The 71901-nt window shown below is 44.0% G+C and overlaps 5 protein-coding genes across 6 annotated transcripts in view; 2 read left to right on the top strand and 3 right to left on the bottom strand.

Annotated features, from left to right (window-relative positions):
- The window catches only part of LOC310775516 (disks large homolog 5-like), a gene marked incomplete at its 5' end in the record, with an annotated part of 57537 nt that extends 39743 nt beyond the window's left edge, over positions 1–17794 (bottom strand). Inside the window, 3 exons of the mRNA XM_083635678.1 lie at positions 2717–2885; positions 7748–7816; positions 17497–17794. Of these exons, the coding sequence (XP_083491804.1) occupies positions 2717–2885; positions 7748–7816; positions 17497–17794 (536 nt within the window). The remainder of the gene's footprint in view (positions 1–2716; positions 2886–7747; positions 7817–17496) is intronic.
- Positions 17795–21831: 4037 nt separating this feature from the next.
- Positions 21832–35028, bottom strand: LOC310775519 (annexin A4-like). Of its 2 annotated transcripts, XM_083635681.1 has the most exons (15): positions 34923–35028; positions 31012–31534; positions 30774–30811; positions 30425–30571; positions 29772–29865; positions 28707–28801; positions 28319–28432; positions 28065–28155; positions 27426–27505; positions 26765–26821; positions 26550–26643; positions 26175–26270; positions 25832–25890; positions 25423–25545; positions 21832–23729 (listed from the first exon to the last, which is right to left on the bottom strand). In XM_083635681.1, exons 2-15 carry the CDS (start codon positions 31523–31525, stop codon positions 23670–23672), a joined length of 1662 nt encoding a protein of 553 aa, XP_083491807.1. In that variant the 5' UTR covers positions 31526–31534; positions 34923–35028; the 3' UTR covers positions 21832–23669. The 2 variants fall into 2 exon arrangements, with proteins under 2 accessions (XP_083491807.1, XP_083491808.1); XM_083635682.1 differs by lacking the exon at positions 30425–30571.
- A 1909-nt stretch (positions 35029–36937) lies between these two features.
- Positions 36938–59097, top strand: LOC310775521 (zinc finger CCHC domain-containing protein 24-like). Its single transcript, XM_083635684.1, has 4 exons — positions 36938–37310; positions 41109–41309; positions 56590–56754; positions 57912–59097. The coding sequence occupies exons 1-4, from the start codon at positions 37086–37088 to the stop codon at positions 58023–58025; spliced, it is 705 nt and encodes a 234-aa protein (XP_083491810.1). The 5' UTR covers positions 36938–37085; the 3' UTR covers positions 58026–59097.
- A 1315-nt stretch (positions 59098–60412) lies between these two features.
- LOC310775522 (peptidyl-prolyl cis-trans isomerase A-like) lies at positions 60413–65780 on the bottom strand. Its single transcript, XM_083635685.1, has 6 exons — positions 65557–65780; positions 65325–65355; positions 64814–64902; positions 64204–64300; positions 63639–63714; positions 60413–60852 (listed from the first exon to the last, which is right to left on the bottom strand). Exons 1-6 carry the CDS (start codon positions 65734–65736, stop codon positions 60717–60719), a joined length of 609 nt encoding a protein of 202 aa, XP_083491811.1. The 5' UTR covers positions 65737–65780; the 3' UTR covers positions 60413–60716.
- A 5513-nt stretch (positions 65781–71293) lies between these two features.
- LOC310775591 (PWWP domain-containing DNA repair factor 3A-like) overlaps positions 71294–71901 on the top strand; it is a gene marked incomplete at both ends in the record, with an annotated part of 10219 nt that continues 9611 nt past the window's right edge. The window contains one exon of the mRNA XM_083635757.1: positions 71294–71402. Within this exon, the coding sequence (XP_083491883.1) occupies positions 71294–71402 (109 nt within the window). The remainder of the gene's footprint in view (positions 71403–71901) is intronic.

Genomic DNA, 71901 nt, shown 5'->3' with positions numbered 1-71901 from the left:
CCACACTTGGTGTTCTCAAGCAGCATGTCCTAAGAGCCCATATCCAGGCCAGAGTGTGGAGTCAGGCACACATTGCTCAGCAGGAGTTCCTTGACCCACTAAACAATGGCTACTACAAGGATGAGGATGGCCAGCTTAAGCCAGTTACAACTGAGTCCCTCCCAGCACCAGAGGCAATCATTGAGATGGTCAGATGTCATTGTAAAGCAGACTGCTCTTCACATAGGTGTTCATGCAGATCAGTAGAGCTACCCTGCACGGAGCTTTGTCAGTGTAGTGCTGACTGCCAGAATGACGAAGACTGTCAAGATATTACATTTGCTAGTGACAGCGATGACGAAAGTGAGGATGATGGAGATGTATAGACTGGAGTCAAATCAGTGAAAGTGGTAAGGTCTGTCTGTGGGTTTTATAAATAGTGAACCCACAAAGTATTAACAAGAGCTTATGACTAAATAATTACATACCGGTAATTGGATCCATTTGACCAGATAATTTTTTTTGTTCCATTTTCTGAAAAATAAATGTTTTAAGGTTTCCATCAAGTCAAGTTGTACTTTATTGTCCACAAGGGAAATTCACTTTGTTAAGGTCAGTACAGCAAAAACAAGACAAAATCTAAAAAAGTGAATAGATCACAGCATACAAAATACCACACAAAAAAAAATACATAATTACTCTAAAAGTTCTAAAATGGGGGGGGGGGGGGGAGGGGTAGCACACAGCAATGATAACCAGTTTTACTTGGTAGTTTGAATATTCAGATTCAGATTCAGTTTAATGTTGTATTTGTAGCTACAAATTTGAATGTTCTTCAATAGAATGGAATATATCTTATACTTTCAAATATATGGAGATGTGTACACTGGTCTACAGCTTTCAAATAAATGACCCAATCTTTTGTCAATGAGAGGAATCATCTGTCTCTGTCTCAGTTTTTCATATTAAAAAGTGACCTAAATCTGTGGTATTGATCAGTTGTACTGATTTCTAATAAGCACCCTGATTTCTAATTAGCACCATTGGATTGCCTGACCCTAAAAATGTAGATTTAGCCTCTGGAATCATGATCCTATGTAAAATAGAAGTCAAAATAGCGGAAAATCAAATATGAAAATGTTTATTTTTTCCTGAAATCAAGGATGATGACCCAAATCTGTGCCATTGATCATTTGTACTGATTTATAATTAGTACCATTGGTTTTCTTGACCCTAAAAATGTAGATTTAGCCACTGGAATCATGATCCTATGTAATCTACAAGTCGAGATATTGAAAAACGAGTATTCAAAGGTCGCCATTTTTCAAAATGGAGGATGGACGCCATATTGGCTTCTGTGCAAATGGAATCATGGATTTTCTGATTTGTTATTTTCTGAAGTTTCCAAAAATATATAGTTTTCCTAATCCCCCGAAGATTTGAACGAACCTATTTTTTTTTACATAGTGAACTGGACTATTAAGGCAGTGGTTCTCAAATGGGGGTCCGTGGCACTTTGCCAGGGGTTTCCTCGAAAAGTTTTCAGGAACATAAAAATAAAACCCTTTTTTTTGCGTGCAAAAGCTTCATAGTTCAACGAAAATATTTTATGCTTTAAATCTAAAATTGTTCATGGATTACATTCTAATCTAACAAACCTATCAATGTCAAAGTCAAGCACGTTACCGTGGAAACAATTACGCTTAGCCCAAAATCACAAATCAGAATGAGGGGGTCCCCGGTATATTTTCTATCTTGTAAGGGGTCCTTGGCTGAAAAACATTTGAGGACCTCTGGCGTAAGGAATGTGGCATTCTATAGCCAAGCACACACTGTACGAATTGAGTCCGTTTCCGACCCGATTTGTGAGCCGCTTGACTCCTTTTAGATTTGAATTTGGGCTTGGTCGGGCGTCGTTTGTCGCGCAATGTGCGGGGGGTGAACGAGGAGGACCAATCAGCTGCTTCCGAGCGGACGCTCTGAGGAATTTCCGATTTGTCCGAAATTTTTGGTCGGCCGTCGTCACTCGTCAGGCTCTCGCACGGTTGAAGCAGAGCCATGAGTGGCTTCACCAGTGCCTTCTTTCTCACTGCGTCCGATGCAAAATATGGAGGCCAGGCTGGTTGGGCTGTGGCAACAGCATACTGTCTCTATCTCTATCACGACCGGCCGATACGAACAAGAGAAACATAAGCAGGAAGAAGCCATTGATCTTCAGCTGCCCATTTTATTGATTTCTTTTTCTGATTTATCTCGCTTTGTTATTAGCTTGTCAGTTTGTTGGTCGACCAGAGAATCGAAACTTGGACTCACCCGTTTTTTTAATGGCGCGAGTATGTGTGTGTGTGTGTGTGTGTGTGTGTGTGAGTTGGGCAAAAACAAACACAAAGTCAACGGGGTCACGCTCCTGCTGATTGAGGCTCACTGAAATGTCATCCACTGTCGCACAAAGTCAATTTCAGTGAGCTTCAGTCAGCTTGTCCATACAGGAGCGTGACCCCATTGACCTGGCGTTCGTTTTTGCCCAACCTTCGAGAGCTACTATGAGGAACAGCCTGGACCAATCAACATCATCACTGGTAAGTAGCAAATAGGGCGTGACTTAAAAAAAAAAAGGGTGAACTATCCCTTTAAGATCGAATCTGATCGTACGCACATTTGGTGAATGAGGCCCAATGTGTGTTGGTGACATGTTGGTTTTGGAAAGTGGTCTGAGTGCGTGAGCGCAGCACAGTACCTGCAGTCATCGAAGGTGCTTCCAGGTGAAGAGAGGGCCAGCCGCTTGCGTAACTCGTCCCTCTCGCGCGTCACATGCCTCAGCTGGAACAGCACCGTGTCCATCTTCTCACCCATCTGCCGGCTATCCAGGTGGGGAGGGGGAGGAGACGAGGCTTGACCAGGAGTACCTGTGTGAGTCAGCATGTCACTGTGTGAGTCAGCATGTCACTGTGTGAGTCAGCATGTCACTGACCAGGAGTACCTGTGTGAGTCAGCATGTCACTGTGTGAGTCAGCATGTCACTGACCAGGAGTACCTGTGTGAGTCACCATGTCACTGTGTGTGTCAGCATGTCACTGTGTGAGTCAGCATGTCACTGTGTGAGTCAGCATGTCACTGGACCAGGAGTACCTGTGTGAGTCAGCATGTCACTGTGTGTGTCAGCATGGCACTGTGTGAGTCAGCATGTCACTGTGTGAGTCAGCATGGCACTGTGTGTGTCAGCATGGCACTGTGTGAGTCAGCATGTCACTGTGTGAGTCAGCATGTCACTGGACCAGGAGTACCTGTGTGAGTCAGCATGTCACTGTGTGACTCAGCATGTCGCTGGCGGCAAGTGGCTATTTACAAGGCTCAGATGATGGAGGAAGTAGGGTTAACTGAAGCTATCAAATAAAGTCCGAACAGACTGAGCTCATATGGAGAAATTTGTCAAAAATATCAGGAAAAATTAAATTGCAAATTAAAAGTAAACAAGGAAGCACCTTCTTCATTTGTTTTGCAATTAGTGTCATAATAACGGGTGTTGTACTTAACTTTCGAGTTAAAGGAACAGTTCACCTAAAATGAAAATTCTGTCATCATCTACTGCCCCTCATGCCAGTTGAAACACAGGTGAGGTTTCTCCATATACAGTAACACACAGGTGAGGTTTCTCCATATAACACACAGGTGAGGTTTCTCCATATAACACACAGGTGAGGTTTCTCCATATAACACACAGGTGAGGTTTCTCCATATAACACACAGGTGAGGTTTCTCCATATAACACACAGGTGAGGTTTCTCCATATAACACACAGGTGAGGTTTCTCCATATAACACACAGGTGAGGTTTCTCCATATAACACACAGGTGAGGTTTCTCCATATACAGTAACACACAGGTGAGGTTTCTCCATATAACACAGAGGTGAGGTTTCTCCATATAACACACAGGTGAGGTTTCTCCATATAACACACAGGGAGGTTTGCCAGCACAACTTGAGACAAAGTTGACCACAGTTGGGAAGTACTGGCTTACTTAGTACTTCAGTACTCAGTTGGGAAGTACTAGCTTACTTAGTACTTCAGTACTCAGTTGGGAAGTACTGGCTTACTTAGTACTTCAGTACTCAGTTGGGAAGTACTGGCTTACTTAGTACTTCAGTACTCAGTTGGGAAGTACTGGCTTACTTAGTACTTCAGTACTCAGTTGGTAAGTACTAGCTTACTTAGTACTTCAGTACTCAGTTGGGAAGTACTAGCTTACTTAGTACTTCAGTACTGAGTTGGGAAGTACTGGCTTACTTAGTACTTCAGTACTCAGTTGGGAAGTACTACCTTACTTAGTACTTCAGTACTCAGTTGGGAAGTACTGGCTTACTTAGTACTTCAGTACTGAAGTCAGTGGTGACTGGTTTTCTCTCGAGTTGTGCTGCCAAACTCGAGTTTGTCCATATTAGGGCAGCGGACGCCAACAGACTCAACAAGCTGATCCACAAGCCAGGGATGTTGTGGGGATGGAGCTGGGTTCTCTGACAGCAGTGTCAGAGAGGAGGATGTTGTCCAAGTTACGTTCCATCCTGGACAGCGTCTCCCTCCCACCCACTCCATTACACGACAACGTGTCCCTCCCACCCACTCCATTACAGGAGACTGATACCACCCACTCCATTACAGGACAACATGTCCCTCCCACCCCCTCCATTACAGGAGACTGATACCACCCAGATGCACCACAGAGCGCCACAGGAAGCCATTCCTGCCTGTGGCCATCAAACTCTTGAACTCCTCCCTCAGAGAGTCAGATGCTCTGAGTCAGTTAATAGTAGAACCTCGGACTCACTCCACCCGTCTACAAATGAACAATCTGGGAACCCATCGGTTAAACAAACCAAAACATAAAAACCTCTAACCTCTGGGGGCAGCAGCCCCGTTTCAATGTGGTGCAACAGGAAGTCAAGAGGCGCGGTCGGCAGCGGAAGAAAATCCCTTTCCGCTCCCTGCAAGCTCTGCCATTGGCTCCAACCGACCGGCTCCGCCCATTAATGCATTTCTTTTCCGCTCCCTGGGTGTCGCTCTCAAATCCGTCCATCGCTATGAAACAACAATAACAACTCTAGCTCGTTGCTAATTAGTAGCAACTTGCGATACGCTGAAAATGGTAAGTGTTGACAACACAGCGGTCACGTTCACTTCATTTTGATCGGGTAAAGCGCAGCATGCGTGCGAGCGCTGTTACACACGTTTTTGACGGAGCCTACCGACAGATTTTCAATGCAAGTCAAAAGTCTTGTCTCGAGCGATTAACAAATGAAAACCCCACTTTGATATTGTATATCTGATTGTGCAATCTGTTGATATTCTTCCCCACCTGAGTGTGAGCAACTCTAGCATGAGTCAATTTCCCCTCGGGGATCAATAAAGTTGTTCTGATTCTGATGATAAAACGCATGTGTTTCAACTGGCATGAGGCATTTTCATTTTTGGGTCAACTGTTCCTTAATGCGTGCGAGTCTTTATGCCAACCACTGGTTCTGCTTGTGTTTAGACCACAATCATTCCCCCGCTGAGGACTAATCAACAAATCAAGGTTCTGTTCCCCTTTTAGTGGTGTGGACCAATCAAATCCTCTCTCCCTGACAGAGTGGCTGAATAAATCAATAAAAACAGGTCTGTGTGTGTGTGTGTGTGTGTGTGTGTGTGTGTGTGTGTGTGTGTGTGTGTGTGTGTGTGTGTGCGTGTGTGTGTGTAAATCCTTTTCACATCTGTGTAATCACTTGCTTGTGCTCAAGAGTCTGAACGGAGAGTAACCAGTGAGTATTATTATATCCATGTATAACTCAGTGGTTGGTTCATGGCTGAGTATTATATATCCATGTATATAACTCAGTGGTTGGTTCATGGCTGAGTATTATTATATCCATGTATAACTCAGTGGTTGGTTCATGGCTGAGTATTATATATCCATGTATATAACTCAGTGGTTGGTTCATGGCTGAGTATTATATATCCATGTATATAACTCAGTGGTTGGTTCATGGCTGAGTATTATATATCCATGTATATAACTCAGTGGTTGGTTCATGGCTGAGTATTATTATATCCATGTATAACTCAGTGGTTGGTTCATGGCTGAGTATTATATATCCATGTATATAACTCAGTGGTTGGTTCATGGCTGAGTATTATTATATCCATGTATAACTCAGTGGTTGGTTCATGGCTGAGTATTATATTCATGTATAACTCAGTGGTTGGTTCATGGCTGCGTATTATTATATCCATGTATAACTCAGTGGTTGGTTCATGGCTGAGTATTATATTCATGTATAACTCAGTGGTTGGTTCATGGCTGAGTATTATATCCATGTATAACTCAGTGGTTGGTTCATGGCTCAGTATTATATCCATGTATAACTCAGTGGTTGGTTCATGGCTGAGTATTATATCCATGTATAACTCAGTGGTTGGTACATGGCTGAGTATTATATATTCATGTATAACTCAGTGGTTGGTTCATGCCTGAGTATTATATCCATGTATAACTCAGTGGTTGGTACATGGCTGAGTATTATATATTCATGTATAACTCAGTGGTTGGTTCATGGCTGAGTATTATATATTCATGTATAACTCAGTGGTTGGTTCATGCCTGAGTATTATATCCATGTATAACTCAGTGGTTGGTACATGGCTGAGTATTATATATCCATGTATAACTCAGTGGTTGGTTCATGCCTGAGTATTATATCCATGTATAACTCAGTGGTTGGTACATGGCTGAGTATTATATATTCATGTATAACTCAGTGGTTGGTTCATGCCTGAGTATTATATCCATGTATAACTCAGTGGTTGGTACATGGCTGAGTATTATATATTCATGTATAACTCAGTGGTTGGTTCATGGCTGAGTATTATATCCATGTATAACTCAGTGGTTGGTACATGGCTGAGTATTATATCCATGTATAACTCAGTGGTTGGTTCATGCCTGAGTATTATATATCCATGTATAACTCAGTGGTTGGTTCATGGCTGAGTATTATATCCATGTATAACTCAGTGGTTGGTACATGGCTGAGTATTATATCCATGTATAACTCAGTGGTTGGTTCATGCCTGAGTATTATATCCATGCATAACTCAGTGGTTGGTTCATGGCTGAGTATTATATCCATGTATAACTCAGTGGTTGGTACATGGCTGAGTATTATATATTCATGTATAACTCAGTGGTTGGTACATGGCTGAGTATTATATATTCATGTATAACTCAGTGGTTGGTACATGGCTGAGTATTATATATCCATGTATAACTCAGTGGTTGGTTCATGGCTGAGTATTATATCCATGTATAACTCAGTGGTTGGTACATGGCTGAGTATTATATATTCATGTATAACTCAGTGGTTGGTACATGGCTGAGTATTATATATTCATGTATAACTCAGTGGTTGGTTCATGGCTGAGTATTATATCCATGTATAACTCAGTGGTTGGTACATGGCTGAGTATTATATATTCATGTATAACTCAGTGGTTGGTTCATGGCTGAGTATTATATATTCATGTATAACTCAGTGGTTGGTTCATGGCTGAGTATTATATATTCATGTATAACTCAGTGGTTGGTTCATAGCTGAGTATTATATTCATGTATAACTCAGTGGTTGGTTCATAGCACACAGTTGTCCTCCTTTCTCCAGAAAGAGAATGCATTTCTATGACAGCATTATTCCAACCGAGTCGACACCTGAAAACTACAATAATGAGCGCCACACTCACCTAAGCTGCTGAGAGAGCTGCTGCTTTCCGAGTCCGACGGCATAGTGGACAAGACGCTGTAAGTGGACCCTGTGAGGGGGGACATAGTGGACAAGATGCTGTTAGTGGACCCTGTGAGGGGGGACATAGTGGACAAGACGCTGTAAGTGGACCCTGTGAGGGGTGGACAAGATGCTGTTAGTGGACCCTGTGAGGGGGGACATAGTGGACAAGATGCTGTTAGTGGACCCTGTGAGCAGGGACAAAACATTCTAGTGGACAAGATGCTGTAAGTGGACCCTGTGAGGGGACAAAACATTCTAGTGGACAAGACGCTGTAAGTGGACCCTGTGCGGGGACAAAACATTCTAGTGGACAAGACGCTGTAACTGGACCCTGTGAGGGGGGACATAGTGGACAAGACGCTGTAAGTGGACCCTGTGAGGGGGGCATAGTGGACAAGATGCTGTTAGTGGACCCTGTGAGGGGACAAAACATTCTAGTGGACAATCACTGTTAGTGGACCGTGTGAGGGGACAAATCATTATAGTGGACAATCGCTGTTAGTGGACCCTGTGAGGGGACAAATCATTATAGTGGACAATCGCTGTTAGTGGACCCTGTGAGGGGACAAATCATTATAAGTGGACAAGATGCTGTTAGTGGACCCTGTGTGGGGACAAATCATTATAAGTGGACAAGATGCTGTTAGTGGACCCTGTGAGGGGACAAATCATTATAGTGGACAAGATGCTGTTAGTGGACCCTGTGAGGGGACAAATCATTATAGTGGACAAGATGCTGTAAGTGGACCCTGTGAGGGGACAAATCATTATAGTGGACAAGATGCTGTAAGTGGACCCTGTGAGGGGACAAATCATTATAAGTGGACAAGATGCTGTTAGTGGACCCTGTGAGGGGACAAATCATTATAGTGGACAAGACGCTGTTAGTGGACCCTGTGAGGGGACAAATCATTATAGTGGACAAGATGCTGTAAGTGGACCCTGTGAGGGGACAAATCATTATAGTGGACAAGATGCTGTAAGTGGACCCTGTGAGGGGACAAATCATTATAAGTGGACAAGATGCTGTTAGTGGACCCTGTGAGGGGACAAATCATTATAGTGGACAAGATGCTGTTAGTGGACCCTGTGAGGGGACAAATCATTATAGTGGACAAGATGCTGTTAGTGGACCCTGTGAGGGGACAAATCATTATAGTGGACAAGACGCTGTTAGTGGACCCTGTGAGGGGACAAATCATTATAGTGGACAATCGCTGTTAGTGGACCCTGTGAGGGGACAAATCATTATAAGTGGACAAGATGCTGTTAGTGGACCCTGTGTGGGGACAAATCATTATAAGTGGACAAGATGCTGTTAGTGGACCCTGTGAGGGGACAAATCATTATAGTGGACAATCGCTGTTAGTGGACCCTGTGAGGGGACAAATCATTATAAGTGGACAAGATGCTGTTAGTGGACCCTGTGTGGGGACAAATCATTATAAGTGGACAAGATGCTGTTAGTGGACCCTGTGAGGGGACAAATCATTATAGTGGACAAGATGCTGTTAGTGGACCCTGTGAGGGGACAAATCATTATAGTGGACAAGATGCTGTAAGTGGACCCTGTGAGGGGACAAATCATTATAAGTGGACAAGATGCTGTTAGTGGACCCTGTGAGGGGACAAATCATTATAGTGGACAAGACGCTGTTAGTGGACCCTGTGAGGGGACAAATCATTATAGTGGACAAGACGCTGTTAGTGGACCCTGTGAGGGGACAAATCATTATAGTGGACAAGACGCTGTTAGTGGACCCTGTGAGGGGACAAATCATTATAGTGGACAAGATGCTGTAAGTGGACCCTGTGAGGGGGGGACAAATCATTCTAGTGGACAAGACGCTGTAAGTGGACCCTGTGAGGGGGGGACAAACATGCTAGCACGTCTCCTGAATCATAGTGAGATGATTCTCTTCTCCAGCATTGTGTAGGACATCAAGGCTCTGCGGCTTGGGTCAGGTTTCGGGGGCTTCATTGAGGGAAAAAAAGAGCGGTTGGAGGGATAATAAGGTGGGACTTTCCCCAACTGGGGATGACGGCCCTGTGGGCCTGACAGCAGAGTGTGCCTAATTACTGTATCAGCTGCAGTGTAGACGAGCCAGGGCCCCAAAGAGGCTGGGCTCTGCAGCCTCAGAGCGTCTCCTTTCATCTCCGCTGACAACACCACACAGCCCCCCCTCTGGAAGCCCCTTCCTCTGTAGCCTCATTCAGAATTAGCTGTACAGTAAAGAGCCCGAAGACTATGAGAGATAAATGTTGTTGTGAGCACGATACATACTTACAAATAGGGGTGGGTATTGTTTCGTTTTTTTTCACCGGTGCTAAAACGATACTTTCGAAAAACGGTAACGTAATGTTACCGGTGCCTGAACGATACGATAATCCAAACAATCATGTTAGCCGCCGGTTTTCGGAGCACCGGAGGCCGGGCGGATATTTCACAAAGCAGCTCGGGCATGGCACCGAAACGAGGCAGCAAACATCTGCATTGCAATTGGGTCCGGTAAGTACCAGCTGTAAAGGTACCGGTACCATAACGGTAGCGGGTTTCAGTAGCTTTACCAACCCTACTTCACAAACCGTGCTAAAACTCAATCTGGAAAAGAATCTTATTCCTGCTACTCCCAATTATTTACTCCTTCAATCAAACGTGAACTTTCTGGAAAAAGACATGTCAGGAAAGTGACTTCACACATGTGAACCTGTGGCAGCACAGAAGTGCCTCATGCGGGAGCAAGCTGGGAGAACTGTAACCACGCTCAAGACTTTTAACGCACTCCCAATGTCACCTTAAAGCCAGCACAGACAATCGCAACTCTCGTCCTCCTGACCCAAAGAAAAGTCAGTGGTTGTGCACATTCGCTGAGATCTAACTTGGCTCTGGGATGGAACAGCTTATAGTTTCAGTTAAATCAGCATCTTGCAGGTCTGACACTCAAGTCGGAGCAGGAGCATGACATGATGACAAACGGTTCTATTTACCCACGTCGCAGTGCTCTAAATCAATCCCTGGCTGGCTGTGTTCCCACTAGCTAAAGGAGACTATGGGTTTGATTAAAACTGGAGGGAGCCCAGAGAACATGGCTCACCCCTCGTTCTTTTCCCAGCGAAGGGTTGAAAGAAAAAAAGAGGAGAAAAAAAGAAAGAGTGATGTGCCTCAGGAACCGTGGCATCCCATGGATCAGGCTCTCTTTTGTCCTCCCGCTAGCTTAAGTTTCCCATGAGTCTGTTTGAGCAGTGAGTGTCACAATGGACACGGTTCACTGTTCACTTCCCTGCTTCTTGGAAGTCACGTGACCTGGACCTCGCTGCGGTGCCGCTCGCGCATCTCACTTTTGGGCCGATCGCTTTGCTACAGTCGGATCCACACTCTGGGCTCTTCTGAGACTGACTAGACTAGACACTCTGGGCTCTTCTGAGACTGACTAGACTAGACACTCTGGTCTCTTCTGAGACTGACTAGACTAGACTAGACACTCTGGTCTCCTCTGAGACTGACTAGACTAGACACTCTGGGCTCTTCTGAGACTGACTAGACTAGACACTCTGGTCTCTTCTGAGACTGACTAGACTAGACTTAGACACTCTGGTCTCCTCTGAAACTGACTAGACTAGACACTCTGGGCTCTTCTGAGACTGACTAGACTAGACACTCTGGTCTCCTCTGAGACTGACTAGACTAGACACTCTGGGCTCTTCTGAGACTGACTAGACTAGACACTCTGGGCTCTTCTGAGACTGCCTAGACTAGACACTCTGGGCTCTTCTGAGGCTGACTAGACTAGACACTCTGGGCTCTTCTGAGACTGACTAGACTAGACACTCTGGGCTCTTCTGAGGCTGACTAGACTAGACACTCTGGGCTCTTCTGAGACTGACTAGACACTCTGGGATCTTCTGCGACTGACTAGACTAGACACTCTGGGCTCTTCTGAGACTGACTAGACTAGACACTCTGGGCTCTTCTGAGACTGACTAGACTAGACACTCTGGGCTCTTCTGAGGCTGACTAGCAGGAACAAACTCAACTTTCAATTCTTAAAAGTGAAAGTCTAGTCTACACTCAAAATATTTGAGATTGGTTTATTTTCTCTGTGAGTGGAGAGTTTAGTCTTACGTTGGAACATTGATGGCATCTCTGCAAGCTGAAAAACAGCAGAGCCAAGACTAAGCTGTGATGTCATCTAAAGACACGCCTGGTGCTGCGCCTCTGATAATGGATGAGAAACACTTTTTGGACCCTGTGCACCACCCTGTGCACCACCCACAGACCCTGTGCACCACCCACAGACCCTGTGCACCACCCTGTGCACCACCCACAGACCCTGTGCACCACCCACAGTGATTTTCCACCAATGTTCTGACTCAGATCTCAAAGCACTGACTAATATAAGTTACATTTCAGCTCAAACACTTTTCCTGCTTCTCCTCATTAGGTCAGTCTTTTTCCTCGTGTAGGCCTATTGAGCGAGAAGCTCCGTAAAGTGGCCCTTGATGATCAGCCACAGATTGGAGTCTTGGCTAGTTGCCTTCTACTTTCTTTCGGGGGGGGAAAAGGTAGATCATGTTCAAAAATATTGATTGGGTTGTCCAAGATCATTTGAAGAACATCTGCGAATTCTTATTAGGGGGCATTTTGCTTTTACGTGAAACTCTTAAACATCTGATTCCCCCCCTCATACCAAGAAATACCCTTTGAAATCTACCAGTATATATTATAAGGCCTAATGAGGCCCAATTACACTAAGTACTGAGTATGAATGCAACATAAAAGCACTTGAGTGCTTGCTGCATTGAGCTATTATTTGCGGTCACAGCTAAGGCTAACGGAGACAGCTAAGGCTAACGGAGACAGCTAAGGCTAACGGAGACAGCTAAGGCTAACGGAGACAGCTAAGGCTAACGGAGACAGTGGTGGATTCTCTCAAACTTCTCTCCCACATAATCAAGAAATGGAACAAAAGCAAAGCATTTTACCGTCCTGTTATCGAACACACGGGCACAATGATTTAAAGTATTATACCGTCCTGTTATCGAACACACGGGCACAACGATTGAGAGTATTTTACTGTCCTGTTATTGAACACACGGGCACAACGATTGAGAGTATTTTACTGTCCTGTTATTGAACACACGGGCACAACGATTGAGAGTATTTTACTGTCCTGTTATTGAACGCACGGGCACGATGATTGAAAGTATTTATTTACTGTCCTGTTATTGAACGCACAGGCACGATGATTGAAAGTATTTATTTACTGTCCTGTTATTGAACGCACGGGCACGATGATTGAAAGTATTTATTTACTGTCCTGTTATTGAACGCACGGGCACGATGATTGAAAGTATTTATTTACTGTCCTGTTATTGAACGCACGGGCACGATGATTGAAAGTATTTATTTACTGTCCTGTTATTGAACGCACGGGCACGATGATTGAAAGTATTTATTTACTGACCTGTTATTGAACGCACGGGCACGATGATTGAAAGTATTTATTTACTGTCCTGTTATTGAACGCACGGGCACGATGATTGAAAGTATTTATTTACTGTCCTGTTATTGAACGCACGGGCACGATGATTGAAAGTATTTATTTACTGTCCTGTTATTGAACGCACAGGCACGATGATTGAAAGTATTTATTTACTGTCCTGTTATTGAACGCACGGGCACGATGATTGAAAGTATTTATTTACTGTCCTGTTATTGAACGCACGGGCACGATGATTGAAAGTATTTTACCACCCTGTTATCGAACACACGGGCACAATGATTTAAAGTATTATACCGTCCTGTCCTGTTATCGAACACACGGGCACGACGATTGAGAGTATTTTACCGTCCTGTTATCGAACACACGGGCACAACGATTGAGAGTATTTTACTGTCCTGTTATCGAACACACGGGCACGACGATTGAGAGTATTTTACCGTCCTGTTATCGAACACACGGGCACAACGATTGAGAGTATTTTACTGTCCTGTTATCGAACACACAGGCACGATGATTGAAAGTATTTATTTACCGTCCTGTTATTGAACGCACAGGTGCGACGATTTAAAGTATTTTACCGTCCTGTTATCGAACACACAGGTGCGACGATTTAAAGTATTTTATCGTCCTGTTATCGAACACACAGGTGCGACGATTTAAAGTATTTTATCGTCCTGTTATCGAACACACAGGTGCGACGATTTAAAGTATTTTACCATCCTGTTATCGAACACACAGGTGCGACGATTTAAAGTATTTTACCATCCTGTTATCGAACACTCAGGTGCGACAATTTAAAGTATTTTACCGTCCTGTTATCGAACACACAGGTGCGACGATTTAAAGTATTTTATCGTCCTGTTATCGAACACACAGGTGCGACGATTTAAAGTATTTTACCATCCTGTTATCGAACACTCAGGTGCGACAATTTAAAGTATTTTACTGTCCTGTTATCGAACGCACAGGTGCGATGATTTGAAGTGAGGCGGACCACAGACATGAGGATGTGCTCTGTCAGCCCTGGCACACACGGCCGTCATGTGACTGTTCCTGGAGAGACAGTGGGGATGGTCTGGAAACAAAAGGTGTTTGCTGTCAAGCCTCGGAGCGATGGTTATATAAAAGTATAGAATATCTCTGTTTATTAACTATAAAACAAAGTGCCCCCAGGGGTTTAGAAACCCCCTGCAAGTCAAGTCGATATGTGCACGCATCAAATTCAAGTCATGGTGGATTTCTTGCAGGCTCGATGACAGTGTCAGTAGGTTACGTTTAGGGCCAGTAGGCTACTCTTAGGCCTACATCTCCCTTCCTCAAAATATGAGACAGTTATGATGTTTCTTTGTTGAGGTTGAGGTTCAGCTTCAGAGTGGTTTAGGAGACAAACGCAAAGACTCTCACTCGCTGTTCTCCTCACCTTGTCTGGACTCTGTATAGATCAGGGGTGGGCAACTGCTGGCATGCGGCCCGCGAGCTGGAATTGCATTTTTTTTTTTTTTTTTTTTTTTACAGTGCACCTGAACGCAACATGCAAGATATCCGCTGAATAAGTGTCCAAATGTTCATGTCATTCTGGCCAATACTCCACTTCTGTTATAACATTTCAGTCTGGAATATGGAGTATCTTTCAATCATCTGTATGACTAAAAGGCTAAAAGTAATCTCATGTGTAAGAAATGACTGTTCTAGATTGAAGTAAAAATTTAAATAATTAACTCGTTGGTTTTGGATTTATTTAGCTTCAAGAGTGCATTTTTGTTATTGTGTGACCCTCAACACAGGCTTTGAGAATCCCGGGCCCCTTACTGATACTTCTGCTTAAATTAACCCACTCATATTCTGGTTTATTTCAAGAAAAACATTTCGGCTAGTGGAAATTCTAATTGGATGGTCACTTTAAAATCTAGCAGCCATATTGGCAGTTGGCCAAAAAAGTTAATTTCAAGCCCTGCAGGGAGAGCAGGTGGTGACATAGGAGTGAGTGAGAAAAGGATCAAATATTGGCGGTTAAGACTGAATAATGACATCACAACTGTTCATTTTAAATGAGTTATTCCTCTAAACCTGGCTTCAAATGCCCAAAAGTTGCCCATCCCTGGTATAGATGATCTCGCTCACACCCTCTGGGAGATGAGTTGACTTGAGAGTAAATAGACAGCGCAGGCCGCTGATGGTGCATTATACTATTGAAAACTTGGGCTATAACAAGTTAGTGTTGTTCCTGGGACAGGCCCTGCTTTCGGCTGTGCAGTGGACCAACCTGTCTGCCCAGTAGTTAACAGCAGCGCAGCCCGTTTGTGGCCTGCGTGCACCAGGCCTCACACAGATCCATGCACAAACCTCGTCAGTTAGTAACAGAAACTCAAACACCCTATATCAGCGGTCAGTTTCATAGCCAGTGTGTGATTGTGAAATGCGGCCCCAAAAATGAAAAAGTTGAAGGAAAGATTGACTCACACACAACAAGTCACATTTGGAGGTTAAGGATGGAATAAATGCATAATTAACACTCAAGCCAGAGTGGTTTGGAATCCTGTCAGCTTATACAGAGTATATATGACATGATAGCTTGCAGTGAACAAAGTACAAAGTAATGCAAATATTTCTTTTGAAATGCAAAGGGGAAGGAGAGAGCCATGTGGCAGTGTGCAATGTGCATACATTATTACTGCTATTATAGGCAATAGGCTACTTCTATATTTTCAAGAAGGAATTTAGTCCCCCAAGTGAGATTGGAGAGTAGGCCTACTTGCATACAAACTACAGCCAGTTACAGTAGGGTATCTGAGCAGGTTGGCTTACATGCACTTTGAAGATTAATTTCTTAGCATTTTAAAATAGACTGAGTGTATTTCTATAAATGTAGGATTTTAGCCGTGTGTGTGTGGGGGGGGGGGGGGGGGATTGAGGCACTCAAATCACTGGATGGGAAGAGGTTATTTTCATGAGCACACAAGAGAAAATTACCCCCAAATTATACTGAATGCAATGTGGGGAGGAGTAATAATAAATACACCCTAAAATAGAGTTGGGCTAAAGGCCATGATGCCATCTTATCATTGTATCAGATACAATGACAATAGGTTGTTATATCGTCATACGAAGAAACAAAATATACTGTATTGGTTAAATGATTCGATTATCTCGAGATTAATTTGGTGATGTAACTTGTATTAAATTTCCTTTCATAAACACTAAGATAAATGTAGGCCTATGTAACATGACTATATCTCCAGTTAACAATAAACAAAGTCTTAATGGTGGAACTCCAAACTCACCAGACAACTTCTGCTTTTTCTGCAGATATAAAACATTTTGGGTAAATGTATACAAGGTCATTGAATAGAATAGTCTATACTGAACAACAGTGACTAGACTTTTCAAAACTATTTGGCACAAATGCATTCATTTTGTGGTAACACTGCAGCGAAACACAGGTCTTTCAATCCCGCACTGTACCAAACACAAAACGAGCCAAACTCATTCATTCCATTTCTACAGAGGGTTATTGATTCCCCCCCACACCCCCCTTTCAATAAAAGCATAGTCAACTCTGCTGTCACTACATGGATTGTTTGAGCCTTTTAAAAGTGCATTAAATACAGTCACACACAGCTAGCAGGCTGTGCTGTTAGTGGCATGGGAAGCAGACAAGCACAGTAGTGTGAGTGTAAATGACCATAAAGTCACATGATTGTGCAGCTCTCTCTCTCTCTCTCTCTCTCTCTCTCGCTCTCTCTCTCTCTCTCTAATGAAACGTCCTGTCCATCAATTTGTCATATCGTCAATAATATCCTCAATGTTAGATTATGCTCTGAGCTGGATCGAAACCAGGTTAGGTCATGCCTAAAATGAAGCACACAGACAGGACCACTAACGTCACATATAGATCCCTAACTCAGAACTCACCATACTACTTGCAGAGTATCTGTGGTGGCCTAACGTTACTCCACTGAGTTTAGACTAGAGTGACATTATTTTTGATGGCATTTCATCTCCTATGGTATCGCTATTACCTATAGGGGCTTGTAGACTTGCTGTGATGGCTCTTGACTTTAGCTTCCTTATAAAACAACTTTGTTTACACATTTTGCACATGGTGTTTTTCCCCCTTCCTGACAGATGCTTCTATCCAGCATGGCATGCACACAACAACAAATCATAAATGCTATAAGTATTCAACATGATGTATTCTCACCAGTTGAGTGATCCACTGGTCCAATGCCATTCAGAAGGCCAGCGCTCAGGTGAGGGTGAGTCTTCTCCAGGGCCGTGCAAAGCTCTGCGAAATGGTCTCTCTCCTTACTCATCAGCATCTTCAGGAGAAGGTCCACTTTTTCCGAGTTGGAGGAGCAGTTGTGGCTCAGTTCGTAGCGTTCGGACTGGCTGAGAGTGCCAGAATGAGCTAAAACGTCCACAACTCCGTCTGCATCTGTGATCGACTCCAGTAAGTTCTGGTAACAGTTCTCCAACAACTCTTTATGCTTGGACTCCATCTCTTCTGCCGCCCGCGTCGCCCTCCTCGAAACAAGGCGATCAGCTTCAACTTCTTTGTCCGCCTAGTCAACTTCACTTCGGCGTGTTTTCGGGAATAACGTTAGTCCCCGAAATTGTGTTGCACTACAGCCAAGTTGGGACGATCAACCCGAATTGAAGGAGACACAAGTAGCCATATTTGTTGCCCAAGGCTGTTGACTGCGCGGAGATGGGAATAGCAACACATTTTCCCAGTCGCCGCTGCAGAATGGTCGGTCCACCCCGGCTCGACCTTCCTGAGGAAGACGTCTAAACCTCTTCTGAAGACGATCTCGTCCCAAAATCAACTTCTTTCTCCATGTTGAAAAGTGTAGCAACTCTTTAAGAGCCCTCTCTGTGTGACTACAAACTCCGCCATGTCTCACCGTTTTAGCAGCTGTAGCCCTCTGCCAATCATATTTCCGTGCAATGGCCATGTAAGGTAAAAGAGGGCGGGGACTAGTTCAGACGCACCTGGCTTACAGACCGAAATTTACATTCATAATATTATATTAGAAAGTAAATGTGTCTGTGTTATTCAATTGTGAATTAGTGAGCTTATATCGTAATGTATGTACTTCCTGTGGTATCTCCATAACATTTATATAGTAGTAGCCTATTCCAGCAATTCCTACAGGGATTATAACATGTGCATGTTTCACAGCAGTGAGTTTATAGTGACCATCTCATATTTGATCTCCTACTGAATCACTATAATACTCCCATAAATTAATATAGGCTAATCCTATTCCCTTCTCGTAGTTTTCATGATCTATTGATATTTATAGTTCCATATTTTGTTGTTGATTGGAACTGACTTACATTAATATTACTTTTTAATAACGACTATGGACAGCCTTTCAGATGGCATCATTATAATAAAAAATAACTGAAATATTCCTACAGCGGCATGCATTATGATTAGCCTATGTATCATGGTATTTATTGTTTTACTGTGTATCATTCTAAAATATATCATGGGGTTACTATAGTTTGTTTTTCTTTGGTTATGGATTCTATATGAACAAATGGGAGACTCAAGTTTTTTGCAGTGTAACAGTTATGTACATATTACAGCATTGTTTTTGCTTTACTTCCCAGAGCCTCATATGTTCCAAGGGAATATACTGATACAGTAGAGACTACAGTGCATTATTTCTTTTAGAACAGATTGCAATACATGAACCCCCAGAATATATTTGTCATCTGCGTTGTCCCTGACACATCTGTTCTGCACAGCACTTTAAGCTTTCTTAATATGCTCCACATACATAATCCATCAGATCTCAAAGGAGAGGATTCTCACTGGAGACAGACGTCACATCTGTGGAGATTGAGATCTTCAAGAAACCAACCGTGTTAAGTGGGAGTAGAGAATGAAGTCATATGAGATTCCCTAAGATACAATTGACCTCTAGAGATGTGGATGAAATCTGCGTTGACATCTTTGACCATGATTATTGATAATAGGCTACTTGAGACTTCACTGTATTGCCTATAGGGATTGTAAATGATACTCATCTGGAGTAAGTATACTGGGCCAGGATTTTAAGATTAATTTGCTCCACAGTGTGCCTACTATACATTGTCCCACTTAAGTTCTAAACAGCTTTAATGCAGCTGATTATGTAATAACTCAGCTAATTTATTTTCCTAACAGGGGAAATGCATATGGCTCCCACCAAGAAAAACTAGCTGGAATGCTATGGAATTATGCAAATATCCTAACACCATATCACCGGTTATGAATGGGCACTATCGCCCTTAAAGCTGTGCTGTTGTTTTGCAGGGTGAACATAAAGACCAGTGGGAGCCATTTAAAGCAGACGGGGTGTGTGCACATATTCTTCAAAGCCTCTTTAGTTGGAAGTTTGCAGTGTGTATTGCTTTGACTTCTGCTGATTGGATAGGGATACAGTATCTGCCGCTACATCTCATGTGTGGTTCATCTAATCCTTGGCTTTGTGGTTTGCTTATAGCCTATGCAAGTTTAAAGCAGGATTATATCCCTGGCAACCAAATATCACTTAACCACACATTCCTGGTTGGATGTTTGGGGGAATTCCACTCCAATCAACTATTTGGTCAATACTTACTTGACTGTTTGTGTAAGTCTATAACGCAGTAGTAACATTACAGGCTGCTGCTGCTGCACATGTGGATTAAGGTAAATTGTAGAGCAAATTCATTTCAATAGGGAGGGATCTGATCTGCATTGAGTGGGATTTTTCATTCTTGGGCAATGCCATCTGCGAAACAATCTCATCGTGTTTCAGATGAGACAGACTGATTGTGAGTGTATTCGTGGTAGAAGCGCTTTAGATAACTGGCTTTCTGTCGACTGTTTTTAAGAGTTATATCTCCGTTCAAATAATTTGGTCATCCGAGGACTAAAAGGAAAGAAATCAAAGTGTGTAGGCCTACTGCGAAATGATTTGCTTTCATTTTTTATATGAACAATTTTGTAAGATTAAAGGTATCTTTTTTTTAAAGCCTAGCCATATTTGCTACTTATGATGATGTTTGATTGATAGAGTTCTTTCTCAGCACAATCCATGCTGTTCCTCATAGTAGCTCTGGAAAGTTGGGCAAAAACAAATGCAAGGTCAACGGGGTCACGCTCTTCCTGCATGTACAAGCTGACTGAGGCTCACTGAAATGTCATCCACAGCGCGCGCGCACACACACACACACACACACACACACACAGTCACACAAAGTACATTTCAGTCAGCTTGTACATACAGGAGCGCGACCCCATTGACCTTGCATTCATTTCTGCCCAACTTTCCAGAGCTACTATGAGGACCAGGATGGATTGTGCACTGCTGAGAAAGAACTCTACCAATCAACATCATCATTGATAAGTAGAAAATAGGGCTGGACTTAAAAAAAAAAACTGAACTATCCCTTTAAGGGCCACAATTTCAAAATAATGATTATATTATCAATGTAATGGATACATCAAATTGAATGAAACTCTTATAAACCACTTAAGAGAGAAAGCTCCAGGGGTGTGAGGAAGGCCTACAGCTCATCACTCATCAGACCGACCTTCACAGCTCCTGTCCACCACCAGTACTGGTGATTGCAGATGGATATTGATTGGCATGGCTCCCATAAGCACATGCTGCTGACACCACCTCCAGTAAAAAGTCTAACCCTGTGTGTGTGTGTGTGTGTGTGAGAGAGAAAGAGAGATCAAGTGTGTGTGTGTGTGAGAAAGAGAGAGATCGTGTGTGTGTGTGTGATCAAGTCCAAGAAAGGGCACAGAATAGGCCCCTATCATGTCCACATGTTAATAATTAAAAGTCATTTAGTCTAGAAATCAGGATCGGGGGAAGTGTTCTGTTTTGTCTCCCAGTTCAAATTAAAATAAACCAAATGGGAGGCCCAGTTTCCTTTTGAAATAATATATTTTTCAGAGAAAAATACACAAACACCCACATCAAATATTTATGCCTCTTTGTCCCTTAGGCTGGTCTGTGCTTTCCATTCTGTGCATATACAAGAAATAGCGTGAGTGAGAGTGAGAATGTGGAAGAGGTGAGTGCTTAGTGGAGTCATTTGACTCTCTGAAGCTCCGCTCAAGGCCAGCGAGCACAACAGAAAGACGACTTTAAGACGTGGCTGCTGTCTCCAATACGGAACACTATTTATAGCCGCAGAGAAGCTCTCTGCGCTATGCCACTCCACTGCTCGTGCCAATGAACTGTAAAGCAAACCTGAACACATTTCCCCCCCCCCTCTCAGATTATAGAGCAAGACACACGCACACACAGAGGAGTCACTTATGTAAGCTGTATACTTGCACCTTTTGACAGAAGGTGCTGGTGATATTCCTCAGGAGAAGAGGGGCTGGCTGACTGACTGGCTGCAGTCACAATGCAGGCCGAGGTGGTGAAAGTGGAACTGGCTTTGAAATGCAAATTGTTCATTGTGCGCCGGGCTCACGGCGGAGAATCAGCAGTCGATGTTTTATGCAAACACACGATCCGGTTTCACAAAGACAATCCCCACGTGTCAAAATGTTTTTATTGGATTTGAGTGATGGCTTTATACGTGATGGCTTTATACGCGTCTCACGAGACGGCACAACTAGCAAATGGCAAAAATGTAACAAAATGGCAAAAAGGCATCCATTGAAAGTCAACGACCGAGCCATTCTCATACTGCAGGTACAATGGCAACATAAGAGTTAGTGCAATAGCTATTCTGTTCAAAATCAAAACTCCAGTCAACAGCAGTCATACACCTAGAAGAAATGACACGTGAAATGACCTGTGAACAGAGTGCCCTCTACTGGCAAAAAAACACAGCCAGTAACATACTGATACTGGAAGGAAATGTTATAAAAACTATATTGATTGATGAACAATGTAATGATTATACTTCTGTATTAATTCAAGTATGGATATGGTTTGATTGCAAGACAAAAGATAGTAAAACGTGGACATTCTATCACATAGCTTACATAGCAGCCCCGACACAGGCATGACATTTTCCCTATAGGCTTTGGGTTTTCACTAGTATTCAAGAAAAGGCAACATTGTGTCTATAGCTGTGGAACAATGAACTGAAATGTTTGCATATCAGGAGCAGGATAAGCACAGTATGTACTATGATTTGCATAGACTTGCAAGCAGGGGTAAAGCTGCGATTAGTTTGCTGGTTAGTTGGACATTTTAAAGATGCTGTAGATAACTTTTGCAGAACAAGATTCTTTATTTATTATGTTCAAAATTCATCTATAAAATTAATTGTGACAACCAGTGAAGGCATCATCAAACGGCCACATGCATTTACTTTTCATTTCATCTGCGATATCCATATCCATAGCTCTATTTAATTTTGGCGAAGCCTTCATTTGTTGAAATCTCTCACAGCTAGGTTTACATTCTCAGAGCCGACCTACACACAAATGATTGACACCGACATGGTGGAAATGCTTGGCAACGAGGTCAACATTACCCAAAACACATCTAAATATGCATTAAGTGTAATGTGTTCAAAAGAAAACAGAAAGACAGCACAGAGCCTTCTCTCCAAACCCTCTAAAATACACAGTCTCTTAACCCATTGATGCCTGATGCAGCATTTGTGTGTGTATCCCTTTAAGACCGCGAACCGCGTTAACGCGGTTCGCGGTCTTAAAGGGATACGCACACAAATGAGGGATATACACGCAAATGCTGCATCAGGTATCAATGGGTTAAGCTAATTGTCTTTCTTCACATTTTCTTATTTTGTGATGGTGTATTTATTCCCCAATAGTGGGAGTGCATTGATAGGCTAGTATGTTACTGGACATTCTAGATAATGTCTGTGATGTTTGATGGCGACAGTAGCGTTATAATATTTATTATTTTATTATTGTTATAACTTTTTCTTGGCGTATGGCTCTGTCATTGTTACTTCCTTGAGCCGGGTTGTAGCAGTATCTTGACCACGGCCTCGCACGTTGAAAATGGCATCTGGGCAATGATTCAGCCAGGAATGTGTCTGTGAAGGTGTGTGCCAGGAAATGAAAATGCATTGCCACATATGACTATTCATATAAGTACAATTTTCAGGGACCCACTTTTCACTCTAGGCTGTCATGATTCACCTAATGATGAAAAGTTATCTATCGCGTCTTTAAAACTCTTTGATATATATCTCTATATATATACTATTTGGCAATCATCTAGTAGTACAACACAGTAGCAAACAATTAAACGTGTTTTTGATATAGTAGAAAACAAAAAGTTAATATTTGATTGTGTGTCATAACTTCAGAGGCCGATATAAGGTTCTGTGACACAGTTACAACATGGACTACTATACTGTCCTTATGAGTGGTGTCTTCCTGTCCTTCTAGTCACTGCCTCCGCACAGCTTCAGCAGCAGCTTCTTGTAGTCCCCGGAGGTGTCACCCTGAGGGGGAAGAGATAGAGAGAGAATGAGAGAGAGAGCAGAAGAGAGAGATCTTCAAAATCCGGCTTCAAATTTGAAATTAAGCCACAAATCCAGCTACAGGCAAACTTATTATCGGATAAAGCAGTGATTCCCAACCAGGGGTACGCATACCTCTAGGGCAGGGATGGGCAACTTTGATGATAGAGGGCCACAAAACAAAATTCCTCGCTACCAGAGGGCCAGACTGTGACCGTGCACTTCCACCAGTAGCCTACTGTAACACCATCACTCCCAATTATAGCTACTAATTTGATGAAAAGGACTGGTAATCAAAGTTTATTATACCAACATTTATATTTTTCATATTCAAATTTAGTAATTCTTCCATTCAGATGACACCGGAAACTTTGCTCTAGCTTTAAAACATCACCCAAATATGTGATATTAATCAGATTAGTAATGTTGCATGTGCAATGTGCATCCTGGATATAAATTACTTTGTTACAATAGCTCAAATGCTAACGTTAAACAGTATTTGGATGGACAATGCTAATGCCATTAGCGCCATGTTCTGGGTTGTACAGTAAAATAAAAACACAGATTTTGGTGGTCTAACCTAAACTAACCAAAAATGCCTTGTAAAAAATATATATATATATTTTATTTTTTTTGGGGGGGGGGGGAATTGACCCAGGGGCCACACTGAGTGACGTCGGGGGTGGGCCGCCAGTTGCCCCCCCCCCCCGTTGCCCATCCCTGCAATAGGGGTACTTGAGCAGTTTGCAGGGGGTACATGGAAAGATTGGGGATTACAATTTATTTAAGTCATTTCGTAAGCCAATATATTGATAAAATGGTACGTGCGCGCCGTAACCAGTCCCTCCCAGCAGGTGTCAGCTGTTACACTATTACGCTACTGAGCGGATAAATGGCTCAAACGTCCGGTTGCTGTCGCTCCAGATTCAGATTCAGGATTAGGGGAGCTCGGTGACCAAAATGGAAAAAAGAGGCCCAGCCCACACACCGGCCAGTTCAGTGGAAAAATATTTTGTATGGATTTAGGCTCCTCGTATGTCTGCATATTAAACAAAACGTTATAGAACAAATTTAGGAGAATCAACAAGCACTATTGGCATGGCAAAACAGCTCAAGGGATACATAAGGCGGCGTTCACACCCAACGCGCTTTTTGCAGTTAGATCGCTATGGAAATCATGTTGAGAGTGCTTCCATTGTGCACAAAACTGCAGCGCACGGAACATTTTTTTTTGCGCTTCGTTTTGTTTCCCCCTGCAGTCGCGTGCACTAGAGTTGAGGACACAACGACCACACGGACGGTAGCCAGCTGGTTTTGTCTGTTTGATGTTGTTCACCGTCAACATGAAAGCCAGATTATTGCCAATTCTGGCAGCAGCGGAGGTTGAGGATCCCTCTGGGAGGAGAAAATGCAGGAGGAGTGAAAAGACGAGCAGCGCGCTTTTCCTCCAACTTTGTTCAGCTTAAAAACGCCCATAGCGCTCCTCCAAAAACAAGACGCCACCAGCGCTAAACGCCAGGTGCGTTCCTTGAAAGAGGAGCACGTTTAGCGCGTCCTTACATAGAGAATGAATTGCAGAAAGGTGCTGGTAGCTCCAAAAACGCTTTTGGTGTGAATGTCCCCTAACACAACAAAGGTTGGGACAAAGGACACTCATGTTATTGACTTGACTTACTGAGATGGCGGTGTACAGCGATTTGCCATAGTTCTTCACATAGTCCTGTCTGATGTCCAACATGTCCACCTCAGAGCGGGATATCATGACCCGGATGAGGGTCCTGTCCTTGGTGCCGGCCCCCTGTCAACACATCACAATACCATACTTCATTGATCCATTCTCTCTGGCCTCCCCTTCTTCCACCACATCATCAGAGCTGGCAGGGACTCGGTGCCTTGCTCAAGGACACTTCAGCAGGGCGGATGCTTGCTGGCATGAGGGGGGGGGGGGGGCGTTGAACTCAGATTATCTTGTCTGTTGCCCACATACAAAGTGTTATATTTACAATGAGACATATACAATGAGACATATACAATGAGACATATACAATGAGACATATACAATGAGACATATACAATGAATATACCGCAATGGCCTTGTGGAGCCTTCCTGCAAAGTAGGCAGGGGTGTTCCTGATGCATCTCACTAGAAAATGGGAACAAATACTGACGTTAGTGACTCGTACCAGTGCACTTCAATTCAAATCTATAAAGTTCCAAATGGACAAGTGACGTATGATTCAGTAAAACTTCACTATACAAATACACTCTGGTAACTGCCATGTATCGTAAGGAAAAATGCATTTAATTTTACCAACGAGGAACAAGATCAAACGGGTATAGAAGTAATCGATGAGATTTTTGGCATAACTGCCACATATTTTGTGCACGACTACACCACTCAGTTGGGTCAGCCTTATTGGAACGTACCCACAGCCACCATGCCATCCTCCACATTTCCAGACATTTCCCTGCCGATACTCTTCTCAATGTCTCTCCCTGTCATCTGCTGGTACTCCTGGAAGACTGACAGACACAAGAGGCATAGGCAGGATGGTTATAATCATAACAACACATGGGAAATGTCACCTACAACTGCGAACTATCAAGATATAAAACAAATAAATGTAATCAATGCATGAAATGACAGACATATATAGTTTGCTTTTGGAAAATTCCTCTTTGTGAAACACCAAAAACGGGGCGAAACGAGGCAGAAGTCTTATTATGAGGAACTTTGTGTGGATGAGGAACAGCGACGATAAAGCTGAGGAAGGGGCGGGGCTATCACATTCAAATACACACCTGCTCGAAGGTGGGGCTTGCTGCGGGCACACAGGATGGCATTGAACTGCGACTCATCAGTTCCGACTTTGTTTTCCCCCGCAGCATACAGTTTCTGTCACAAACACACACACACACACACACACACGTAAGTACAGGGACATCATATACATAATAACAGCATAATCATTAGTTCCCACAAATGTTCTAACACCATATCATCTTTAAAGCAGCACCTGGGCGTCCTGTTTGGCCACGGAGATGTCAACAGTCTCTCTCTCGTCACGGTTTCCCTGGAGAGAGGAAGAAAGATGAAGCCCCAACATGCATCTGCTGAGCAGCAGCAACAGCGACCTCTGCTGCCACAAGTGGTAATTACAGGACACTAATAAATGCTCTACTGTACTTCCCTGTTTGTACTGTATGTTCAAATATTTTTATCATTTCTGCTTATACTCTCTACATTGTTGACCTTTCTGCAGTGTTTATAACTGATTTGCTGAAAAAGAAGAAGCTTCAAATGTCCCCAAATGCTCTTGGCGACTTGTTTTAGGCAGAATGGCGCCGCTAATCAATCTATGCTACCTCAGAGGGATAAACACATTTCACTTCCTATACGTTCTTCACAATAAAAGCGCCCCGTTAAGTTTGTCAGCGGAAAGCTTTTAATTTGAAGGAGCTGCGGGAGATAAGAGTTCCATCCAGGTAACGTCCCAGAGCATCGACGCAACCTGGTGCAGGAACAGCCGCTCGGGGCGCAGAGTGGGAATGATAGCCAGTGTGCCATCAAAATGATTTGGAAGCGGTTATATTAAGGTAAAATAGTTTCATATTGGATCTTTGAAGTGTACACAAACTGAACTCTGTTTTTACAACTGTAAACTGCAGCAGCGGTACCTGACAGAGAGAGACCAGGAGTCGGCGGAAGTGGCCTGAGGTGTCGTTGATGATGGCGTCTTCCAGGGTCTTTCCATACTCTGCAAGGGAAGTGTGACATTTTAGGAAATCAATAAAAAAAAACATCTGATCAATATCCTTTAACCTAAGAAACACAATATGAGGTATTATGAGGCTTGTGCAAATTGCTAGTGCTTGTAAACATTTTGAGGTTCGTATGGTTATGAAAGTTGCAAAGAGCCACATGTTTGTATTCCATCTGGTCAAATATATTTATAATATATATTTATAAATATATTTATGTTGTTCAGCTGCATTAACACAACAGCAGATTCCTAGGCATTTAGAACAGTGAAATTGTTCATATTTGACTCCTTTGAGATTGTAGAATAGCTCAAACATATTTGGAAGTATCTAGACAAAGATATATTTCAGGATGTTGTGAATGCAGGTCTTTGTTAACCAATAACCTGCTGAAATGGAGTAGACAACTGTGTGGAGATGTATTACACCACTGGTTGCAACCACTATTACACAATCCAACACTATTCTCTCACTCTATATTATATTATAGAGCCATTATGATTTCATACCACGGAAACCTGATTTAAAAATGGAAAGCACAAGACAACAACTTACGAGATTTGTAAACTTGATTGATTTCAACGATCTCTGCATTGCTGCGTGAAGACAGGATCTCGATGAGACACGCTTCATCAGTACCTGCACCCTGCACAGAAAGAGGACATGAACTTAGTGTAACAGTCACTGGTTATTACATGACCCATGATGCAAGTCTCAACCTTTCTGAAATTTCCTTTCGGGAACGTCTTGTTCTCCTCTCCCCCCTCCCATTCCACGATGAATCACACAATGTGGTTTGGACCACCAACCTTTATAGCCTCTCTGAGTTCAGCTGCATCGAAGTCGGAAGACTTCATCAGCATGGAAAGGACCAGATGTTCAAAGTTTCCAGTGAGCTCAGACTTCAGATCATGCTTCAAATCCTAGGAAAAACAAACAAAAACTGAAAACAAGGTCCTCCTGGATATAACTTCCGTTCCATACTGTGCTCACAGAAGCTATTTATAACTGTTATATTCTGTGCATCTTACCATTTTTAATGTTGAATAAAACAGAAGATATATTGGGAGGAGCTACCCCCAAGCTACTTGTGTTGCGAGTCTTCCTGCATCTCATGAAGTAAATTAACCCTTTTTGACTCAGCACGTGGAAAAGAGATGTGTGTGTGACGTATACTTTGATTTCTGTGCCTCTTACCTTCCCATAAGTGGTTTTGTAGGCAGATACCATTGGGACCCTCTGCTTATTGGTGCGACTTCCGAGAAGTTCAATGATGGCGCTCTCATCAGTGCCTGTTCAAGAGGTTAATTAAGACCAGGGACGAGATCAAAATGGGATATTCTGGCAAATAAACTGCTCATCAAATGTTCAATAAGGAGTATTTAAATTAATTCTGCATCAATCGTATGTATGTATGTATGTATGTGTAATTTGTAACACATTCTAAACCTGGTACAATATCAACAAGATCCTCCACAAGAGGAGACCGCCATGTAACATTTCAGTTCACAAAGTTTAGCAGCAGTTTTCTCAGTTAAAGCATCCGAGCTGTGGAACACTTTGCCAAATAGTATCAGAGGGCAGGATGTTTAGGAGCTTTAAATTCTGTATTAAATAATTGTTGAAAGAGGGTACACTATCCCATGCTTTTTGGTTTTGCCCTTCACTGTCTGGATTTTGGGCCAAAATATTTGATTGGTACTCTAAGGCCTATAAAATAACCCTCCAGCTGGAGGCGGAACTCGCCATCTTCGGCTGCTCGGAATCCTCTCTGCTCCTCAGTACGGCTGTGCAGCAGTCTCTGACACAGGGGATGACTCTCTGTGTGTGTGTGTGTGTGTGTGTGTGTGTGTGTGTGTGTGTGTGTGTGTGTGTGTGTGTGTGTGTGTGTGTGTGTGTGTGTGTGTGTGTGTGTGTGTGTGTGTGTGTGTGTGGGTATGAAATGGATTGATGTTGTATGCGATTGAAATGTTTTATCTCCTTTATTCACATTTTCTCTTTCATTATGTTTGCATTCTAGATTGTAATTTTATTGTATCTTTGTAATTGTTTCTTAAGTACAATTGGCGAGCGCACAGCTCTCACGTTGTGCTGTACCATGTCCCCTCCAGCCCAGGGACTACGGATGGAAATGAGCTTATACTGTAGGTAGCTATAGATCTGGCACAATATATTTATTGAGCATTGTCCCTGTCAAATAAACAAACAAATAAATAAGTACAGTGTGTACATCAATTACACAAACAAACATAATTTACTGACCAAAACCCTTCATGGCCTTTCGAAGAACTTCCACATCCCTCAGTGCATCAGCACCTGGAAAGTCTTTGATAGAACCCCTGTATCCTTTCTGTTTCTGACAAAAGCAAAGAAAAGGCACTTTAAGACAGAGCACAGTGAATGAAGAGTGTCACGTCTATATGTGCATCTGAAAACGGTTTGAGAACAAAGCTGGAGAATGAATAGAGAGGCAAAGTGAACGTCACTTCCTGCTTCAGCACTGTACCAGAGATGTTCTTCCGCCATTTATTTTCCCATAGACATTTCGTAAAATGCTCATACAAATAGTTTGACTTGGTCAAACCAAACGGTTCAGCTATATTTAGAATCTGGAGAGACCATAGAACATTTCACTCGGACCAAAACTTAAAAAAACAACATCGAAAAAATATTTCCTTTAAACCTGATTTTTTTTTTTTTTACGTTTCGGTCCGAGTGAAATGTTATGCGGTCTCTCCTGTTTCTAAATATATCTGAACCGTTTGGGTTTGAACAAGTAAAACTATGTTTATAAGCATTTTATGAAACGTCTATGGGAAAATAAATGGCGGATGAAAATCTCTGGTACAGGGCTGAAGCAGGAAGTGACGTTCCACTTTGGCTCTCTATAGAAATGAAGCTTGAAGAAGGCATACAGAAATGGCAGGTGCGTGTGGGGTGGAAGGGGCCCCACTTCCATATCCAGGCATAGAGGGGTTAGTTGCTGGGGCGCCAGGGTAATGTGGCATGGGCTGGCCAGGGGAAGGACCCCCGTGGTATCCCTGCTGCTGAGTGGCTCCTGGCTGCAAACAGAGCACAGCTGTAAGTGGTGACATGGTGACAAGCTTCACAATGGAAACAAACAGCCATGGTGGGGTGGGGTGGACTTAGAAGGTGTAGATAAGATGATTTGAGCAAATAAGAGCTTTATCTGAAGTCAGTCCAGATGATGTTATTAGTTACTTAGTAGAGCAGAGGTGAGGAGTGAGATAACATTCAATATACCATTCCATAGCCAGCGGGTGCTGCACCCCAACCTCCTCCTGCAGAACAGATTGACATTAGACTCAAATGGAGGGATTTCATTCAAAGGGTTAACAACCATACCGGAGATATTTCAGCATACAAAGATTTTGACCGGGTGCATTCCTTTTCTGGCAATAAACTAATGGCAAATAAAGGCAAGCCCTAATGACTAACACTAACATTAACAGACAACAGTGTGGACAACATGGAGCCTCACCTGCTTGTGGCATGGGCTGGCCCGGGGCAGGGCCCCCTGGGTATCCCTGCTGAGCCGCTGGAGGCATGTGCTGGCCCGGGGCAGGGCCCCCGGGGTATCCCTGCTGAGCCGCTGGAGGCATGGGCTGGCCCGGGGCAGGGCCCCCGGGGTATCCCTGCTGAGCCGCTGGATAGCCTCCTGCTCCAGACTGGGGTGGGTAGCCTCCTGCTCCAGACTGGGCTGGGTAGCCTCCTGCCTGAGGGGGGAAGCCTCCAGCTGCGGGAGGGAAGCCACCAGCCTGGGAAGGGTAGCCCCCCGCTGCTGGAGGATAGCCGCCTGCTGCGGGAGGGTAACCCCCGGCTTGGGGTGGGTATCCGCCTCCCTGGGGGGGGTAGCCTCCTTGTGCAGGAGGGTAGCCTCCTTGTGCTGGAGGGTAGCCGCCTGCTTGGGGTGGATATGCGCCTGGTTGGGGCGGGTAGCCCCCTGCCTGTGGTGGGTAGCCACCGGACTGAGGAGGGTATCCAGGGTAGCTCATCTTCAGGACCTAGAGGTGAGACAAAGTCATGGCTTATTACTCATGTGATGTATATGGGCTGGGCTATCATACAGTAGATAATGCACTTTTGAGGGTTTGCAACACCAGTGGCTGAAGATGGTATAACTCATAATAGAGGGGGCGATTATAGCAGGAAATTATTCTGGGATGTTCAAACAATGGTCTGAGAATAGCACAAAACACCGATCTACCCCCAACCTCTCACTCTGCACCCGTTTAGCATGGGCCAAATAAACTGTTCCACCCTTCCCCTCCTGTAGGTTCATGTAGGGGCAGCGGTGTCCACCCAGTAGATCGGGATGATCTACTGGTATATCTCTCGGTATATACCGGTAGATCCCAAAATCATTTTTGGATAACGAGTGTAACTTTGTAGTGTGTCAGTGTCTCACATTGCACCAGTCAGTCCGTGCATGCTTGTTTTGTTGTCACACAGGCTACTGCTACTATCAAAACACTCAGGGAAACCACCTGATGTCATGATGGCTGAAGGCCCTGACACACCTGTATGCATAGCGATTTGGATAGGACGTGCACGACCGACGCTCCAAACGGATGCAGGATACGCACGTGAACGCATAGCCAACAGCACTCCGGCCAACCTTAGCGCAAATGGCTGCGTGTAATGTGTACGTACAAAGTCTAATGATCAGGTTTACTGTTAACAGCGGGGCGGGGGCGACAGCTAGTTCTTGTGTTGCTAAAAAAAAAGTAGATCTGAAGTGTAAAAATGTTGGGCACCCTGATGTAGGGTAAAGTTTACTGTTGTTCCACACCACAGGCTGTCAGGTTCATGGTAGTCTCAACACCAGACCCATGAGAGTTCTTCCGTTGATATGTTACTGCATGCTGCAGATCTCCCGCTGGGTCTGGGACACTGCTCGCTCCAAAATGATGTTGGAATCCTGGCCAGTGATTGGTCGGGCCGGAATCCTGGGGCCACCAATTAGTAACGACTTTAGTGATCAGGTGCGCCCACCCAATCTGACTCTGTTGACTTTTGAAAATGAACCACTCTCTCTAGTCTCTCATTGGTGCTACGACCTGTCAGTCATTCAATTGCCCCCCCCCAAACAGCAGCGGGGGCTGCGAAGTGGCACAGGCTCCATTACGTAGTATGCGGACTTGCCGAGTGCAGCGATTCAATGTAATATTTGAGTCTGGGGAGACACTAGGTTCATGGTAACCCCTGACCAGCAGAAACAAATAAAAGGCAATAAAACAGTAAAATCTATTTTAAAAAATACTCACACTAACTATATAATAGCATGCCCTATAATGACTTTCAAATGGTGCAGTTATTGTCACAGCAAAGTCCTTTCTGTTGACAGAAACTCACTATTTCCATGTGTCTAAATCCACAATCACGGGATGATTACACAAGAGCATGCTCATTGTTTTGAGGAATTCAAACTTCCGTCCAAGTTTTCCTTCCTCGATCTGACCTCAATAAACACTACAATGAACATTGCATTATTTAATCGAAAGCAAGGGTCAAAAAAACGGTTACACTTTCAGTCACAGACCCAGTTTTATCAGATTTTGTCCATGCCATGCCATCCCACCCATAGCTGCCTATGCTAGATTAAGCTGCATAGAAATCTTAACTTAACTACTCCATTACTGAGTAAAGAGCAAAGACTTGTTGCGGTTGCATGCTCAGCAGCTGAGTAGTAATTTAATTACAGAGATAGAAACGATGGCATTTTCTGTTAGAGGTGACACATACACCTCGTATTACTCTGTTAGAGGTGACACATACACCTCTTATTACTCTGTTAGAGGTGACACATACACCTCTTGCTGAAGGGCATTTAGTGTTAGATGCCCCCTCCTTTATTTTATTCATAAATGAAAAAACTTAAATGTTAGCCTTCTGCGCAAATTATTAGTACTAGGCACGATTCCTCGCTAACTGCCCGCCCTGCAGCTCGCCGAGCTGGCCCTGCAGCTCGCCGAGCTGGCCCTGCAGCTCGCCGAGCTGGCCCTGCAGCTCGCCTCGCATACAGCTCGGCTGCTGTGTGGCCTCGCCTGCTCTATTGGCGCGCGCGGGTGTGTGTGTTGCTCACAAAATTGTACTGCCCTTAAGTTTACATCAGTGCCTATGACATCATCAGTGATGTCATAAGATGATTTTGCTCTTATGACATCACTGATGACATCATCAGTCTTATGACATCACTGATGACATCATCAGTGATGTCACAATGCCTGTGACATCAGTGGGACAAACATTTAAAGAAAACAGAGATTGCCCACTTGTCAATTTTATATAAAGAAGAAGATTGTTCTATGTTTCTATTTTCAGGCTTTGTTTAGCAATGACTTTGTGCATTTCAGTCTTTGGAGAACATTATGTAAACATCAATTAGGCTAGCTTAGGCCTACAGTCAAGATTCAAGATTTTTATTGTCACTCCGTAGTACAAGTGTCACGTGTGAAATTCTTGTGCTGTAGGCTCCGTTACAACATAGTGCAAATAACAGTATAACAGTGCAAAAACAGGGCATGGAGTAAAACAAGAGAACAACAAGCAATAACATTAAACTTTTCATTTTCTTTTCTAGCGTAGACACCTTAAAAACATGCCGAATGCAGTAGTTGCTCCTCTCCATTCTGACACTGCATTCAGTGCAGCTTTCATGAACAAATATTGTTAGCCAATAGCCTCCAAATGCTACTTTTAATACACGATCTTACCACTTTTGACAAAAACCACTACAGGCACGACAGACTTAATTTACGACTTTTGAGGAGCACTCGAAGGGAACAATTAAACCAAATTGACGACGCATATCTATTATATGGGCCTGTGCATTCGGAACACGTCGCCAACAAGATATCAGTTTCTGGCCTGCAATGATCTATTTTCAGAAACAGCTTTATACACAATAACGTTGGATCATATTACTCTATAGTCACTACAGTGTGCGGCCAGTTCACTACAGCATCTTTTTTTCTTGCTAAAGCTTGTTGTACCGACACGTCGTCGTTACATAACATCACTCGGGCGAAGTGGGCAGCGACTAGCATTTAACGTTAGCATCCAGTCTGAGTGCAAAATGGAAACAGGAAGACACGATTAGTCATATAAAATGCGCAATAAGATGGCATCATGGCAGTTTGCATGTTAAAGGCGGTAAAGTCCAGTATTTGCTGTTGTTCAGCGGTTCAGAGGCTGGACTGTGATTAGGCTAGGCTAATTTTACATTATACTGACAGATAAGTAGCTTAATTAAGATCAGGTTAACGTTAGATAACTGAACGTTGATTTCTATTCGACATTGACGTTCGTTGAATTGTATTGGCGCCTGATAATGCGGAGTAATATTTCGCTGACATTTGCAATGCCAAACAATACAAAAGCGTAACTTACTTTAGCGATACGGACTTCAGATCCAGGAAGAGAGATGGGCAGGGTGCAGTCTGTCTGTGTACTGTGCAGGCAGTCTGGAAGTGGGCGTGTCCTTGGCTTTGTCCTGTCCTGCTTTAACCTTTGCACAGTTTTGGTTTTTGTCCAGAGAGGGGCACCATGAGGGGCACAGGGAGAGGCTAGTGTTGATACAGCGGGTCTGCCATCCTGTCCGAGTCCCAGCAATTAGTTCAGTTCAGTAATTGTTTCGCAGACCAAACGCAACACAACAATACAGTACAAAGGACAATACAAAAGTAAAAGACAGGCATTTGACGTTCTTGCTATTATAGCTAAAACTCATCTGGCTAGTTAATATTTTCAGTGAAATGAGTTGACAGCACCGGACAGCACCCATTGACTGTAAATATACAGCACCTCATTTCTCGTCAAGACCCGCCTCTCTGGGGGCCTCTGATGCTCTTAACGCCCTACTCGGCCTCTGATTGGCCTACCCTGAAATTCTTAACATACTCTTAACCAATCATCACTCTTCATTCCTAACTCCAACCAATCAGAGGCAGAGTAGGGCGGGTCTCACCAAGAAACGTGGTGCTATCAGGGTGCTTGCTATCCATAATAACCACAACAACTAATGGAGGCTAACATTTTAACATTAGTTAGCTGCAAGACGATATGATGTACATTTTCTCGTCTTCATTTTGTGGCTGCAAAGTGCGTCTTGGTGATAACAACAGCCACCGGATCAATACTTTCGTTAGAGTCCATTTTGTGCCAAGCTTGAACGCGCAACAAGTTGTAGCTAGCGTTAGCTAACTGGTGATCTAAAGTGTGATCTCACGAGGAGCCTCTGAATGCAGCCTCAGCATAGAAAGGATCCACCATCCAATCCAATCAATGCATTGTTCCAACATGTCGATGTGGGACTCGTGTGATTACCACACTCTCTTGACTAATCGAAACCTGAGGCTATAGTCTACTTGAAAGTATGTTATTATAACAATGACTGTACAATGAACTGCGATGTCAAACTGAATTTTATCAGTATACCATACCATAAACACTAGATGGCAGCAGGCTGCTGTGCCTCCAGTCAATATGTATAGGCTATGGCAGGATTAGAGGATTACAGTATAGCTATTCTTATTATGGTGACATAGACGCTTCAGAGTAGGCTAGGCTCGCGCCGCACACAGCTCGGCTGCTGCGCGGCCTCGCCTGGTTGATTGGCATGCACAGCGCACAATCAATCGCCTGCTCTAATGGCATGCACAGCACACAATTGCGCAACTTCGCATCACTGATGACATCACTGTCACTGATGATGTCACAATGCCTATTTATGACATCACTGATTATGTCACAATGCCTATGACATCATCAGTGCCTATGACATCATCAGTCATGTCATAGGAATATTTTGTGGATGTGGATCAGTGCAGACAATGTCCCACCTGGAATGTGCTGATGCCCCCCAGTGCAGTCCAGAAGACCTGGCAGAACCTTCCCCATCAGCTGTGGCCTGTGCCCGATATTGGCAGAACGACATCTGAGATTGCTACGGACTCGAAGAAGAAGAATAGGAATATTTTGGTCAATAATGATGACATCATGACATCACTGATGATGTCGCATCACTGATGATGTCACCCTTCCCCCTCAACCCTCACATTGTTACACATAAATTCATAGTGATGCAACTGTATTAAAATACAACATTACTGTCTAAATTATAATTATGCAAAAAAAAATGTTGGTTAGAAAATGAGATAAGATGTGAGTAGGCGGTATTAGATTGATGCACAGTTAAAAAGGCTACCGTAATGAAGTGCATACAAGTAATGAGTACAAACTCATGTTGGACCTCCCTTCGGAGTGACGCAACCAGGACTCCTGCACAGAGCGCTGCTGCTGCAGGCAGTTCAGAGCGCACAGGTTTTGGACTGGCATAAACTTTTTTCGCTCTGTCATGCTTTCACCGCGATCCCCCAGTGATCACACTACTACAGGAACGGGGGTCCCCTAGGGCTCCTCTGGCGAATGCAAGAATCCCGTCCACAGAGCCGAAGAACTGGGATGGTTTGAGAAGAGTCTTGGGTGATTTAGAAAATCCGGTGGTTCTGACGGTGCTGTTCCAAAAGGCGCACATTTCTTCCAAAGAACAATATGATGTCTGCCATAGACGCGGGTACCCCGGTGTACCAGCCGGCGCAGCTGCTGAACTGGGTTTACATGTCTTTGCAGGACACTCAGACCAACACTTTCGATGCGTTCAGACCCGAGTCGGAGTCTTCTCCTCAGGACCTAAACAACGCCAAGCGCAGCGCAGCTGATCTGAGCTCCGCGCTGAGCTCCAACTATCTCAACAACTTCTTACATCTGAGGAGTGAGGTAGACTTCATCATAATTATAGTATTCATACTCATTAGGCTACACTTTGCATGGCTATTTTGCAGTTCACAAAGTTCCCATGCTTTAAACTATTCTGCTAAAGATGATTCACCTGATGCATATTTTGATCTGATGATGACTGATGTGACTTTTCTGCTGTATGTCAAAACCTTCTCTAAACGTGCTCCCTTCATGAATCGCATATTTCACTCCGGGTTATTTTTGTTGCCCATACAGTAAACCTCACCTGCGCATACCTCCATTGGGTAGCACTGTGGTGAGTGGGTGTAGTATATGAATATGTGTTTTGTATGCTGGTATAGTGCCTGTGTGTGTTCAGACTGTTCTGGTGTCACTGCGCAGCCCGAGGAGGTATGGCAGGTTGAGAAAGGCCTCTCACAAGGTTTTCAGAAAGTTGAATGTGAGAGTTCACCCAGGTCGGCCTCCCCTCGGTCAGAGCAGTGTGCGGTGTTCACTCAGTGGGGCCTGGTGCTGCTCAATTTAATTACCGTCCCACTGAGGAAAAGCCTGAAAAATACATGAGGAGTGGAATATAAATGCAGCATTAAAATAGGTAAGGATTAAAAGGGAGCAAGTGGGCAATGTTTGTTTAAATTTTTCTCCCGGACACCATCAGTGCTGTCACTCGAGCAATTGTGATGTGTCACTGATGATGTCACAGTGTGTATGACATGCAAAGTTGAGCAATTGTGCGCTGAGTGACGTCACTCAAGCACTCCATGATGTGATCAGTGATGGTCACTCGAGGAGCAATTGTGATGTCATCAGTGAGTGATGTCATCAGTGATGCGAAGCGGGACAATTGTGCGCTTCGCATGCCAATAGAGCAGGCGAGGCCACGCAGCAGCCGAGCTGCGGGCGAGGCCGAAGTTGAGCAATTGTGCACTGAGTGACGTCACTCGAGCACTCCATGATGTGATCAGTGATGGTCACTCGAGCCATTGTGATGTCATCAGTGATGCGAAGTTGGGCAATTGTGCCCTGCGCATGCAAATAGAGCAGGCGAGGCCACGCAGCAGCCGAGCTGTGAGCGAGGCCGCGCAGCGGGCGAGCTGCAGGGCGGGCGAGGCCGCGCAGCCACGTAGCGTGCAAGATTTCCAGTGCTATTAAACTCACCAAAACTTCAACAACTTCACTGATTACTTTCCTTTTATCACTTTTGGCATCAAATGTCACCAATGTCACTGAAACTATCTCTGCTGCACAGCACAGCTGGAGGTGGTTTGTAAGTGCATCAAGGAGGGAGTATAGTTCAGTGCCCACTGCCCACATGTGTCTGTTTGAATGTTTAAGTGCCTCCAGGGCGATACACACATGCTGTGGGTGTGTAGCAGCAGGGTGGCACACACACACACATGCTGTGGATGTGTAGCAGCAGGGTGACACACACATGCTGTGGATGTGTGGCAGACACACACATGCTGTGGATGTTATAGCAGCAGGGTGACACACACACATGATATGGATGTGTAGCAGCAGGGTGACACACACACATGATATGGATGTGTAGCAGCAGGGTGACACACACACATGATATGGATGTGTAGCAGCAGGGTGACACACACATGCTGTGGATGTGTAGCAGCAGGGTGACACACACACATGATATGGATGTGTAGCAGCAGGGTGACACACACATGCTGTGGATGTGTAGCAGCAGGGTGACACACACATGCTGTGGATGTGTAGCAGCAGGGTGACACACACACACACACACATGCTGTGGGTGTGTAGCAGCAGGGTGGCACACACACACACATGCTGTGGATGTGTAGCAGCAGGGTGACACACACACATGCTGTGGATGTGTAGCAGCAGGGCGACACACACACACACACACACACACACATGCTGTGGATGTGTAGCAGCAGGGTGACACACACACATGATATGGATGTGTAGCAGCAGGGTGACACACACATGCTGTGGATGTGTAGCAGCAGGGTGACACACACACATGATATGGATGTGTAGCAGCAGGGTGACACACACATGCTGTGGATGTGTAGCAGCAGGGTGACACACACACACACATGCTGTGGATGTGTGGCAGCAGGGTGACACACACATGCTGTGGATGTGTAGCAGCAGGGTGACACACACATGATGTGGATGTGTAGCAGCAGGGTGACACACACACATGCTGTGGATGTGTAGCAGACACACACATGCTGTGGATGTGTAGCAGCAGGGTGACACACATGCTGTGGATGTGTAGCAGCAGGGTGACACACATGCGGTGGATGTGTAGCAGCAGGGTGACACACATGCTGTGGATGTGTAGCAGCAGGGCGACACACACACACACACATGCTGTGGATGTGTAGCAGCAGGGTGGCACACACATGCTGTGGATGTGTAGCAGCAGGGTGACACACATGCTGTGGATGTGTAGCAGCAGGGTGACACACACATGCTGTGGATGTGTAGCAGCAGGGTGACACACATGCTGTGGATGTGTAGCAGCAGGGTGACACACACATGCTGTGGATGTGTAGCAGCAGGGTGACACACATGCTGTGGATGTGTAGCAGCAGGGTGACACACATGCTGTGGATGTGTAGCAGCAGGGTGACACACATGCTGTGGATGTGTAGCAGCAGGGTGACACACATAAGGTGGATGTGTAGCAGCAGGGTGACACACACATGCTGTGGATGTGTAGCAGCAGGGTGACACACACATGCTGTGGATGTGTAGCAGCAGGGTGACACACACACACATGATATGGATGTGTAGCAGCAGGGTGACACACACACACACATGATATGGATGTGTAGCAGCAGGGCGACACACACACACATGCTGTGGATGTGTAGCAGCAGGGTGACACACACACACATGATATGGATGTGTAGCAGCAGGGTGACACACACACATGCTGTGGATGTGTAGCAGCAGGGCGACACACACACACACACACATGCTGTGGATGTGTAGCAGCAGGGTGACACACACATGCTGTGGATGTGTAGCAGATTGATGATGTCTTGGGCAAAACATCACCCGCTGCATTGGACATGACTGTGTCCAAACACAAAGCCTTTCTGTGTGATGCCTTAGAGTAAACAGCCACTGTCTGCAAGCCTGTCCTTCACTTTGCTGTGCGGTACCATAGCACCCATCTCCTCCACAGGCACAATCATGTCGATTGTGCCACCCCGATAGGAGCAGTTGGAATAATGTGTCAATAATGTGCGACAAAGGTATTTTGTTCTGTGAAGGAAATGGACACAATTAGCTCCCAGAGCAAATGTAGCACAACTGCAGAAATGGAATCATGTCTACTAACTGTCCTCTATGAAGCAGAGAAACTGGCAACGAGGAGAATCAATCAGTGTGATGGACTGCAGAGACCCGGGTTCAATTCCCGGCAGCGGTACTTCTGCCTTGGTCAGATGTTCCTACAGACACAATTGGCCGTGTCTGCGGATGGGAAGCCGGTGGGGGATGAGTCCTGGTCGCTGCACTAGCGCCTCCTCTGGTCGGTCGGGTGCCTGTTCGGGGGGAGGAGGGGAACTGGGGGAATAGCGTGATCTTTCCCCGCGCTACGTCCTGCCGGTGAAAGGCCTCGCTGTCAGGTGAAAAGAAGCGGCTGGCGACTTCACATGTATCAGAGGAAGCATGTGCTCGCCTACAACTCGGCAGATCGGCAGAGGGGGAGGTGGAGCAATGACATTTTTCCGTGTTTTTGTGTGAAATGTGTCCCAAAGCTTCCAATGTTTCGATCCCTACATTCATACGTTTCCCTGTCATGTGTCCATTCATCCCACACAGGCCTTGAACAACAACTTCTACAAGAGCTCCTCGCCATATGGCTCCCTCAGCAACATCGTGGAGGGCCTCAGCTCTCTGACGGACCATTTCTCCGAGCTCTCCCTGTGCGCAGAGACACGCAAGCCCAGCAAGAGGCCACCACCCAACTACCTGTGCCATCTTTGCTTCAACAAAGGACACTACATCAAAGACTGCCCTCAGGTGAGCGCCGCACGATATGGCCTCTGATGCTTTACATCGGCCTCCTGGCAAAGGTACAGTCAGGTGCAGATCCACACACACACACACACACACACACACACACACACACACACACACACACACACACACACACACACCCACACCCACACACACACACACACACACACGTGCAGTGGGCCTAAATTGAAACAGGTGTGTCGTGGAACATTGAGCTGTGTGTATCAAATTCAGCTCAATGCTTCCAGGAACAAAATGGGGTGCTGTGTGATGAAGATCAAATTGGTGACGTGAATATGTTGACACTGTTTGTGGATTTATAGATTTCCTAACTATTTATGATAAAGGGGCGTCTGGGTAGTGTGTAGAGGTACTGCTGGCTTGGTCAGACGTTCCTACAGACATGACTGGCCGTGTCTGCGGGTGGGAATTCACATGTACCGGAAGAAGCATGTCCTACTCTACAACTCTCCCCAGATGGGCAGAGGGTGTGTGTGTGTGTGTGTGTGTGTGTGTGTGTGTGTGTGTGTGTGTGTGTGTGTGTGTGTGTGTGTGTGTGTGTGTGTGTGTGTGTGTGTGTGTGTGTGTGTCTGTGTGTGTGTGTGTGTGTGTGTGTGTGTGTCTGTGTGTGTGATATAAATCAAAAATCTAAATCAAATCATATACATATATTATAATATATATACTGTATATATATATATTTCTGATAACAATCTACAACATATATATATATATATATATTTCTGATAACAATCTACAACGTCCACTGTTATCACCTAGTCATCACAACTTTATAAAGTCTGAATATGTGAATATAAAACTATATTCACACTCTTTTCTCAATATGAAATAGATTCCACAGCATATATTGTATGCACATATTTGAGTTGGTTGTAGCAGCACAGGTTGGTAATGAGCAGCAGATGCTAGATTGGATCTGTAAGCCGGCCTTAATGAAAGACGATAGGTTTCTTAAGCAAGAGCTCCACTCAAAATAGGGAAAGAAATATTAGCACAACTTTCTGCACAGCTGGAGTTGCCCATTGATCATTTTCATAGGGAAATGGCTGACATTTGTCAGACGTAATGGAAATCATCACATGATTGATGGAGATGACGCTCAGGTTGATCACATGATTGATGGACAGGATGCTCAGGTTGTGCAATGTTGGAGAAACGAGGAGGCGAAAAGTAATGTCCAACTCAAAAAGTTGGTCAAATTCAAAATGGTCAATTATGTAAAGTAAAGTGTAATTGCTTCCTTTTGTGAGCCAAACAGATACCAGATGACTAGACCTGTTTCTCAGTCTGTATCACAATCCAGTCAAAACACTGAAATGAATATGAATCCGTATTTGGTTAGAACATTGTGAAAGATAACAATACTAATAATAATACTAATAATACTACTACTAATAATAATAAAGCCATGAAAGCAGTAACATGTTGTGACAATCATAGAAATAATGTTACTCTGGTCTTTTGGCAATTTATGACACTGCTTTCCTTTAAGTACCACTTGTCTTAACCCCTGCTATTCCAACTTCAGACCTGGCGCCTGACTCTACTGGGGGAAGGGGGACTATGTGCATCTTATAGTATAGACCTTATTTGGTACCCCCGGACGGCGCCATATTGTTGAAATACCGTCCTGACATACCCACACCGCTGCAGCTGACAACTAGTAACAGCCTTATTGTTGTTTCTGTTCCATTACAAAATAGCGATGGTGATGACAGCAATAAAAAAAAACTGAGTTGTTGTTTGTATGCTGCCGTTAATGCCTGTAATAATAAACAAAAGAAAAAACGAGGTAAACAGACTTTGCTGTGAGGAGCTGTGAGAAAGTTTCACCTGTCTCTCCTAACTATCCACACATCTCCTGTGCTGACGTATCCTCAGTCTCGCTCCCTTCACGTCTGTGGACGGTAGAGATAGAAACAAACCACGGGGACTTTATTGCTGTCATTACTACAGCCATGTATAACGCAGGTCACCATCCGAACCCAACAGGAACGATACAACGCTAGCTTCCTATAAACGCTGCTCTTACATAGGCTGTTTCACTAACACAGATCACACCATGGTTAGAATGAATATATGTTTATTGATAAGTGAGTGTGGTGCGATTGCTTGGAGACCCTTCTAGTACACGGCACGGCCGTGTCCGGAACCAGGATTGCTTGGAGACTCATCTAGTACGCGGCACGGCCGTGTCAGGAACCAGGAACCCGGGGGTTGAGACTCTGAGTGGGGGTACGTCTCTGGGCGTAGCCTGCTAGGTCCTGCGCCCGGGCGTAGCCTGCTAGGTCCTGCGCCCGGGATGGAGACCGCATCCTGGGTGGGAGCCCGCTGGGCTCGGTGTCCCAGGATAACGTACGATCTCCACCTACCCCCCCTGGTTCCTGTGTTCAGAGGACAGAGAAGCAGATTAGGCATGTGCAAAACATATCTTTAACAGTCTGCGGGAGGAAACCGGAGTGCCCGGGGAAAACCCGCGCAGCACGGGGAGAAAACCTGCGACTCCGCTCGTGCTGCCCGTAGCGAGATGTGAACTAAGGGGTGTGGAGGGGGGGGTCGTGAAGACATGACAAACGGGAGAGAAGTGGTATGCCAGTGAGTATATAAAGGCTACAGGTGATTGAGCTGATAGAAAGCCGGTGTGGCTCGGTGATTGGATTGGAGGAGCGCAGGTGAATGGGTGATGGATTAGAGTAGGTGGCGGTGAGATATGATGCGGACCTGGTGTGATCTTGTGTTCCTGAACCTCAGTTATCAAGCTAACTCCATTACTTGAGAGCTGCAGCACTATGTCAAGAACATGGCGGCGGTGGGCGTGCCCGTACGTGAGTTACGTCAATCGAATAAGGTCTATTGGCACAGTTGTGTCCTTCAAATGGAGATCAGTTTATAGTAATGAATGGATACGACAAAGTACTTCTAAGTGACTTTGTTAACCCAACTCAAACACATCTACTATCCAATAGCATTGTGAGGCTGAACAACGGGACCCATTGACTATGTGGGGTGGGACGGACATATTGAAAAAAAATGTTTTTGAATTTCTAGAATAGCTAAGAGTGATGTTGTAATATTACAACCATGGGTTCTACAGGGAGTGAAAACAGAACATTGTTAGCAGTAGTAGCATGGTTTTGTGGAATGCGCTGTCCCGGGCCTCCATAGACTGGTTTGGATTGGAGCTGCAGTGGATAGGAATCAAAGAATGCCATGGTTCAGTCAGACAGGAGAAGAAGCGCACAGGAAGTGGGGAGAAGCAGCACGCAGGAAGCGGGTGTGCAGGGTGTCCAGAGAGGTGGAGTGAGTGGAGTGGGGCCCGCGCGTGTCCTGTGCGCGCGCGTCCTGCCAACTCTGTAAGGCTGCTTCTTTGATCATGCAACATAGGAAACATCCATGGAAGCCTGTCTGCTCTTCCACTGGTATCAGGAAGAAGTGAGAAGAAACATGACTTCTCCATGACTTGAGAAGCTGCACTTCTGCTTGAAGGCATTAGATACAGTAGTATAGTCTCCATGCTGTCCTGGTCATCGCCGTGGTCAACATCCTGTTGACAGCATAGTCAAGAGTTAGGTTACTCGCTTCACCGGGGAGGTTAAAGACGTCCAAGGATTAACTCTGAGATATTTACGATTCCTTTCTCACGGCCCCGCCCCTTCCAATGTGCAAAATCTGGAACGCATTTCTGCTGGCTCTCGCTCGCCTTGAGGACGATGATGTCAGATTTGATCATGTGTTGCTAATATCTCAGACTCAAAGCCATGAGGAAGGAGCCCGTCTCCATGACAAAAGGCCTCTTCAGCTGGAGCTGAACGCTGGAGCTGGAGCTAATGAACAAACTGCTTTTTGTTCTCGGCGGTTGGAATCCGTGGCATTTGTTCAAGACAAGTGAAATAGGTACACTACACATGTCTTACTGTACAGTAGGTTGGGTGGTAGAAAATCACTACAGACTGAGACTATAGAGGTTAAAACGTATTTATTTTACGTGTTAATAAATCCCATATTATCCAGCCTCACAGTGTAAAAATCACTCACACTGTATCCTTTAGATCGACTGACTGCTTAGGGGTTATTTACCCGATCAGTCCACATATTGCAATCAACGTGTCTCTCCACTTCGGCCCCTTCCACTCCTCAACCCAAGGTCATAACGAGTCGGTGACCCCTTGCCAATTAAGTTGCTGAACTCCGTTAGCGTAACGGGAACACACAAGTGACAGTGTGCTGACAGTAAATGCTTCGATGGTGGGAAGGGCTTGGGCTAAATAAGGAGTGTATTGTTTCTCCGAAGGGGCTGTGGAAGCAGAGGTCAGGAAGTCAGGGCAGTATTGTTCGCTCAGCTCTGCCTGGCTGCAGTCATCCTCGCCCCGGCTCTGTCTGTGCAGAGAGACAGGCTACCGGACACGCCTTTAAAGGAGCCAGTGGTCAGCTGACACACACACAGACCCTCTGCGTCCGAAACGTGGCACCACCACACGTTTTTTTGGAAACACGAGGAAATGAATGAGCCGAGGGACCGTGTCCTGATTTTTAGGATCTAATAATGTTCCGATGGAGGGAAGACGACTTTGGACAGAGAAGCCTTTCACAGTGGCGAGGGCTAGAGGAAGAATGTCTCGGTTTTGGGTTCGACTGAAGGCCGATAGCACTCGCGGACTGAAGTTGCAGATAGCTGATATTGTGCCGATATTCAATGTCTTAAACGTTATCTTATCACTGGCCGTTTTCACTGTATTCGGCGTTTCCCACACCACTTCTGTCCCTGTCAGGGTGGAAAAGCCTCTTAGACCACGAGACACTAAATCTCTCCATTGAAATTCAGACTCATGAAAGTCTTTTAAGGCTAGCAGCAGAGAGTAGAATAGAAGAGTCGCGACATCTCCATTCACTCCAATGGACCAGTTTTTTTTTACTCTCAAGAGTTCCAGGAAGTAAGGTCCTGGATTAAGCAGCACTGTCGAGTTGCAGCAAAATGGACAGTTTGTGTTGTACTTTGAAAGGATTCAAAGGGTTTGTAATAATCAGTCAACAAGCAACAGCATTCATTATCTTTTGACCTTTCGATGTTGGGAAGTGCCGAGGCAGGCAGAGCCTGTGTGAGTCTGCTGCTCCCATCATTTATTCATATCAGCACAACGTGTGGGACGTTTGGGGCAAAGCCCTTCAGACATGAAACAAGTGCTGAGACACACCTTCAATGTATACCTTTACAGGGGTCACCTGACCTGACTGAGCATGTGATACACCATACACCTTTCTTGTGTGTAGTTCAAATTGGCTAAGTGGCGGTGTCTGTCTGTCTGTGGCTGGCAGCGGTGTCAGTCACGATTGCGATGTCATCAGTGATGTCACTTGGGCAATTGTGACATCATCAGTGATGTCACTTGGGCAATTGTGATGTCATCAGTGATGTCACTCGAGGAATTGTGATGTCATCAGTGATGTAATAAATCCTTCCTGGCTGAGGCTGGTGGGTTTATTCTCCAGAGCAAGTGGTGGGAGTAGAAGTAGGAAGAAGAGTCTCCAGAGTCTCCACCCTAGGAATCAAGATTGCATAGTGTGCGAGATTCCTAGTAGTAAAAAGATGCATAAAGGTATACTGTTAGGTTAGAAATAGAAAAATACATACAATATATACACATTCAGGTTATTTATAATACAATGTGTTTCTACACTTGTTTCATGTCTGAGGAAGGGCTTTGCCCGAAACATCACACGTTGTGGTGATACCAATAAATGGTAGGAGCAGCAGTAACCAGTGTGTGTGGACTGGACTCTGTTTTCAGTTGCACTTCGGTTCTGCCCCTGGTTCTGTACCTGGTTCTGCACCTGGTTCTTCAAATGTTTGGATGTGCGTGCCTCTTTTTTCCCCTTTTTGGAAGCCTGTGTGAGGTGAGCCATGGTAAGTGTGCCAGTGAGTAGCACCCAATTCTAATTAACATAAACAAAGATCCTTAACTTAAGCATCCATATTGAGCTGTGGAGATTTGGGGTCAAAAAGAGAAAAGATATCCTCGGACCCAAAATAGACATTTCATTTCATGTTTGATCTTGAGCATTTATGTGTGACTGGTGAATCTCAGCCGTCACTGGCTGATGAGATTGCTTTGGTCCCTTTGTTTTGGTTGCTGGTTATCTACTGCTTTTGGCCGGAGCATCTGCTGAGGAGGACGGGCGAGATAGAGGAAACCCTGGAATGTGGGGCAGATAGACTCCCTCTGACAGCCAGTGGCCGTCATACACCACTCTACAGGCAAAACGAATGAACTTCATAATAATGTCTATCTGAATCTTGGTTCACCTCCCTTTCTTCTCTGAGCTCATGGCGCCATGTTTCCAGATCTAGACGGCATCCTGGAGGATTTGCTCGTTGACTCGTTGTGCGTTATGATCTCTCCATTTTCCAGGACATATGTGAGAGGCAGGAAAGGGAAATGAGTACATGAGAGTGTGACATGACAAGTCAGCTAGGGCCATAAATTATGAGTATTGAGTATTCGTTTTTTTTTTTTCAATTTTCATTTTAATTTAGGGGTTAGGGCAGTGATACTCAACCCAATGTTCTGAGACACATGTGGCTCCTTTATGGGTAGTTGTGGCTCTTTTGAGTCCTACTTAAAATAAATAAATAAATGGAGGAACGGGACTTTTTTGGATTGTGGAGTAATTAGTAATTATATATATATATATATATATATATATATATATATATATATATATATATAGTATATGGCAGCCACTGCAGGGGGTGATGTCATGTGGTACCCCTCTTGTTTAGGTCTTATGAAATACACACTATATGACTCAAATCAAAGACGATTTGGGCTTTTATATATATATATATATATATATATATATATATATATATATATATATATATATATATATATATTATAATTTCAGCCAAAATGGAAAATTCTGCAATCTTCCATGTTTTACTAGTAAGCCTTATCTGTGTGGTTCTAATTATGTCTACATCCTCATTTCAATAATGAGAGACTAGAAGGAAAGTACGATAAACTTTAATGATAAAACAACACTTAGATTTGGCGAATGACTCCATGGTATGATGACGCTCCTCTGAGACAAGAGGAGGACGTCAGTGATTTATAGGATAGAGAACCCCCATAGGGAGTTCTACTGGAGTCATGACATTGGTGGTGTTCAGGGGAGGAGGAGGGGCGAAGCAGCAGCTACGCAGGAACAGCAGCTATATGGGTGAACAAACAGGGTGAGTTACAACTTGCAAGAGTCTTAAATAGAACTTCATTTAGGTGATTGGCAACAGCCGAAGAGAGGGAAAGCGTGGGAGACATTGATTGGACAGGGATAAAGAGGGCGTGCATATTTATGAATGGCTGATGTAACCTGAGGGCGTTGCTGCAGGGGAGAGAGAGAGATGAATGGAAAGGAACCATGGATTAGTGAATGGGATGGATAAACAATCATTGACTAGTGAAGTAGTCTTCATTATTGAAAACAGTCTGAGACATTATTTCTGTGTGATTTGCCCAATTTGAATGATCAGCACAATAACTTTGATCCATACGCCGTTCTGTGTTTGTATACATTGTTCTGTCTCCTAATGCTATTGTTGAGTATGAAAGGCTGTTAACTTCAGAGCAGGGTGTCCGCATGTCCTAAAAAAAATATAATGTTAAAATGTCTTGAATTGTATTATCTAAGATCAAGGCCTCACAAGAGTACTGTTAAATACTGCCTTTACGTCTTAAATGTAGTTTTAGAGGTCTTTAAAATGTTGTGGTTTCTTAGTGTGATGTTAGTCGAGTGAGAAATCAGCCCTACTGTAATATACTGTACTGTACTGTACCTAATACTATTCTCTGATTGGATTCCCCCCCCCCCCTCCTAATTTCAGTGGCTAAATTAGTCTTCTTATATTTCATTCTATCAAGCATGAAAAGCTGTCAGATGTTGTCTCAGAGTTGATCCATGACAGGTCCATGACAGGTCCATGACAGGTCCATGACAGGTCCCTGACAGGGCCCCTCTATAGCCTGGTAAACGTGAACCTCTCATTCTGTTTGGGAGAACGAAGCAGACTGTGAGTTCACATCACAGCAGCTGGTTTGCAGGCTAGGGCCCCATCATCCAGATCCGTGGGAGATTGAACAAAGATCAAACTGAACCAATTCAACCTCTTAATAAACCATATAGATGTCATTTTGTTCTCTCTCTAAAGAAACATGATGGTGTCACAAAGTTCACTTATTTGCTCTGGCAGCCAGCTGGGATCTGGCGGGAAGGATGTCATGTGGTAACCCTCTTGTTTGCAGGGATTTGGGATTTGGGATTTCAAGATGTGATTTAGGACAGAATTCAGTACAGTGAAGGGGAATGTAACCTATGATCAGAATAATCCTCCCAGTACAAAGATCTGAGTGCAGCAATGACTGCATGTGACATTGAGATACATCTCTTTTGTCATCAAAGCTCCTCCTGGGAGGCCCCGGAGGAGCCTAGGGGGCCCGCAGCATTGCTTTGCCACCACCCATCATCACCACAAAGAAGAACTTTCCCTCCCTCCCTCCCTCCCTCCCACACCCGTCATGAGGTTCAATTTGGATTTCTTGACTCTCACTCCAGCCGCTGTTTGGAGATGAAGGAGGGGGATATGTGGTTGTTGCGTTTCTTGTTTGTCTGCCAGCCCACCTGTCGCTGTCCTTCACCCCCGGGCGAAACATAACGCCGGCGTACAGCTGGACAAGTCGTCAACTCGGCCGCGGCCGAGAGCCGAGCTCCGCGCGCGCGCGTGTGTACACACATCGCCATCGACTTGCTTTGATAGATGATCCTCGTTCCGCGAAAGCAGCACTACGTCTGAAATAGATGATAGGAGGTATCATGTCAATGGGAACACTAGGTGTGTGTGTGTGTGTGTGTGTGTGTGTGTGTGTGTGTGTGTGTGTGTGTGTGTGTGTGTGTGTGTGTGTGTGTGCGTTGTTTGTGCATCTATTATTGTTTGTGTTCAAGGATTTACTGTCTAAATGTGAACACAAATAAAGATATTAAAATGTGTGTGTGTGTGTGTGTGTGTGTGTGTGTGTGTGTGTGTGTGTGTGTGTGTGTGTGTGAGAGTGAGTGAGTGAGTGAGTGTGTGTGTGTGTGTGTGTGTGTGTGTGTGTGTGAGTGTGTGTGTGTGTGTGTGTGTGTGTGTGTGTGCGTGTGTGTCTCTCTCTCTCTGGGGGCTGGGTGGGAATCATTCTGCAATTTTAAAGGACAATTGAAATTGTGAAGTCATGTAGGAAAAGAGAAAAGCAATCATCTCGGTCTTTGGCCTTCAATTGTTTGCCTCTAATGGTGTTTGTTCTGGAGGAGCGGAGAGGCTATTCAGCAAAATAGCTGATGTGCAAGATTTGTAGAAAGGGTGTCATGTTGCGACGTAGCATCATTTGATATCTGGACGTTTCCATTTGTGGACCACCATTTGGACTGAAGCCTTCTGGGAAACAAGGGAAATGCCATTGTGTAAAACAGGATAGGTTTGCTTCCATCGGCTGAGCATGGGGAGCGTCTCACATCTCATTTCCTTGAATGGCAGCTCTGTGGTTTGCGCTCTTGGTTTGGTTCAAGTCTTTTTGTGTGGTGGTGGAAGCGCCACTGTGGCCACTTAAAGAGGGGAAGGGGAGGACCGGCCGGTGGCAGTCGCTGCATCCGCACACGACTGTATGTGGAGAGCGGGAATGCTGAGTTCAGCATCTATGGCACCGTGAGAAACAGCTGTGTGCCGACGAAACCAGGGCACGTCTGTGTAGTAGTTAGGATCCCCACACTGTGTGTACTGAGTGTGTACTGAGTGTGTACTGTGTGTACCGAGTGTGTACTGTAACTGGGACTGTGTTCACTGTGTCGTCGTGGTCTGCACCACTGGGCCTCAGTTGCAGCAGTAGCTACAAGTGTATTTACAGTACATTTAGGGAGATTAATTATGATGTCATAGTGCAGGGGTGTGACAGGAAATATATACTACTAAATTCATCCCAAGGGCCAGGGATGGGGTACTGTAGGTTACCATCAAAATGTATGTGTGTGTGTGCGCGTGCGTGCATGTTTGCGTACGCGTTAAATCTGGGTGGGGAAAGTGAAAAGGCAGCGCTTGCCCCTCCCTCATTACCACCACTGAGGTGCCCTTGAGCAAGGCCCTTCCCAACCGCTCCAGTGGAGCTGATCAGTGGCCAGCAGATCAGACTGTGGTTGTATTGGTCAGCTTCCAGGTGTGAATGTGTGTGTGAATGTGAACAGAGCGCTCAGACTCCCCTGAACAAAGGCAGACTCCCCTGAATAAAGGCAGTAAGACTCCCCTGAATAAAGGTAAAAAAAAAAAATCCAAATGGATTTTTCTAGGCAACATATAATGGAATACAGCAACAACAAAAAAAGTGTATTTAGAAGTAATCTATTCCATTACAAGTTGTTCTATAACATTCCCATAGAAGATCAAAAAGTCAGTTTTGTCATTATGCTTATGAAATACTCAATAGAGAATATTCACTTATTACAACAGCTGGATTCATTTGGAAGGCAGCTGCATCCAGCTCTTATTGAAAATGTATTCCGATATGGTGTCCGTTGGTCTTCAAATGCATCGCACACGGATGACTTTTCCACTCTTAATATGGAGGTTGTGAAACGCTCTCGGAGGAGGTAGGCGACTGCTTGCGCAAGATAATGAAAAATATGAGCTAAGCCTACAACATGACGGGAGCCTCTCAAACACAGCAGGCCTTTTACTGCAGGGTGACAGTCCAGGCTGCTAACAGCTGGTCTCCTGCCTGCCTGCCTGCCTGCCTGCCTGCCGCTGGGGGTCCGGTCCAAATGAAACCCAGCAAGGCAGAGAGCTTTGGGTTTGTTAGCGTGGAGTAATTGACCGCATGCTATATCCGATGGGCTGTAGTGTTCTTGCGGTCTCCGGGATGAATGTCCCACGGGGGCATGGGGAGTGGGGGAGAGAGTGAATGAGAGAGAGGGGTGCTAGGTGGGAGGGAGTGGGAGGGGAGCGGGGGGGGGGGGGGGGGGGTGCAGGCTTTGGAGTACTCCATTGTTTATCCTGATGGTTTCCAGATGATGGCAGAGGGAGGCAGCCAACCCCCTGGGCCCCCCGCTCACCAGGCAGCAGGATCCAGGCCAAGCCTACGATCTGGTGCTGTGAGGAAATCTGGCTTGGCTTCACCTTGCCACTGAGGACTCTGTATCTGATTTCACTTGAAGTCAGAGTGTAAGTTATGGGCCTTTGGATGGGACGCCTGGTAATGCACTTCATAAAGGAATGTAAATGTGCATTTATCTGGCGCTCAGGACAGCTTCACGCATGTTGCGGTTTTCTGGCCCGCCAGGATCTTCAGTCCAATGGGAAGAATCTGCTTTAGGGAAGAAAAAAAGAAAAACCGTAACCTCTGATCCCCTTTTAACTCTGGAGTGTTGTAGTGTATTGAAATAATATTCCAACTAAGCTTGTCAAAAGTATCGATAGTATCTATAAGTATCGATATATGTATCGATACTAAACATTTTAAATTGATACAATACTCATTTGCAACAGGTATTGATAGTATCAATACTAAAAAAAAAAAAGATACAATACTCATTTGTAACAGTATCCATACCAGCAGTGCTTTCTCTAAATGAAAAATCAAACATACTACAGATTTTTGCCTCCCTATCATTGGTGGGTATCTGTTGCTTCAACAAGCTCAAAGTGTTCTGAGAGGCTGATGACTAGATCAGAGGCAATCTGTTGTGTAAGTGCAACGTTTAGAAGTATCCGTCCATCTTCTATACCCCTTCACGTGTTGTAATGGATGTAATCCCTCCACCCCCCGTCGTATCGAAAATGGTACCAAGTATCGATATTGTACTGGGTAACGATATCGAAGTTAGAAATTCTAGTGTCATGACAACCCTGACTCATCTATCCCAGGGGTTCACAACCTTTTTTGGCTTGTGACCCTACTTTGACGTCACAAAAATAATCTAGGGACCCGAGACATTCAAATTCCGGTACACCATCGATAATATCATCAGTGACATCGTCAGTGATGTCACATAGTATGCTTCTTTTTCCTCGCAGAATTCTGACTTTAATCTGAGAATTCTGAGCTTAATCTCAAAACTCTAACTTTTTTCTCAAAATTCTGACAGTAAAGGTCCTTACACACCGAGCACGTATTTTTCGTGCAATTAATTCGCACGTCAATAATATTTTCCGAACCTATATCAGTCAATGCAACCGTGCATACCAACGGCGAAGTTTCGCCCAGCGTTATTGCAGTGTTTATTTTTTCGAACCACGGTCGATTTTTCAGAAATTCGCTTCCGACGTGTACACATCTGTGGCTGTGATTGACAGGTGGGTCAAAACTCGCATCGCAATTTCGTGCTGTATATTCGCATCGCTCTTGATGTATAAGGACCTTAACTCAGAACTCTGACTTTAATCTCCGAATTCCAGAATCCTGATTTAAAGTTATAATCTCAAAGATTTTCATCTGAATATATATATTTTTAATTAAGAGTCACTCACAATGTTGATTGAGGGTATGGTCCATTGGTGGAAGCCTTTGCAGTATATAGTGACATTATGTGACATTAAATATCACATAATGTAACAGTTTGGATCTCACCTGCAATTACCACTCATCGCCATAGGTGTCACCCAAGAGAACAAAGCTGAAATTTTAGAGATTATCACTTTAAACTCAGAACTAAAAAATAGAATAAATAAAAGTCGCAAGTGACCCTAATCATCTTTGGTAGTATTAAATTGTGTGTGGTGTTAAAATATGTATGTATATATATATATATATATATATATATATATATATATATATATATATATATATATATATATATATATATATATATATATATCATTGATATCAAATCAATGACAAACAATGAAAAGCAGATTCTCTACCATACTGCATAGCCAATAACAGAGTTGTATCATGCATGCAGGCATCTTGATGTCTGCATTTCCTCCCTCCCTCTTTCCTACTCGGCCTAGAGCGTCCACACTGTGTCCGGTCCCGAGTTTCATTGTCACTTGTCGGTGGCACTGCTTTGCTGGGACCAGTGGAAACTGTGGAGCGTGCGGTGCCCTTCGGTGCCCTGCAAGCGACAGAGTGTAGGCAGAGTTTGTTTTGCTTGCTGTGCAGTAGTGAAAGCTGTTTCCTCCGTCAGGAAGGCGATGCTCCTCTTCAGCAGAGAGAGAGAGGCCTGTCAGGCATGTTATCACTCCGTAACCTCACACAGTGCCACATGGTGGCGGAACAGCGCAAACGCAGCCCTCAAAACAGCAAGCTTTGGGTGTTATGAGACTTGGCTGTTGGAGCCTTAAAACACATTTTTGGAACTTTTTGTTGTCGTCGCCTGGATTTAGCATAGGGAATAAATGAAATAATCTGCGATGGGTTTTATGCACTTTCGAAACCGGCATGTGTTCTCCGTATGGAATCAAAACACGGTTTGATGTAGGCCGTTGGGGTGGTACGGATTCAATCCTTCTCAGGCCTCCCTAATTTTGACTTGCCCTACTTTCCAGCCAAGGTGCTTCTAATTCAAACCAGTCTTGTCGAGATGATTTCTTTATGATGGGTTTAGGATTTTGTCATGTTATACAAGTGCAGGGTTCATCTGGGTTTCATTTCCTCCCTACTAAGATCCCCGGGCCCCGATTGGTGGGCCGAGGCCAGCTGGGAGGGATGACTGAGGGCCTGAGGTATTTGTCCTGTAGCGGAGAGGCCTCTCCCATTGGTCCCTCCATAGGCCTGGGCCTCCTTTATGGTCCCCTGGGAACACAGCTGGAGGGAGGGAATTCATGTCTAATGGGAAAGCTGAGACTCCTTCTTTTCTGCCTTATAAATAAATTTGACTCGCAATTACAAGGTTATTCCAACTCCCTCGCAATGAGCCGTTATAGCGTTAAACCTTCTCATTTGTGCTATAGTAGAGAGAGTGTTGCCGGTTGCTCCAATAAGTATCACACCCATAGCTTATTACAACAGAGGTTTTCAAAGTGGGAGGCGGACCTCCACAGGGGCGGACCTCCACAAGCAGTTTCAGGGGAGGCTCAGTGAATGGAAGTGAAAAAATATTACTTTAGTTATTATTTATCAAAAAGAAATCACATAGAATAGCCTAAATGTGTGTGATTTGGTTAAAGATAGGAGATACAGTAGTTTTGGGGGAATTTTACCGTTTTTTCCCACCTTCCCAGAGGTAGAAACTAATACATGCCATCAGACAGACACTTTTCTATGTATTTGCTGTAGTCTCAAGTATGTCAAACAACAACATCAGGCTATCTTGGCTCAATTGTTGAGTGTCTATGGGATCAAATAACATGTTCATGATCCAATAGGCCTCCAGGAATTGAGTGAAGGGGCCGCCTTTTTCCAAGCTTTGTCTGGGGGGGGGATGCCCACAGTCCCAGACTTTGAAAACCCCTGGTTTATAACATAACACAGATCAGAAAGCCCCCCCCCCCCCCCCCCACCGAAATGTATTGCTCACTCTCCCCGAACCAAAAATGTATAAGGATTCGTTTCCCAATGCAGCATGTCAAAGCAAATTTGCAGTTTTCTGCCTTGTACTGACAGAAAACATAAGCAGTCAATCCATCCCTGATGCTGAGCCACGCAGTCAATCCATCCCTGATGCTGAGCCACTTCATAAACTCTTTACCCCCTCTTGACCACCACTGGGGCTGCTATCACTTCCTGTTACAATCACGCAGCGCGCGGACTTGGCTGCCGTCCAAAGAAAGCAAAGAGGTCGCTCTCCTCCAGGAAAAGGTGGTGAGAGGCAAAAACCAAAATGTATTCAAAACCCCGGAGTTTTACACGCTGAGATTTGTCTCCTTTTTGTACAAATAATATAGTACACTAGCAGTCAAAAAGTCTGGACACACCTGCTTGAAGGTACTGGCTTTCATTACCTTAAAGCCATTTGGATCTGTAGGCTTACGCTTAAATGCTTGAAATTTGCTCCTTAGGCAAAATGTAAATCGTGAAGTTGACGCTTATTGTGTGGATTTCTTTCCAAAGACGTTGCTTTTGCATCAAGGCAAAGGGTGGTTACTTTAAAGAATCTAAAACATAAGATATTTTGTGTTTTTTTGGTCACTTCGTGATTCCATTTGTAGTATTTCATAGTTTTGTTGTCTTTACTATTATTCTAAAATATGGAAAATAGTAAAAAAAAAAAAAAAAAAAGTCTTACGTTTGACACTTTTGCTTGACAGGCTCGACCCAAAGGCGAAGGCCTGACCCCATATCAGGGAAAGAAGAGGTGCTTCGGTGAATACAAGTGCCCCAAGTGCAAGAGGAAGTGGATGAGTGGGAACTCCTGGGCCAACATGGGACAAGAATGTATTAAGTGCCACATCAACGTTTACCCTCACAAGCAGGTAACGTTCACGCCCCCTGCTGGCTCCCTCATCTCAGCCTGAACCCCCAGACCTCCGTCTCACTGCATTTCATCGTCTACTCACTCCCTCAGACCAGCTTATTTAGAATTTGCAACTGCATGTGTTGTTCCATTACCTTGTAGTCTGACCCCTTGAGGCCTTAAAGGGACAGCTCACCCTAAAATCCAAAATTACATGTTTTTCCTCTCACCTGTAGTGCTATTTATCCATTTACATTGTTTTGTGTTAGTTGCCTGAGTTTTGGAGATATCAGCCCTAGAGATGTCTGCCTTCTCTCCGATACAATGGAACTGGATGTCACTCGGCTTGTGGTGCTCAAAGCAACAAAAACATACATTAGAAAAAGTCAACAGCAATGTCTCTTTCCAGAAATCATGACCTGGTTATTCAAGATAATCCACAAACCTGTTGTGAGTAGTTTCATGTGGGAACTATTTTCTTTAGACCGAACTACACACTAGCTGCTAGCTAATTCCTACATGAAACTGCAGCGAGCTAGCAGCTGTGGGTGTAGTTTAGTTGAAAGAAAATAGTTCCTACATGAAGCTGCTCATAACCAGGTCTGAGGATTATCTTGAGTAACCGGGCCATTATTTCTGGAATGAGACAATGCTGTTGAGTTTTTCTAATGTATGTTTTTGCCATTTTGAGCACCACAAGCAGGGTGCCATCCAGTTCCATTGTATTGGAGAGAAGGCAGACATCTCTAGGGCCGATATCTCCAAAACTCAGGCAACAAACACAAAACAATGTAGATTGATAAATAGCACTACAGGTAAGAAGAAAAATATGTAATTTGGATTTTAGGGTGAGCTGTCCCTTTAAGGCAGTATAAGAGCTGCTTTGTGTTTTCTCTGTGGCCCATAGTTACCTGCTTTACTGTGGAAATGTAATATATGGCAACATTTTCAACAATTGAAAAAAGTAGCAGTAAGAATAACAGGACCTCATAACTGCCAGTGGCATCAAGAGGAGCTGTTGTGGGCAACTCACTGAACTGTTTTGTTTTCCCATCGATATCCGTCATTCTGGAAATGGAGAAAAAGCTTTGTAGAGTGAATTCCTCACCTGAAGTTTTCACCTTCTGTGAGCCAGTATGTGATGCTGAGGAGTAACTACCTGTTTCTTTGCTGTAGCGACCTCTGGAGAAGCCGGATGGGCTGGATGTGTCCGACCAGAGCAAGGAGCATCCTCAGCACCTGTGTGAAAAATGCAAAGTCCTCGGTTACTACTGTCGCCGCGTGCAATAGCCCTCACTACTCCGCCTTCCGCTCGCATACTCATCCAAAGATTTATCAAGAAGTTATATTTTAGCTACTAAAAAAGACCCGATAATAAACTTTTATCGTACTGTAACGTATCTAACTCTTTTGTTTATTCCCGTAATGTATGCTTTATGACACTATGACTCTCAGTATTAGAGCTTCATTGTGGTAGAAGTTTTCTACAGTGCCTCTCAGTGGAGACTATAGTGCTTTGCTGGGCTCTTTTGACTCATTCAGTTGGACCTATATTTCATTATGTGAATATTCATTTGAAGTCTTAACTATGAAGGGTGAATCTTACCAACTGTGAATTAAGAAATTGTGGATCTGTCCTTCTCTCCTCTGTGTGAACAAAGTTCTGCCTTGTACATGTGACGAGTTACGAGACAGAGATTTTCTTTTACATGTGTTTGTATATTCCAGAAATAACTTAATGAAGAAAATATAAGTTGTGTACCGTGATATTTTCTGTATAAAATATGCAACAAATCTTTACTAAGGAGGATATATTGTATCTGTATTATTATCAGTACTGGATGGTACATATTTTTTTGAATATATTTTAAAGCCATTACTAGTGTTTTGTTGATTATTACTATGTGAAGGAATATGTTAGCTTACTAACAACTCTTCTTTATATACCATTTGCCTACCCTTATTTGTGAAATCATCTTTCAGGCAGTTTGTTATTATTCCAGTTTTAAGAAATGCCTAACAAATGCAATATGGTAGCACAATTTTAAATGTTCACAAATATGAACAAAGTGTAAATTAAGAGTACAGAGCTAGTGCTAGAAAAGACTCGCCAAAGTGCTTTTTGATGGATCTTAGACGGCAATATCCATGCAGGCAACATTAAACCAAAAAGAGTCAAACATCTGAATGTATAATGTGAAAGAAATCATAAAGGAAAAGTGAGATGTGCATGCTGTTGGTGTTTAGAGGTTTCTTTTGTCAAAGAAATGGAAATAGTGATAAAAAGGGGGGGGGGGGGGGGGGGGATGTAACAGCAATACCCAAAGTCTTACATCTCCTGGTGTTTGTGATGTGTGTTTGAGCAACCATGAAATGGATCTCTTGGTATATTTGTATTAAAATGTATTGTAACTTGATTAAAATGTGTTCATTTTTAGCTGCGACCAGTAGCTCTATAAGTCGGTCCACAAAACGTTCACCACCCTTTAGCCGGCGGTTTTCACCCTACGATACTAAAATTTGGCATTTAGGTCAAGTGTGAAGATATGTCTTTGTGTTCATGCCTATGGACCCATTTCACCGCAACCGTTGAGGTGGTAAAAGCAGGAAGTAAAGCAGCTGTAACTAATAGCATTAATTATGCTTCCATTCTGTTTAGGTGGTCCAGTGCCAGGTGCCCTCATTAATGCTAATGATTACACCTGCATTACTTCCTGCTTTACCACCTCAAAAGATTGCTGTGAAATAAGCCTATTGATAGTATTCTGTTACAGCACCACACGGCCATCTTGGTAGGAAAATAGCAGGTGATTGTAATCATTTAACAGGTGATTACAATCAAGTGACACAACCAGCCAATGAGCTGTGCGTATTGTAGCGCCATATTGGTAGGAAAATGCTTGTGACATCATGGGAATACTATGGATTGGCTAAAGGTGTGTGTGTGTGTTCCTGCCATGGTTTGAAATGCAGGGTGGCAGAGTAGGGTGGGTTGCCCCTGCCATCCTGCATTTTGGAAATGGTCCATTATGTGGTTGCAACTATTGCGAATTCACGCTTGTTCTTCTACTGTTCAGTGAAATACAGCGTTACATTTCTAATGAAGGTAGAACCAAGTAAGAACATAACTGATAGTTGTCCAATTGTTCTTCACCATTATCTGATCTCGAGGTTATTCTCTCCATTTTGCCCCCCACCCCACAGAATAAAACAAAATAACTCATCTGGATCTCTGTTCGTACTTAGACTGAGCATCTGGCAACACTTAGTTATGGCAATGCAAGATCAGTTTTTGCTTCATCGACTTCTCGTCTACTAAACCTGGCTGAATCCACACAGATACAGAATGGAGTGCAGCACATGCAGGGCCGACAGGCACCCTACAAAGAAACACTTTGGCATACTGTAGGACCTCATGCTCTTGGACAGACCTGGCAAAAAATACATATTCAACACTCATTTCATTCGTCAAAATGAAACCAGAACACACAAGAGTGCTCCCACTGCTCGCAACAGTAACACAATCGCTAAATAAATAGACATGAGAGAAAGCCTGCAGTTTGTACTGCACAAGTTCCTTTTACCATCACATTACCCGGTAAAGTAGCCTAGTGTGCAAACAGATGGAAACAAAACGCTAGATATTTAGAAAAAAAAAACTTTATATGACATGTCCCCTTCCCAAACCAGTTGAAATGCAATTTCATGAATGCATAGTTCTCTTTAACATACAATTAAAATATCCAGTTCCTACTTTTATTTTATAATGCAAGTTCACATTGAAAAGTACATCAACAGTTCCCCGCTTGTTGGTCATCATGACCCGTTGAAAGACTAACAAATGATGTACAGTAGCAACAAAAAGACTGACAGTGAAATGACTGCGACTGTGCCATGGTGGCTACAGAGAAGAGCCACCGTGTCACGTTGAAATGACAGCAGGAGATGAGACTAACACCATGTCCACTGCCTACATGAAGTCTACTGGACTTCTCCACAGTCTGTGATAGTGATCCTCTTGGAGGGTCGCCCAGACCGTGAACCAAAGGACTCCACTTTCTTGACCACTTCCAGTCCCTCCTTCACACTGCCAAAGACAACATGCCTGCCATCCAGCCTAAAGAGAAAGAAGAGGTTTATTATCATTGCCCCAGACAGTGAAGCTATGCACAAAGCACCAACTAGGCCAATGTCGATATTTTTGTACTGAAATGCCAAAAGCTGATATTCAGTCCTGACATTGTTCCATTTTCATGCCAAAGAAATACAAGAACTCAGTAGTTCCCCCATTTGTCTTCTTGTCTGGACTCCTCTGAAACAGCACCTCGAGTGCCATGGAAGCAAAGGTCTAGGTCAGTGATACTCAACTTGCGGCCCGGGGGCCAGATGCGGCCGGTGATAGGGTGAAGAGTGGCCCCCTCACCATTTTGTAATTCACAATGAAAACAAACGTTAAAGTTGGACTGAGGTCCTGCCAGTGTAGGAATTTAGCCAGGGGCAAGGGCAAAAATGCCCCCAAGAAATGAGGGAAATCCGCGCTTCAGCTGACGAACTGCGCCCAACCGGTGCTTCTCAGAAAAGGGGACTGAGTGAACACATGAGAAATAAACAATCTGGACCACACGGTCAAAGTTAAGGCAATTTAATAATTGCACTTATTAAATTGCCTTAACTTTGACCGTGTGGTCCAGATTGTTTCTTTCTCATGTGCCCCCAAGAAATCTCAGAATGCCCCTAAAAACCGTGATCAAGGGGGCAAAAAATGACACCAAGATTTGGATAATTTGATTTACATTAAATTAATTTAATTTACATTTCCATCTCTAACACACACACACACACACACACACACACACACTTAGCACCTGCAAGCTGTTTGCCCAGACCAGACCAGACACACACACACACACACACACACACACACACAGTGCTGTTGTTCACACAGACACACACTACACTTTAGCTACTTCAGGGTTGCCACTGTTTTGTCATGATATATTTCAAGGGGTCCACCCGCTATGCCGACCTTAGGTTTAGGCGTGGGGGTGGGAGAGGTTAGGGTCTGGGGGAGGTTAGGTTTAGGCATGGCATGGGGGGAGGTTAGGTTTGGCGTGGGGGCTGGGAGAGGTTAGGTTTTGGGTTAGGGTCTGGGGGAGGTTAGGTTTAGGCATGGGGGGAGGTTAGGTTTGGTGTGGGGGCTGGGAGAGGTTAGCTCCACCGACACGCTGCACGCCGCCTCGCTCAGCTGGTTCTGCTTGTGGGCTATCGGCATTGCGGCCTGTCGGCACATAGACGCGGCACCATATTTCAAGGACTTTTTGAGCAGTTTTCAAGCAATAAAGAAAAAAAAAAAGAGATGAAAACAAAAATGTCTCCACCACAGGTTAAAAATGATATCATAGTGGAATTTTGAGATGACAGAGCGCACAAGGCTCAAACTCCAAGTACTTTCAAGGATCTCTTTATAAATCCAAGCATTATTAAGTCCTCCTTGATTCTTTTTTCTTATATCCAAGCACTTTCAAGTGCTTTCCAGACTCGTGGCAACCCTGAACTTTATGCACTAATTACTTTTTTTAAGTGCCCCTGAAATGTTGTAAATGCCCCCATTTTTTTAGACAGTGGGGCAAAAGTTGCCCCCAAAATATTGTTCTAATTTCCTACACTGGGTCCTGCTAAATTGTCAAATATAGCCACCTGCTCACTGCCCAGGCACTTATATGTACTTAACTAAATTGACCTAACTATCCTGTGTGCACAAAATTGTCAGACTAAACTCTGATGACCCAAAAACCTACAGTCCGCTACAGATAAATTTATATTAATGTTTGTTTATTAACTGGCCCCTGGCCTCCTGTCATTTAGGTAAAGTGGCCCCCGGGCAAAGCAAGTTGAGTATCCCTGGTCTTCAGTGGTCTAGGTCATATACATAATGTAACAACAACAAAACAGGGTCAAGGCAATTAACATCGTTGCCAGTCCTTGTGATATTCACGTCCGAGTAACATATTATATTGGAATATGACAGGGGTATTTCTACAGCATTACATGTGTACAGTATGTAATAATAATAATAATAAATTAAATTTACATTACATATAATGTAATTTTCCTGAGTGGTAGAGCAAACAGTAGACAAAAGGCGAGAGACATTTTAATAAGCGTTTTACAAAGTGAGCCGGCCACATTCCTTATTCCGACAAATATATTCGCCATTTTGTCCATCTTGAGATTCCATAGCAAAGTCAATCTTTCCATTTCATGCGTTTCTTTGATGATTTCAAGACAATTATCTACTGTGGGTGGATTGGTCTGTAACCATTTACCAGTGATTGCTATTTTTGCTGCCACAGTCAGTATTTTCTGAAGGTATCGGTCATTTCCTTTTCTTTCTTCTGGTATATCACCCATATAAATATCACCCATATAAAGTGACTTGCATGCCAATGGAATTTGCCATTCAAGAATATGCTCCATGATTCTCCAGATACTCTTCCAAAATAACTATAACTAAGAGTAGTATTTTTATTTTTATTTTGAAATGTTTTAGTTTCATGTAAATTGTCTATAAAATAACTAATACATTTTAATATGTCATTTCCCATAACATCAACATTTACTTTTGGCCCACGGGGGAATTTGGGCACCTCTGCCTTAGACCATTATGGCATTAAACTCAAAACCCACAGACTTTCAAGGCAGGATGATTCAGCCAGGCTATTCAATGACAGAGACATTCTCCAGGCTATTCAATGACAGAGACATTCTGGGATAAATAACACATTTTTGTTATTTAATTAATTAAATTTATTTTTTTGTTTCTGGGCATTTTGAAGGGCAATATCAGCCCAATATATCAGTCTCCAACACCAGCCTGTACAATGGTCTGTTATCAGCACGTACCATTCTGTTTTACTGGTGCAGATGAAGAACTGAGATCCGTTGGTGTTGGCTCCAGCATTGGCCATAGACAAGATACCTGGAGTACAACAAAGGGAAACAGTGCTTAGTTTTCCTCACTATCCACAATTCAAAAACCACAAAGTTAATCTAAAGATAATAGAGAGCTGTGGAGAATGGGTATATATAACCGGATGATGAGTGTATTGATAAAACATGAATTATAGTTACAAATCCAGGGATCAAGTACATACACCAGAAAATGTCATAATCTCAAAACACAGTTCACACTATCAGCCACTATCAGCATACTGCTGCCACCTGGTGGTGGAAAAAGGAGTGTGACGACATGTTAAAAGGAAGGATGGTAATTTTTTAATTATGTAAAGTTCCCGAAAGTGGCCATGATGTATATATGGCATATTTCATAACTCTAGACACCCCCCCCCCCAATCTGGAATACAATGAAAATTTCACGATACTCCAGAAATCACATGAACTGTGTAATTAAAATGTACAGCATTGTATTCTTCTCATCATCAGTGTACAAACAGTGCAACAGGATTACCAGGTCCTGTGTGCTGCAGTTTGAAGTTCTCATCGGGGAACTTCAATCCATAGATAGATTTCCCTCCAGTTCCATTGTGGTTGGTGAAGTCTCCAGCCTGCAACATACAACACAAATCTGACATCTGATCTGGCTGACTGTCACTTTTGCTGTGTTCATGACATGTGCTCCTCGGAAGCTCCTACTTCCCATTTGTGAAGTCGTAATTACGACATGACACCGTTCAAGTGCTCTTGGTCGGAAAGAGCAACAAACATGGACGGCAGAAGTAAGATTGTTTTCTCATGGCTGGTGTTTTCTTACCAAAAGCAACTGAGCTAAAATAAGTCATTATCAGTGTTACCAGTCCTAGATAACATTAGTTGTAGGAGAACACACTCGCCTGGCATGCTTCATTGTTAAAAGTTTGCTTGCTTGCTGCAGCTAATAGATGTATACACGAAAATATGCAACTACTAAAAATGTACACACACACACACTTTTATGCAACGTCACAACTCGGAAACTCTGGTATCATAGACATTTCCCAGTTTCCCATATGATATGAATATGAGGAGCACATGAATGCAGCAATACAGTCACTGGACACATGAGACTGGGAGGAGCTTACCTGGCACATGAACTGAGGGATGACTCTGTGGAAAATGGAGCCCTTGTAGCCAAAGCCGTGTTCCCCTGTGCACAGCGCTCTGAAGTTTTCTACAAAGAAAACACTTTGTCACAATCTCTCATGACCAGTACGTAAAGTGTTACTGTAATTACGTTACTGTAATTGTATTACTTTCCCCAGTAACTAGTAATGGATTGAGTTACAATTTCCAAAACTAATTACATTACAGTTACTATTCCAAGTAACTTCACGTTACTCTAGCGTTGCCACAGCACTAAAACTAATTGTAGATAGGTCTGGCTATGCAAGACTACTGTGCCAGACAGACTACTACTGCATTGTCAGAACGCAATTCGTTTTTTGTACTAGGTAGGTCATTAATTTGGCACACAGCCTCATCAAATTGGGTCCAATGTTATTATTTGTTATTATAATATATTAAAATTATAAAATATAATATTATGTATGTGGCGTTTATGTGAAACCCTTTGTGAATCCCTGGTTAACTTACCTGCAGTTTTCGGCACAACATCGGCGTTGAGCTGCAAAATAAACGGAAATGAGTGAGGCCTAAATGAATGTGAATGTGAATACTGAAATGGCATTGGGTGGAGTTTGGGGATATATTTTAAAGCATTATTAATATTATGAATTCAAACGCAATAAAGAATGCATAGTATATTATGCATGCATGCAAGGCAATGCCATGCAGAATGTTTCGTTCCTGTGGAGTGTGAACTCACCTCGAAGGTTACTCTCCCAAGTGGCTCATTATCTGCAGCAATGTCAAAGTAGACGGTCGGGTTGTTTTTGGCAGCAGCCGGGCCGCTGCTGCACAGTCGAGCAGCGGTAACAGCCAAAGAACATATTTTTATCCTGTTTGATAAGAGTAACATTTCGAAACTTGCCCGGCTAAACAGCATAGGAGTGAAATGTCACGCTCTATGGTCACGCATATGTTGGACCTTCCACACCCGGAAGTAAAATTCATTCTAGCTTTTTTCTTCTTCCTTGGAGTTTCTTCTTCTTCTTCCATTGAGTTTTATGGCGGTTGGCAAACAGATTTGGTGCATTACCGCCACCTACTGAATTTTATATCGCTTCAATTTTAGTGCAACTACTACGGTATCATGGGTAAACCCAGCCCCCACGTGACCTGCTCTCAGACCAGTTCGTTCTTTTAATACATCCATGGTTCGCAGTCACTACGGGAGGGGAGGCGGTGAATTACGATAATTAAATAGTTCCCACCTGGCAACACTGAGCAGGTTCCTCCCTGTTGTTTGGAGCAGCAGGTGTCATTTATCAGCTGTCTGATTACTGCATTCAAACATTTTTCAAGCCATAAACTGAACGTTAATTCTCCCACTCAGTGCGCGTGACCCAGATCCAGTGACTTGACTTCTGCCTCTGTGTGTTGGATCACTCCGCATTAACAGGTGTTCCAACAACGCGGTCGGCGAAGGTTCCTAAGAATCTAGCAGTTAGGAAGAAGGGATCAGAACAGAAGAAAAAGGTAAGTTGTGGCCCCTCCGCCCCTGTAATGGGACACGGCTCATGTAAGCTGAAATCGTTTGTGCACTGCGAACTTAAAAGTAGTTACTGTAGACGGTAGACGCGGGGTTAGCTGAATTTTAGCTGGCTCAGCCTGGCTGGGGGCGTGGTCAGGGTGGGGTAAATCCCCCGTTCTAGCCATTCAGCAAAGTTAGAATTTAGCTGCTAACCCAGCCCAGGCAGACACGATCGGGGATTTAACCACCGCAGTATACGCACATGTGAGCAGACGTCTTGTGTTCTGCTCTAGAATCCCCAAACCTGTAGTCGAGCCGCAGCACTGTCCTTTGGTGAGTCAGCCCATTGAGATATAATATGGGCGGGCCAGCCGTATAACATTTTGTGGGCGTTCCCACACATGGCGACTGTCTCTATATTAAGATCCGACCTGAATCCAGCTGAATCACCTGAATTCAGATTCAGGTCGGATGATCTGAATGAATACAGCGTTCTGGAAAGGGCTGCTGATCTGATACCACAGGTCTGCCTGTCTGTCTGTCTGTCTGGCTGCATTAGATGAAGAAGAATATGTGAAGTTGAACAGTGGAGGCAGCGCCCCGGGGCATAGCTACCAGTCCACCAGCTGGGCAGATGAGACTGACATGAACGGAAATGGTGAGAGAAAAACACACACACACATGCACGCATGCACGCACGCGCACACACACACACACACACACACACACACACACACACACACACACACACACACACACACACACACACACACACACACACACACACAGAGGATTAGGGGATGGTAAAATTAATAACATCATTGGTCAAAGAAACTAGATCTGAATTATGTGTATGTTGTTGTACATCACCACTATGACACTGCATTACAGAGGGGTTGAGATGTTTTGAGTTGTGCAGTGCAAACCATACAACCAGAGAGATTTAGGAGAAATCAAAGAATGACACAGAATAGATAGTCGGTCTGTGTTTGTTTGTTTATTTATTTAAGAAAAGGGACAATGCACATTAATTAACATGAGCACGTGAGTCCATCATGTAAATGTGCCAGATTTAGCCATACAGGCTAATTTTCATCTGCAGTCCCTGGCAGGTTGATGGGAAGGTGCGATGTGGGAAGGCGCGCGACACTAGACGGTGGGGTGGGAAACCCATATGGGCTGACTCACCAAAGGACTGTGCTGTGGCTCTACACTACAGGATTGGGGATTCAACAGCACTGGGCTAGCAGCTAAATGCTAATTATGCTGAATGGGGAGAATGGGAGGATTTACCCCATGCTGACCCATTGACTATGACGAGACACCGCCTTTATGTCAACATAAATTGTAAACAAACGATTCATCTGTCGACAATTAAATTCCACGTCCGCATCGCGATGCATCTTAAAAACTATACATTGATTTTGACACCCCTAGCATTAACGTTGTCGTAATATTTGTTGCATGGTTTTGGTTTAGGAACTCCCAAGGTTTGCGTTATATCAAAGGAATGGTGGCTTCAGGTGGGCTAGTTGAGCGATATTGATCCAATGAAGCCACGTTAGTGTTGACATGTTACATTAAGGAACGTCCACAACCATTTCAATGTCAGCTATCAGGATTAATTCAGTTGGTTAATTAAATCACTATGCCACGTGGATGCAGAGAGTGTGTGGGTGATATGCGATGTGAGCCTGAGCGATCAAAAATTGACAGTGGGGCATATTGGGCATACTCCTCCCATCCTCTCTGCTTTGACCCTGTAGATCAGGGGTTCCCAACCTTTTTTGTGCCAAGGACCGGTAGATGCATGGAAAAAAAAGTTGCGGACCGGTTGTCAATTTTAATGGTTTTAGTTACATATATATTTACTCACCAGGTGGCGACAAAGGGTACATAACAGCCTTTTGTGTTGTACTGTATGTAGCCTACAGTATTTATGTTTTTGTTTCAACTACAAATATAAATAAACGTCATATTATAGCCTATGTTTATTAAATAATAATAATAAAATTGGACCCGGCTCGCGGCCCGGTACCAAATGCGTTGTCCGCGGCCCGGTACCGGTCCGCGGCCCGGTGGTTGGGGACCACTGCTGTAGATGACTTCGACACAGGGCAGTCGAGTGAGACATGGGGAGAGCTGCAGCCCGTGTGTGTTAATGTTAAATGTACATTCCCTGGATTTGTTGTAGATAAAGATGGACCAGACAAGAAGAAGATGAAAAAGGAGCCTGGAGGCAAGAAGTCCCAGGCCAACCTTTCGTTTGGGTATCCTCTGTCAACGCGCAAACAAACGGCTCTCCAAATGCAGAGGACTGCCAACAGTCCTCAAACAGCTCTCCTAATGCAGAGGACTGCCAACAGTCCAGGTCTGTATGCATGCCCATGTTGGGGATACAGATCCATCTTAACCATCTTTTAACATGGGTTCTTGGAATGATGAATGGTGATGAGCGGCAAAGTTGTGGATGTAAATGATGGAATGTCCACAGCCTTGAATATTTTCAACAATAATCAGAGTTTACTGAGTTCTTCAACAATTACAAAAACAACTTAATTTGACCACAGAACAGCAACATTAGTTCAGACAAACGTAACCGGAAGCTTTTACTGCCAGGAGGAACGCTCTGGTGTTTCCTAAACACTTGGAACTGGGGTCCTTAAATATGTTCTGCATACATAGTGCCCAAAAATAACTCTTTCATACGAGGTCATAACTTCATGTCTGCAGAACCCGTGTCGTAAGGATGTTGTAGGGATTTCTGACATAGCAAAATATCAGTTTGTATGTGTTTACAACACTCTTATCTTGACAGCTGTTGGAGACTGTGTTCTAAGGCCCTCTTGACTGATAGAAGCCTGTGTTAGCCAAAGCCAGAGGGTGGCCATACAACACTTGCTACAAATGTTGGATTATAGTGCTAAATTGTATTTAACTAGATAAATCCAGTAGATCAGACTAATCGTTCCTCTTCACCCTCTCACCACATGTTACTGTAGATCAGACTAATCGTTCTTCTTCACCCTCTCACCACATGTTACTGTAGATCAGACTAATCGTTCTTCTTCACCCTCTCACCACATGTTACTGTAGATCAGACTAATCGTTCTTCTTCACCCTCTCACCACATGTTACTGTAGATCAGACTAATCGTTCTTCTTCACCCTCTCACCACATGTTACTGTAGATCAGACTAATCGTTCTTCTTCACCCTCTCACCACATGTTACTGTAGATCAGACTAATCGTTCTTCTTCACCCTCTCACCACATGTTACTGTAGATCAGACTAATCGTTCTTCTTCACCCTCTCACCACATGTTACTGTAGATCAGACTAATCGTTCTTCTTCACCCTCTCACCACATGCTACTGTAGATCAGACTAATCATTCTTCTTCACCCTCTCACCACATGCTACTGTAGATCAGACTAATCGTTCTTCTTCACCCTCTCACCACATGTTACTGTAGATCAGACTAATTGTTCTTCTTCACCCTCTCACCACATGTTACTGTAGATCAGACTAATTGTTCTTCTTCACCCTCTCACCACATGTTACTGTACATCAGACTAATCGTTCTTCTTCACCCTCTCACCACATGTTACTGTAGATCAGACTAATCGTTCTTCTTCACCCTCTCACCACATGTTACTGTAGATCAGACTAATCATTCTTCTTCACCCTCTCACCACATGTTACTGTAGATCAGACTAATCATTCTTCTTAACCCTCTCACCACATGTTACTGTAGATCAGACTAATCATTCCTCTTCACCCTCTCACCACATGTTACTGTAGATCAGACTAATCGTTGTTCTTCACCCTCTCACCACATGTTACTGTAGATCAGACTAATCATTCTTCTTCACCCTCTCACCACATGTTACTGTAGATCAGACTAATCATTCTTCTTCACCCTCTCACCACATGTTACTGTAGATCAGACTAATCGTTCCTCTTCACCCTCTCACCACATGTTACTGTAGATCAGACTAATCGTTCCTCTTCACCCTCTCACCACATGTTACTGTAGATCAGACTAATCGTTCTTCTTCACCCTCTCACCACATGCTACTATATTTGGTGTAGGGATGAGTCATGCCTCTCCAGCTCTCCAGTATTTCAAGGTTGTTTGAGAACAGGCCAATGCCCAATATTTCACTTGGCCGCAAGTTATACTCCTGTTATTTAACAAGGGCAACTTTAGCCCAGGACCACGTGTGTGACATCACTGAACTTATATAGCCTCAGCCAGGAAGATGACATCATCAGGAAGAGGATGGGATAATGTAGGGAAACAGTGGATGGATCAATCCACACCGCTGCGCACGTGGTAATACCTGTCTTGTTTACAGAAATAGTAGAGTAGTTGAATGACAGGGAGGGTTATATATATATATATATATATATATATGCATACATTACATATCAAAGACCTTCTACTTCTGTGACAAATCATTGAACGTTGCTTGCTCAAGTACTTTGTGTTTGATTCTCTGCTTGTGTCCAGACTCCACTCCCAGAAACCCCTCACAGACGACTCCTGTGCAGAGGAAAGTCTCCAGCAGCACCAGAAACCCCTCACAGACGACTCCCAGACACCCCTCACAGACGACTCCCAGAAACCCCTCACAGACTCCCAGAAACCCCTCACAGACGACTCCTGTGCAGAAGAAAGTCTCCAGCAGCACTTGGTCCAGACAGAAGGACAAGGTCAACAAGAGGAACAAGCGAGGGGACACCATCCCAGGAGACGCCAAGCAGGTCAAGGAGCTCATAAGCCTTGGGGCTGAGGTCAGCGCCAAAGACGTTGCAGGTATGACCCCCTAGATGTCAGTCATCCTTTATTATAATAATAACAGGGAGCATGTGGGCAATGTTTGTTCTCTCTCCGTTTGAATTCTTGTCCCAGAGGCATTGTGACATCACTGATGATGTCATCAGTGATGTCATAAATCGTTTAGGTATGTCTAAGCTGAGTCCGCATGGGGACCAGCTGGCCTCTTTCTCCATCCATGAAGATGAGGAAGAGGAAGAGGAGGAGCTACCCAGCTATTTGATGCTGGTCGCCAAAGGTGAGAGAGCTGAATGCAAATAAGCCTCTGCATAGACTAGAAACGGACTACAGTAGGTTGATGATCTGATTATTTTTCTTTCAGAGACCCCGTCCATTAAAGAGGGAGTATTTGTGTGGTGCAAATATAGGCACTATCCATTCTGGCCTGCAATGGTAATTGTAAAGCTTGCATCACTGATCTCTTGCAAGGACATGCCCCCCCCCCCCCCAAAGACAACACAAATTGTACTTTATTTTAAAGATTTCCTGTTTTCCTGATTCACATGCTTGCGGAATTGTTAAAAGAATCTATCTGCAGACCTTTCTGCCAGCTACATTGACCATCAGTTTATGGATATATATATATATATATATATATATATATATATATATATATATATATATATATATATATATATATATACACACACACTGTGTGTGTGTGTGTGTGTGTGTGTGTGTATACTTTTAAGAAAACCCAATGAAATATTAGTAAAATAAAACATCACATGGAATAC

The sequence above is a fragment of the Poromitra crassiceps genome (genome assembly GCF_964638095.1).
Source record: "Poromitra crassiceps genome assembly, chromosome: 4".
Classification (NCBI taxonomy): domain Eukaryota; kingdom Metazoa; phylum Chordata; class Actinopteri; order Beryciformes; family Melamphaidae; genus Poromitra; species Poromitra crassiceps.
The sequence above is the reverse complement of the archived record's forward strand: the minus strand, read 5'-3'. Positions and strand labels throughout refer to the sequence as shown.

Coding starts and splice junctions, on each gene's coding strand:
- LOC310775521 (XM_083635684.1), top strand. CDS start 37,086: ATGATGTCTGCCATAGACGCGGGTACCCCGGTGTACCAGCCGGCGCAG. Junction 37,311..41,108: donor TCTTACATCTGAGGAGTGAG/GTAGACTTCATC, acceptor CATCCCACACAG/GCCTTGAACAACAACTTCTA. Junction 41,310..56,589: donor ACATCAAAGACTGCCCTCAG/GTGAGCGCCGCA, acceptor TTTGCTTGACAG/GCTCGACCCAAAGGCGAAGG.
- LOC310775522 (XM_083635685.1), bottom strand. CDS start 65,736: ATGCTGTTTAGCCGGGCAAGTTTCGAAATGTTACTCTTATCAAACAGG. Junction 64,301..64,813: donor TCCCTCAGTTCATGTGCCAG/GTAAGCTCCTCC, acceptor TGTATGTTGCAG/GCTGGAGACTTCACCAACCA. Junction 60,853..63,638: donor TGCACCAGTAAAACAGAATG/GTACGTGCTGAT, acceptor CTTTCTCTTTAG/GCTGGATGGCAGGCATGTTG.
- LOC310775519 (XM_083635681.1), bottom strand. CDS start 31,525: ATGAGCTACCCTGGATACCCTCCTCAGTCCGGTGGCTACCCACCACAG. Junction 28,156..28,318: donor AACTCAGAGAGGCTATAAAG/GTTGGTGGTCCA, acceptor CTTTCTGTGCAG/GGTGCAGGTACTGATGAAGC. Junction 23,730..25,422: donor CGCTGTACACCGCCATCTCA/GTAAGTCAAGTC, acceptor CTTCCCCCTCAG/GGTGACACCTCCGGGGACTA.